This window comes from Vigna umbellata, chromosome 1, assembly GCF_029865625.1.
Source record: "Vigna umbellata cultivar VRB3 chromosome 1, Vumbellata_1.0, whole genome shotgun sequence".
Lineage (NCBI taxonomy): Eukaryota > Viridiplantae > Streptophyta > Magnoliopsida > Fabales > Fabaceae > Vigna > Vigna umbellata.
In genome coordinates this window covers 26,311,512-26,376,086 of record NC_142165.1, presented here as the reverse complement: position 1 = coordinate 26,376,086, position 64,575 = coordinate 26,311,512, and the positions used below count along the sequence as shown (strand labels likewise).

The 64,575-nt window shown below is 33.2% G+C and overlaps 3 protein-coding genes across 4 annotated transcripts; 1 reads left to right on the top strand and 2 right to left on the bottom strand.

Annotated features, from left to right (window-relative positions):
• Positions 1-4,031: 4,031 nt before the first annotated feature.
• Positions 4,032-19,466, bottom strand: LOC124839901 (putative leucine-rich repeat receptor-like serine/threonine-protein kinase At2g19230). Of its 2 annotated transcripts, XM_088102080.1 has the most exons (13): positions 19,228-19,466; positions 17,399-17,954; positions 16,793-17,295; positions 16,534-16,669; positions 15,909-15,980; positions 15,741-15,812; positions 15,380-15,460; positions 11,687-11,841; positions 10,733-10,947; positions 10,492-10,618; positions 5,542-5,604; positions 5,259-5,451; positions 4,032-4,656 (listed from the first exon to the last, which is right to left on the bottom strand). In XM_088102080.1, exons 1-13 carry the CDS (start codon positions 19,343-19,345, stop codon positions 4,239-4,241), a joined length of 2,709 nt encoding a protein of 902 aa, XP_087958206.1. In that variant the 5' UTR covers positions 19,346-19,466; the 3' UTR covers positions 4,032-4,238. The 2 variants fall into 2 exon arrangements, with proteins under 2 accessions (XP_087958206.1, XP_087958210.1); XM_088102084.1 differs by lacking the exon at positions 15,909-15,980.
• An 8,982-nt stretch (positions 19,467-28,448) lies between these two features.
• On the bottom strand, positions 28,449-31,380 carry LOC124839903 (transmembrane emp24 domain-containing protein p24delta4-like). Its single transcript, XM_047315837.2, has 4 exons — positions 31,029-31,380; positions 29,983-30,189; positions 29,097-29,173; positions 28,449-28,814 (listed from the first exon to the last, which is right to left on the bottom strand). Exons 1-4 carry the CDS (start codon positions 31,254-31,256, stop codon positions 28,670-28,672), a joined length of 657 nt encoding a protein of 218 aa, XP_047171793.2. The 5' UTR covers positions 31,257-31,380; the 3' UTR covers positions 28,449-28,669.
• Positions 31,381-40,731: 9,351 nt separating this feature from the next.
• On the top strand, positions 40,732-48,859 carry LOC124839895 (Peptidase M20/M25/M40 family protein). The gene is made up of 4 exons (XM_047315829.2): positions 40,732-41,751; positions 41,833-41,970; positions 48,002-48,241; positions 48,362-48,859. Exons 1-4 carry the CDS (start codon positions 40,861-40,863, stop codon positions 48,449-48,451), a joined length of 1,359 nt encoding a protein of 452 aa, XP_047171785.2. The 5' UTR covers positions 40,732-40,860; the 3' UTR covers positions 48,452-48,859.
• Positions 48,860-64,575: the final 15,716 nt, after the last annotated feature.

The following is a 64,575-nucleotide window of genomic DNA, read 5'->3' as shown; positions in this document are numbered from 1 at the left end:
AAAGAATAACCTAAAACTCAAAGTTTGAGTATTTAGATTATAAAAAGTGTACTTATAAGGTGAGAAATTGTCAATTCACCTAATATAGACTCATTTTAAGTAATGTCAACATCCTAACAAGTCTAAAGTAGTGAAATGGACCTAAGAAACTAGTCAAAAGCAAAGAATTAGGTAAAACTCAAAGTTTGAGTTGTCAGAACCTAAAAAAGTGGTTCCAAGTTGGTGAAATGCTGCTGAAAATCAAGCCAAATTGCTACTTTTAGAGCTACTTCTTTGTCCAATTCAGCAACCCTTCCATTACCTAGTATGCTACCCCCTTGGAGCAAGAATTCTGGACCTTGGAAGCCTCACCAAAACGTCACAACACCCTACCACACACTAAACCAGTCATAGCAAAAATCTGCACTGCACCAGATTTTAATTTCAGGTCACAGACTTTGTAGCACAATTTAGAGGCCGAACAAGTGGATTTCAAATGATTTTAAGCCTTGAATCAATAGAGGGACACAAAAAGAAACCTAGGAGAGGCACTAGATCAGATTAAGCACGCAAGAAAAATAAAAAACGAAGAGCCAAAAGTAGTGCAGTAAGGTGTTTGATAAAAATGCAACTGTTTGATGAAAGTCTCTAAAGAAGTGCAGATTTTGTGATTTTTGGTGTTTGGGGTTCAAAACTGGATTGCTTAGTTTTCAAATGATTTTTATGATTGGATTATACTTTTTTGATCATATAATTCCATTTTCAAACATGTAACCAGCTCTTGCCAACCCAGAATTGAAATTTAAAGAATGTACAAAATCAAACAACACTAGAAATGAAAACTACACTAGAAAAATGGCTTTAAAAGTGTGCTTTCAAACCCAAAAATGAATGACAGTGTTTCTAAAGCTCAAGTGATGATTCAAGAAACTTTATATCATCAATTTAAAGGTGTTTAAACACTGAAACAACAAGGAATCACACTACACTCAAAAATCACTAATTCACTTCCAAATTTAAGCAAAATTGATGGTTTAGGAAGTGATTTTGCATGTAGGCTCAAATTTGACGAAATGAACAGTGCACACAGGTTTGAAATGGTAAAATAAGCTTGTTCAAACATTCACAATGTGCAGAAACAACCAGATGCTTCAAATAACACCTGCTATAGCCAATTATGCAGCATTTTTAAACCAAAATTAGCACTAGAATTGAAAACACACACTAGAATCAAACTGTACAGCATAAACAAAGCTAAAGGAAGTCCTAATTCACCAAATCTAGGTACAAAATCTTAGCTAGGAGATGTTAAATGGCCTAAGACACAACAAAATTTTGATGTAGTCTTGGTGACATTTTCATACACATTTAGCTATAGTAAGTATGATTTGTTGAATCTTTCTGTGTTTGTGCATATACAACCTTTGAGAAAGTTTATTTTGCCATTTTAAAGTTATGTGCACTGTTGAAATGATCATTTTTATGCCTATATGTAGAATCATGTCTTAAACCATCAAAATTGGCTTTAAAATGGAAGTGAACTTGTGAATTCACATTGCAATCTGTTTTCAAATTGTTTCAGTGTTTAAATATCTTTAAAATGATGATAAAAATTTGTTTGATGCTCCAATTTTCGATTCTAGGTTGGCATGTGCAGGTTTATGTTTCCAAATGCAAAGTCCAGTGGTGCATGACAGGACAAGGTTCAGAACGCCCTTCGGTAATTACCGAAGGCTTTTGGCCCTCGGTAATTACCGAAGGGCGGAAGCCCTCGGTAAATGTTAGCAACAAGGGATTTACCGAGGGCTCTTTGACCGTTGATAAGCCGTTTGTAATTACCTTTTATCGACGGTTTCGGGCTGTTTTCGAGGGCTCCTGGCCTTCGATAATGCCCTTCTTTTTTGTAGTGACAATCTGCAGTTTTATGATCGAAAAAATTCTGAATTTGATTTTTAGGAAATCTCAACACCCTACCAATATCATCCACATCCAATTTCATATAACGTCAAGTTAAATGAATGGTGTTATGATTGTGGTCACTTCCAAGCTATTCATCTCTCGTGTCATCATCCATTGTCGTTTGTGTATATTTACATATACCATTAGCCCAATATTTCTATCTGGTTTACACTCTTCACAATATTTAAAAGACATATGAAGTACAATCTCAACCCCTCCGAAATGAAGATTATTGGTCTGCGTATACTGGTCCAAACATCATACCAGATCATCAAATGCGACGCAAGGCATCGAGAAGGCCAACTACCAGTAGAATTCATAATGAGATGTTCTTATTGCCACAACGAAGGTCATCATAGGGGGACATGACCATATCATCAATAATTCTTATCTTTGTGTTAATAGTTTTTTAATAGTAATAAACTACATTTTTGCTTTATAGTATATCTTATTTTCTCCTTTAACAAACAATTGATCCAATTTATGAAGAGAATAAAGGAAACATGACAATTTTTTATGCACAAATCCCTTTGGTTATTCGAATTCATATTTTTACTTAGTTTTAAGCTTTTTTTTTCATCTGGTAATGATTACAACAACATTGTAATTGATTACTAAACCCTTTTTTATTTGAATTTTAGCACTGGTAATCAATTACTGTTGTGGTGTAATCGATTAGCAGTGAAGTCGTGGTCACCTTACACAACTTTAACACCGTGTAATCGATTATAGGTGCTCGTAATCGCTTACCAAGCAATGAAAACGTGTGAGGGGTGTACGACTTCATCCTTTTCAATGTGTGAGGGCAGAAGTCATGCACCATCTGCACGACTTCTTCATTTGAAGTAGTGTGGGGTCTGCACGACTTGCCTATATATGTAATTGACCAAAAAGTTTTCCTATATCGGTAATTTAGGAAAGCTTTTTGCCTAGAAACGTAAAAAAAAACCCTAGATATTGGACTTTATAGTAGAGATCAACGTTGAAGCATCACGATTTTCAAGAAAAATCAACATAATTGACACGCAGCCTATCCTATTAGAAACCAACCTAATCTAATTCGTTTTTTATAAACCAATGACAGATCAGACTAAAACGGATCGAATTGATCCGTTTTGTCATTTCTAAACACAAGGGAGAAGATGAGAAGAAGACATGTTGCACAAAGAGGAAAATGATTTAGAATTTTAATCCTAATCAAGGTCAAATGGGTACGGGGATTATGAAAATTTTGGGTGCAAGAAAAAGAACTTGGGATGCATGAAAAAACCCCTTCTTTAATAACACTTCCTTTTCTGATTAATGTTAGAATAAGGCCCAAATGCATAATTCCCCAACTTATATAGGAACAAGCCTTATAATTTCATTCTTTACCTCATGGCTTTGAACCAAAACCCCTTCAGCAATGACAACTTCATCTCCAAATCAAATCAGAGACGTCTATGAGATATTAACTGTGTTTAGCAACTAAGGATCTAATTGTTGCACCAAAGTATCTCAAAGCAGTATTAAACTTAATCTATTTAGATATTAACAGAAATTTTTACTTTATTTCAATCCGTATAATATTGAAAAAATATTCTTAAAAATAAAGTTTCTAATTCGTTGGTATATTTATATATAGGTTGTATTTCTATTTGCATTTCTTCGGCTTACTGGTCAAAGATTCTAATTGGTTTCCATAATTGATATTGTTTGTTTCCAAACATTTCATTTCCCTTTTTATATATGATTGTAAGTTTTAGTTCAATTCTTTTAAATCCTTGATTTGGGTTTTTAATTAACTATTGCCTTATATTATCGTAGCATACAATAATTTCATTTTAATTAGGTTTGTCTCAATTTTGGCTCCATATTGGTCTTTCAAAATTTTTTTTCCATTTTTTAACCTTTTTTCTGCTTTTTAATAGTTATTCAATTTTCATATTCATATTCAAATTATCATATAAAATACAATTACAAGGGCTCTAATTTAAAATTTTTCTTGTAATAACTAACCTATGACAAGTTAGATTCTTATTTAAGATCTTCGTAGTTTTTTTCTTTTTCTTTACTTTATATATTTCTCTTCTATTAATGAAACGCAAAAAACATGTATAAATTGTCATTATAAAAACGGTAAAAAATTGTTGAAGCATAAATATACAAATATGAATCAATGAAAATGAAAATGAAAATAAAAATTAATATGCATCCTTACCGAAAACAAGGTAATAAATATAGTACAAAGCAAGTACAGAGACAATGTTTTTGCGGAAGTAAATCCATTTATATTGAGCAAATTTAGGTGGGGAGAAATCCTACCTAGGATTTGGACATATATCAGATTCACTGAAATCAATCAGCACAGAATCCATGAGGAATGAATCCCTGTTGTTGCTCACAGTCCTTTGAAGGGATGCTTCCAAATGCAAACAATCCTTCAGTTCTGAGGTTACATGGCTTATGTCAGGCCTTTGGATGGCAATATCAGGAAGGCAAGACATGGCTATTTCCAAAAATTTCCAAGCTGAAGCAACATGGTAATTTCCTTCTAATCTTGGATCAACTATTGCTTTAATATCTCCACCTTCAAGTTTTTCTTTAACCCAAGTATGTATGTGACTTGGTTTCTCAGGAGTTCCTCTTATTGCTGCTTGACCTGTAATTAGCTCTAACAAAACTACCCCGAAACTGTAAACATCACTTCTTTTATTAAGAGTACCCGAGGAGTGAAATCTGTGAAAATATACCAAGAAGATAAACACAAGGTTTTAATTAGTGTTGAATCACAATGATTACCATGAAAAAAAGTTTATTAGGAGACAAATCAAAGAAAAGGAATATATCACCGAAACCAAAATTTTATAATCTTTAAAATTATGGATTAAATATATTTTTATTCCTTAATTTTTATTAAAAATTAAAATTAATTATTTTTCAAAATTTAGAATTACTTTAATGTTTCAATTTCATAAATAAGTGGATTTAGTCCGCCAAATGAATCAAGGTTAAACATTTGCTGAGTTATGTAATTGATATTTCGCCATATAACAAAAAATAGCAACAATATTTTTAACAGAGAATATAGTTTTTATATGCGTCATCTGCTTCCTTTTTTACAACCTCTAATATTGTGAAATGTCATTTTATATTTCATAATGGAACGTCAGAACACAATTCATTTCAAAAACTAAATATGTTTATTTATAAAGTTAGGAGATTAAATTTGTTTAAAATTTAAAAAAAATATATCTAATTTTAATTTTCAGTAAAAATTAAAAGACAAAATATATATTTAACCTAACACTGTTAAGAAGTAAATTTTGTTATATACTTACTCAGGATCAAGGTAACCTGGTGTGCCACCTGGGTAATTAGTTAAGACATGAGTGTCATTGTCATTTGCAAAATTTCTAGACAATCCAAAGTCTGAAATCTTGGCATGCATATTTTCATCTAGTAGGATGTTGGAACCTTTCAGATCTCTATGAATTATAGGTGGCTTACATCCATTATGCAGATAATCCAATCCTGCATAATTGGTATAAATGTAACTAGTTCCTAAAGAAAATAATAACTTTAAGAGAATGAACGTTTATGAATATAGTTTTGATCATTTACCACTTGCTGCATCTAAGGCAATTTGAACTCTCTCTTTCCATCCCAAGACACTTGAGCTTTTCTCTACAAAACAAGCTTTATATATATTATCAATAATATTGATCAAAGCCTTCTGAATCATGCAACTGTATCTATGCAACGAAATTTTTGTACATTAAGAATATTAATTACGATCATATATTTACGACTTGTTTATGCCAATAATAAGTATCTATACTTATGAAGATTTCTTATTATGAAGTTGGTGTTCAAATTTATTTTCAATTTCATCCTTCAAATAATAATTTTATTATTATTTATTATCATAAAAAGAATTCAATATACATGATAAACGAAATTGCAGTTAAATTAAGCTGATAGAGATATGGAAATAAATTGGTTAAAGTTTCACGACATCTTAAAAATAAATTCAACAATAGAAAATAATCAAAACCACAAAAAATTCAAGCCAAACATTGCATGAAAAATGCAAGAAAAGTATGAAAAATGAAGAAATTTGGTTAAACAAAAAATTATCGACAAAAATACCAACGGTCTCTTGTCTTGCATTTACCGACAGATATATCCGTTGGTAATGGGTAGGCGTTTTAATTTACCAACAAATATATCAACGACCTCTTGTGTTTCACTTACTCTATGGATATATTCGTTGGTAATCAGTGGGTGTTTTAATTTATCGACAGATATATGACCATTGGTAACCATCTCCATGAAATTAGGACAAAATTAAGGCATTTTCTCCCCCAAATTCACTCGAAACTCTTCTCCTTGCATTTTTTCTCTGGTTTCCAAATCTCAGTTTGCCATTGTTATTCCCCAATTCGTTGTCGGTGTCATGTTCCCCTACCTCCATTCTTGTTTAATCACAGTGTGTTCTGGAGTTCCCCAACTTTCACTAACTCCTGCTATCGAGAGGCCCATCATTGTGGTCTTCCCTTTCCTATGTGCTTGCGGTTTTCTAGGGTTTGTGTTTTTTTGTTGGTGGAGGTACAAGGGTTTCCTGGTTCGTGGTTATGGTTTGTGGTTGGTGGAGGTATGACAATTTCATGGTGTAGAGGGTTCGTGATCATGGATGTTGGTGTGAGGAGGCCATTGTCGTAAGGAGGGGCTCCCTAGTGCGTTGACCAAGGTCGAGGGTTCGTGCAGTGCTGAGCTTCGATGATTAAGCCATCTTCTTCTGCATAAAATACCAAGTTAGTTTTAATTAGTTTACCATTTTGCATATGGCATGTGAATCCAATGTGATGTGTTTGTTAATTCTGTTATTGCTTCTGGTAATTGGAGAATTGAGGTAAAACCAAGATGAATGCAAACTTACTTTAATTGTTGCTTGTTGTCCTATAATGTTTGATTAAATATGTCAATTTTGAAAACTATTTAAGCCTAAAGTCACAAGTCAGTGGTGGAAAATTGTTTAAGCCTAAATCTAGATATGTCAAGTTCGACAAGTTTGCTACGGAATTAGGAATGTGTCCACTTAGTTGACCTTAGTATAGATCAAGGCCTTCTAAACTCCTTAATGTCCACATTGTTGAGGGATGGAACAATTGAAAAAATTTGAAGAAGGATTCAAAATATTTATTATGGACGTGTTACCAATTTGTAGTGGAATGCACCCATATAAGGAGTTGTTATAGATATTTAGGATAATTAAGTTAGGGAAAGCTGAGAAGTTGAGGGTGTTAAAGGTACCTATGAGACCATAATTTACAATATGTGAGTTGGAGATGGACTTGGAATTGTTACAATGAATTCCTTCCCATTTGCATGGTGTAACAAACTTTCCATGTTGACAAGATATCTTGGCTCTAGATGTGTGAAGGTTGTGTTTCCACTTTAGCAGTGCATTAGTTTCATTGTTCTCTACTACAACTTCATCAACAATAGTAATTGAGATAACAATAGAAGCCAAATAAAGGATTTGGGAGAATCTTAATGGATTACTTGGTTCAAGTATAACTGGATTTTTAGGATCAAGAATATAATAAGAGTCTACCACACTTAAATTTGTGATTTTTAGGATCAAGAATATAATCCTCTAGTAATTAATCTTCATGGATTGCATGGTTCAAACATATATGGAGGTTCCAACTCAAGGCCCTCTCCAACCAAGTTATCACATAACGCCAAAGCTTAAATTACAAAGTCTAGGTGGTTTCAATAAAAGCCAACACAATTCACTCACATACATCAAAATATTTCACACTCATGCATAAATCTATTTTCACTTAAAACTCATACCAAACTAGTCCAACCCCCACAATGACACAACCATTCCTAAACAACCCCACTGAAGTGAAATATCAAGATGTATACAAAACACAAAACCTAACTACTTCTAGCATTCATTCCTCTCCTAGCACAGCCACTAAAATCGTAAATTAATGAGATAACCTACACTATGGCTACCACTCCACTTCATGATATTAACCCAATATAAAAGGGATCAGTGGCATGATAAATATATCACAACCAAAACATATACAATGTATCCAATTCGCTCAAAGAGATGCAGGGCAAGGTTGCACTACCTAACCAGTGAATATGTTACACTTTCTTAGCTTTCATACAAAAAGGTATATCAAACCGAATTAATGAACAAAGCTAAATGACACATAATTTCCCTAAAAAGAAACCATTTTGATAGTATGAAACCATTTACCCCTACCTAAATAATTCACTTTTCACTAGATCATAAATTAAGTTCGTAAGTGTTCTTAAGTGTTCAACCTGCAAAGTTCATTAAGGCACCCAAAATCCAGACAACAACTTAGTTCTACATTTATTAACAACGAATTAGCACATTTAAACATCTAGTAGTATACAACATGCTATCACACAACCAGAAGCCACTTGTAGCTAGGGGTGGGCAAACTGCACTATCTGTACTGTATTATAACCAAATTATAATTAACTATATAATAATTCAAAGAAACTGAATTGAACTAAAAAGTAGTTAAGAAAAACTAATCTGAACTTAATTTTAGTGCACTTAGTGCAGTACAATCCAGTAAACTGCTTAAGTTCAAAGTCACACTTTTCATCACATGCAATGCCTTCCTGGACTGTCCTCCTCTGGATCCTCTCTTGTTTCCCTGTCACGTGGTCTCCCAGCGCCTCCCCTTCTCCGACCACCTCCTCCTCCCTCGCCGCGCCTGCCTCCCTACGCTCCTCGCCGCCAAAACCATCTTCGTCACTGACAACTCCCCTACCAACTTCTCCCTCGACCACACCCCCTTCACCCACCCCGACCTCTTCTCCGCCTCCTCCCTCGCCGGCGTCCAGTCCTTCCTCGACTACTCTATCTTCGCCGACGGCCTCCCGCCCTCACCCTCTCCCCCCGCCGGCAACTCCATCGACTCCTTCTAGAACTCAGGTGTGTCCTCCTTCGGCTCCCGTCTCAACGACATCGTTTTGCTCCCCCTCTTCTCCTTCGTTCTTCCACTGTTACCATGCCAAGGTTTTTCAATCTCTTTTGAAAGGGAAAGGGAAAAACGTGGGTTTGCAGATTTTCTTCTCTTTCCAACGAGAAGTGTTCTCAGAACCCGAGTCTTTGACAACAATGGCGGCAGTAGGAAATTTTGATGGAAAAAGGAAATAGAAAAACCTACGATTGAGAAAGGAAACAGGAAAACTGAAACCATAGTTAACTGTATTCAAAATGAAATAGTTCAGTATTTTTAAACTGAACTGTTAACCAGTATAATTAGTTTTCAGTAAAAGTAGTTTTAAGTTTTTTAAGTTTAAAATAGTACAGATAAACTATAATTTAAGTTTCTTAACTTAACTATGCCCAGCCCTACTTGTAGCTAAGAAAAAACACCAAACGCTAGACTATAGTATTATTACAGCTTACCCAAATCATTTAAACAATTAAACCACGAAACAGGATCACATGTAACACTTGGTCTTAGTTAGAATGCATGCAGACTGTACTTCAATAACTTTAAATTTATTTGCAGTCCAACATTCATGCCTCTGACCATCATTGCAGCGAAACAATCAAACCTTAGTGTAATAGTCTAATCAAGTCACAGAACATCTCACCAACTCATGGAATTCATCATAACACATTGTAAAAAAAATCAAACAACAATTGAACACAATTTCTTCCCTTTGCTCCAAGCTTATTACAAATACAAATATGAGACATAGATTAAATACCATTTCGGTCAGGATTCCACTTAGAATATCACAAGAAGCAGGACATCCTCTGAACACACCTTAAACTAGAAGCATGGTGTTGTATCACATTAATTGGCAGGTTTTGGCGACTTGTTAACTTTCTAACTCAAATTATTTTTCTTGTTGGTACTTGAGTTATGCTTAAATCATTGGCTGATTTACATGTGTTGATTTCTTGTTGGTGACTGCAATACTTAACAAACACAAGACTTGACATAGGATTCTTAATAAATAAGCTTAGCCAAGTCATCAGCTCTCTCACTTTAGATCACTAGTAAGGTATAACAAGAATATTTAAGTATCTTCAAGATATCATTCACTCTTATTTACACGTTAAACTATTCATTGACTTGAACTTAATAAAATTCTTAAATGCTCTGAACCACAAGTGTGAATGATAAAAATCTATAATGGTTGGTTAATGTATCTTTTTTAGTGAAATACTTGTCTCTTGATCCTTCAAGAAGAAAAAGGATTCAAGATTTCATAAAGGTCTCGTTGACTTAGTTGCTAAAAGAACTAAAAATAATTAAATAATTACAAAAATAGGTTTTTACAAGAATTATTAATTAATTTTGTTGTTTAGTTATTGACATACTACATAAGTGAAAGTAGATAGTGATCAATGAGAAAAAAAAAATTATGATCAATTCTCTTTACTTAACATTTGCATCTGATTCTGCTTGTTTGAGAGAAAAATGGAAAGGTCTTATGATGTTAATTAACATGTCATATATATTAGAAAGAAACTGTAACTTAACAAACCTGACAAATGTTCTTGGAGGTTTCCTTTTGATAGATATTCGTAAATAAGTGCTTTAGCATCACCTTCATCACAATACCCCACAAAAGAAACCACATTTCTATGATGAACAAGCGTTAGAAACTTTGCCTGCATTTTAGAAATGTTTAATATATCTTAAATTAATGAAAAAGATATATTTGTTGAGCAAATTCGAGAAAAGAAGAAAAAAAAAGGACTAATTAATCAATTGTTCCATCTAACCTCTGACTTAAACTCCTTGTAACCTTGCTTTGATGACAGAGAGAGTTTCTTTACAGCAACTCGTTCACCACTTTGCAAAGTGCCTAAGTAAACTTCACCAAATCCACCTTTTCCAATCATTGTTTCGAAACCGTTGGTAATATTATGAATCTCCGAGTAAGAAAATGTTTGATTTTTTAATTTTAGTTGATCTTTTCTTGAAGTTGAAGATATCCCTAGACAATGAAAAAAGAACACATGCCATTTAATGAATATTCATATAGTGCAAAATATTCAGAGCAAAGTGAAATATATAAAAAGAAAAACCAAATACTTGAATTGCATAATATTAAGAAAGCTAGTTGAATCCTTCAACAAAAATGTCACTATTAAAGAATTAAAAATCTAGAGAGTTAAATATCTAATAAGATGCTTTTGCGATTCTTCATTCTTGTACTTTAGAATTTCAGATTAAACAAATTGTAATAAGAGTAGTAATTTGAAATTTACATAGAAAAATAAAAATAAAAAAGTAGAAAAATTTGTTCTTATAAGCTTGTGTAAAAAAGATAGACTAGTGATAATATATATGTTGTTGGTGATATATACTAATTTAGTTGGTCAGTGATAGTTACATTATTTTAAAAGACAAAACCATCCTATGTTTGCAGAAATAATTAAAAGAAAATTCTCATAAGAGAGAATATATTGTGATGCTAATGTTATAATTTTCTGAGTAAATATGTCCATGGATAGGAGACATTTAAGAGTTTAATTTTTATTTATCATCTAGTAATGAAAGAGAAAAAATATAGATATATGATAAGTTTATCTATCAAGCAAAAATAAAATAATACATATTAAAAAAATTCTAAAGATTCAAAAGGAAAAGAATGAGAATAAATTTAATGATAGTGATTGGGTGTACTTAATATAGTAATATTGTAGAAAATATCATATGAATTATGAGTATACCTCCTTCATTTCTTCTAAGTGATCTCCAAATCATAATTATGCCCACTATTATGATAGAGAACACAATTGATGCTACAATAGTTGCAACTAATGTAACAATATTCTTCTTCTTCTTGCATGATCCTATCAGACATATATCAGTATTCCCCTCCAAACTGAAATAATGTATAAGCGTATGTTATCATGCAATAAATATAATAAATACGAAGAAACAATTTTAATCCAATAAGACATTAAGTTTTTTCTTAACATTTTAACTCCTAATTTTGAATTTATAAGCTTTCAATTTATTTATAAAAATTTTCACTTAATATTGAAGTGGATCGACATTTTACAAGGAGTGAGATTTAAATGTTATTAAGTTTAGGAGTTATTTGAGATTTAAAGTTTGACTTCATGTTCCTATTATCATTCTATGTTGAGATGAGAGATTTTAGAGACAAAGAAGGATCTTATATGGCTTAATATTAAGGTATTATTTCTTTAATGTTGCATAATTAATTTTTTGTTTTAACTTATTAATCAACATATGTGCTAATGTTTCATGTTATTATTTTTACAGTAAAATCTTGTTAATTTGAACACTAGGATGATGAGAAAGAAGAATTTATTTGTCATTGTCAGATTGGATGATATTTTGCGTCAATCAATTGTAATATATATATATATATATATATATATATATATATATATATATATATATAATTTCTCATAATCTCATTTTCTTAATTATTTGTATTGGAAGAGAAAAGTTGACAGGGTTTGTAGAGTCTCACCTCCATACTATGAGACTCCATGTGGAAGGTTGTTTACCTAAAATCAACTAATTATATGACTTCTGATCTTGCACATATCATTCCTAACAAATTTGTAAGTCTATGTACACTTAATTATTGAACCTCTCAACAGTGGTATTAGAGCAAATTTGTGAGGGCTTGACTCAAAACGGACAATATCTTACTAGTGTGGAGATATGTGTATATTGAACCTCTCCAACATTAGAAACAAAAACGCAATGCAGATAATGAAACTGATAAAGCAGTGAGGAAGTATAGAGAATGTATGAGAGAAAGAGTTTGAAAGTGAGGAAGTATAGAGAATGTATAAGAGAAAGAGTTTGAAAGTAACACTATGGAAGAGTTATTATTTCAGCAGTGAATAACAACGTTTATATACAAGAGGAAAACATAATAAAATGGTACAACGGTATTAACTGCCTAAGTCAAACATTACAGGCTTGAATTACATATCTAATATTAATAACATTTTAAATTCTACTATCATTTATAAGTGAAGTAGTTAGGAGTATGTTAACTAATGCATGATATAATGTAGGATTTTTTACATGAGTAATTCATAAAGTTCATTTCTTTCCAATGGTCGATGATATAACCATAATAAGAAGATAGTAATTACTTTAGTGCCAATTCAGAGTGTGTCACTCAAAATGCCATGCAAAAGAAGAAGATACAATTCAGAGTGTTAATTGTAATTCTTGTAATTATATTAATGATGAACTATTTTTTTGTCCTTTATTTAGAATTTTGTCTGTCATGATAAACAACTTAGTATAGAACATATTATTTATTATGATGGTGAGGTGGTGGAAGATGAAGATAATCTCATTGCTCAACTTTTGAACATATTATTAAGGTTGAGAAGAAAACTCACAGGTGGTTGGACAACAGAGTTTTTGGTGTCAACACTTTTGTTGTTCCTTTGTATGAAGATAATTTGTCAACGATGTCAAAAACTTGTTGCAAGGGTAATTTTAACATATTCTCATTTTACATTCATTTTAAAGTATACATATATTAACTTGCATTTAAATTTAATTTAATTAGAGTTAAGGCTAAAACAAATATTTTAAGTGAAAAAAGCAAAACAAAATCCTTTCTAATTAATTTTTTTGCAAAGTTAAATAAATTTTTAATACACACTAATTATTTTATCAATAAATTTTTAATAATATTGTGATTTATTTCTTATTTTAATGTAAAAAGCAAGATGACTTATTGAAATGTGACTGCATTGTATGATTTAGATGAGAATCATCATTTATAAGGTATTATTGATTCCATAACGAAAGTAATATGTTTCAACATTTAGTTAACTTTAAATTTACTTTTATTAACATTTAATAATAACATGATTAAATATTGCACTTCTTATAAAAGATCATTGTTCAAGGAAGATATATTACGTATAACAAACAATGACAAAAATAGATAGTTATACTTACCATATTGTTTGCAACATTAAGTAATTAATTTAGGTTAAATTAGATTAACTTCATTGAATTTAGATAAAAAAATTCTTTATTTCATGTATATAGATTGATGTGTATTGTTGTTGGTTTTGAGTATTACACTAAAAAAACAATCAAAATATATCGAAAATGTTACAAGTTCATATGTAACAATCTTTTTATGGATTTTTTATAGATTGAAATTTGTTGATAATATTTCACGACAAAAATTTGTATCTGTAAATATGTCGATAAATTTTGTTGTCATGAGCGAAGAAAAATCCATCGATAATTATTGAGGGAAATATCCGCCATTAAAGTTTTTTGATAAATACCATGATCTAGTTTATCTTTTTCTTCCTTTCTCATTCTTCTTGTTTCTTTTAGGCTTTCATTTCTTTTATTTGTGAATGGTGACTCTCGTGGTAGGTTCTCGTATGATTACGATAACGTGAGGATCTACGGTGGTTTACGATAGTGTTACAATGGTGAAACCTTATTGTGAAACCACATGAAATTAGATTTTCTAAGTCACTATGGTTCTCCCTCATGAAGGATAACAAAATCAAATTCGCCTAATCCTATCACCGTTCATTATCTAGTTTTGCAGTTTCAGGTGATTGTGTGGAAGGAGTTACTCCAATGACGTGAATCTGTTTAAGGTTCATGAGCTAACATTGGAGTTGTTGGTTTTGTGGTGTGTGGCTCAAATAATGGTGAACCGTGTGAATCTGCATTCATGTTAGTGGTGCGATTGTGAGGAACAATAGGTTCGTGGTGCCTTCTATTTGTGTCATGGTGGCTAAATGGCTACGTGATGGAGACTCTTCAGTGAGTGTGTGGAACATGATCTACTCTTATTTTGGGTTGTTCGCATGCTGACGCGAGAGCTACATCTAGCCGAGCTTCAATCTGAATTGCTACTAGTGGTTGAAGGTGTCGCGATTTTTGTCGTGAGAGGAGATCCAATGACATTCATAATGACTACATGAATGGCTCACAACTAGGTGTCATGGTTCTATTCGAGAAAATGGAGATGAAGGGGACACGTAATATGTTGTGGTTTGTTTAATTTTGAAGTGGTGAATAAATGTTACATATCTCTTCTTGATTGGACAACTTTAAAAGTGATAGATTGATGTCATGTAATTTGATGCGAAATTTCGGCAAAAAATGTATTGTTCTTTTTATCGACAAATTTTTCCGTCAATAAATTTATCAGTAGTAAATTATGTAATTAACAACGAATTCATTAACGAATTATTCTCTCAGGAACACATATTTTATAAAATAATTTTAAAACAAAAATATAGTTAACCTATAAAATGAAAAATTGTTTTATTTATATGAAATGAATTAATCTAATTTGTGTTGATTGAGTAGTGTCTAAATGTTTATTAATAAGTCTAGTTACAAAATTATATGATAATGTTGAGTGAGCAAACCTCAATTGTAAAGAATTACTCTTTGACTTCGCTACGAGGGCATCAGGAACGGGACCTGTGAGACTATTCCTGGACAAATTACTGCAAAGATATTGACGAATTTCTTCACATCAATTTTTAGAAGAAAAGAATAATTTCTTTCAATTAAAATTACCATATACATAAATTAATTCATAAAATTTTCTCTAATATAACATTTTATTTTTAATCTATACATAATCTAATTTTAATTTATATAAAAATATTTATTTTATTTTTTCTTTTAGTTTTTCTCTCTTAATTTTATTTTTATAAATAAGTTAAGTAGAAACATGAAAAAAAAATTTGTAAGTTTAGTCAATACTCAATTATAACAACTTACAGTATCTTCAACTGCGATAACTTGGCAAAGAATTCTGGCACCTCTCCCACCAATTGATTGTTTGACAGATCTCTGCAACATAGTAATAATTATTGTTTTGGTTTTCATTCCTTAACCTCCTTGCATAATTTTCCTTACAAAATGCTAAATTTAATAAATGGAACTTACAAAATCTCTAAATTTGCAAGGTTGGAGAATGACACATCTATGTTGCCCGATAATTTACTTGAACTCAGGTTTCTGCTTAAATTTCATGGTAAATATATGTCATTTTATCCGGATAAAAATAAATAAATAGAGAGAAATGAAATGAGAAAAGAAAAAGTCACTATAACTTTGTTAATTTTTATATATTAAATGACTAACTTTAATTTTTCAAAAAAAAAAAGAAAACAGTTAAAAATTAAGTAAAATTTACTAAAGTTACTGAATTTTCCAAAACAAAACATTATTACTACTTTGATGTGACCATGAGAAAATCATGTCGAGAAAAAAAAGTAAACAAGGAGGTTCAAAGAATTTAGATACTGTAATAAATTTTTTCATAATCACTTATAAAAAAAATCTGCTATAAATTGAAATAAATGATTACGTAAAACATATTTTTACAGGTTGAAATAAAGCTTTAGAGAAATTAAAATCCAAGAGTTTGTAAGGCATGAATTAGTTTTAACTTACAAAATTGTATTTATGTTCTTCTTCAAAATCTTAATCACTTGATATTTCCTATGATTTTGTAAAGTTATATACATTATTCTCACTCAATCCATTGTATCATGAAAATGTTACTTACAATGAGATGATTCTTGGAGGATTCCTAGCATTGCAAGTCAGACCATCCCATGTAAATCCGGTGGGTCCGCAGGGGTCTCCTTGCCACTTCATTCTGGAGATCTTATAGATGTCTTTGATGCGTTTGATTGCATCGACTGATATTAATTTCCAACAATTATCAAAATTTTAGGATTAAGATAATGAACTTAGTAATAAAACAAAATTTTAAATATTAGTAATTAATTATGTTTTGATAAGTAAAAGTGAAATTAAGTTACCATCATCTTGGTGCGTGGGTGAAACAGACTGAGGAACGACTCGATAAATCTCATAAGCATTAAGCATGGCAGGTAAGTGAGAGTCAGAGGTGGCTTTAATGAAAATGTTGTTAATGCCCATTCCTTGTTCTACCGTAAGTTGTAGGGTAACGACCTCCTTGTACGAAAGGCTAACGTTTTTTGTGACATTAACTTGAACATCTTCTCCAAAGCCATTAACAAGAACATTCATTATCCTTTTCTCACTACTATCTACCCTTTCCTCAAAGTCAAAAAAATGAAGATATACTTTATATTCGAAACTCCTGTCTGTGTAATTCCTCCATATATTCACCGAATCAGACAACCTCAATGCCCTCACTGCAGTGTTCAACACTTCTGTCGGCAACTTGTAAGGATCATTCAGCGTATCCAAATCAATACCTAATTCTGTGCTCATTTCTTTCTCATTACGTGTTAACGCTCTTGCAAGCCAAGACCTACCATATTCGTCATCCATATACCTATCATGATTAAACAAACAATTTTAAGGTTTAATTTGTTGTCATATAGATACGCATATGTATATGTATATGTATATGTATGTATAAGATTAAGCGAAGTGACCTGAGCAATTGGTTGGGTGCATAAGAGACACCAAGTGTGACTCTGGTGAGGAGATCTAGAGTCTGTAAATTCAACAAATCTTGATAAACATAAGCACTTCCCAGAGGCCACAACTCCAACAGTGAAATGAAAGGTACTCCTTGCTCAACATTCACCAGGCAGAAATCAATGGTGTCCGTTAAGCTGGTATAAATAGCTTCAACTCGACGAGTGTTATTAGCCACACTGAAACGTATGAAAGTGAAGACAGTGACATCAATGTACAAATCAAAAGTTGGAGGCATACTTTTGTTGTCGTAGTTTCCATACGCAAAGTAACCTCTCACAATGTATCTCTTGTTCTTTCCCTGTTTGGGTTTCAAGCTATAGCAATTCCTCTTCCCTTCTGGGAAGCTTCGAAGTGACGTAAGCTGTTTGTTAATTTGAGCTTGGGTTTCAAATGAGTTATTGGAAATGGTGTGAATTTCACCGAATTCAATATCATCGTCTTGGTACTGTATGCTGGTCATCAAGTCAATGTAGCCCTCCTTTACCCCACAATCAATGCTTATCACATCTACAATAGAATTGTCACACAATAATTAAGTAGCCAATAGATATGGGTTTATGCTTCATTTTTATCAAGAATTAACAAAATAAAGTCTTAATTAGTATACCTTAGCTCCAAATAACGCAAATTAATTAATATTTTGAGGTTTTAACTTCTCCTCTGTACGAGATTTTTTTTTATTCAAATTTGAAGGTAGGCTTATGGTAAAACTCACTAGAAAGAGTGACAGGTGAAAGCATAATCATGATTGAGAGATGTAAAAAAATAGAGTAATATTTTTTACTTTCGTATGTATATTTTGTACAAGAGATATGAAGCATATCAAATGCTCTTTTAGTTTAATTGTATGCTTAAAAAGAAAAGCATTTCAAGTTTGAAGACTAAAAAGCTATATATTGTCAAGGTTGAATGGCATTGTTATTGACAAACCCCCTCATAAACCAGCACAAGCTTCATAAAACAGACCACAATTGCTACGTAGAAAAAGAAAAGAAAACTAATGACAATATATATATATATATATATATATATATATATATATATATATATATATATATATATATATATATATATATATATATATGATCTACTATAAAGATAAAGGACAGAGATACTAAATTTCTATATTTTTAAACTTGTGCTTGAACATTTATATTTATATATATTCATTCAAGATTAGAAAGAGAGAATTTTAATAGAATAAAATTTTAAAATGTTAATTAAAATGAACAAAACTAATATTTTTCATTTAAGCTCTCTCTCTCTCTCTCTCTTTATATATATATATATATATATATATATATATATATATATATATATATATATATATATATATATATATATATATATATATATATATATATATATATATATATATATATATATATATATATATATTCTTCTTTTTAATGTAAATTATTTACAATAGTTATTTTGCATAATCCTCACCTGACGTCAGGTGACCTCATTATTAGATGTAGTAGTTAATTATTTTTTTTTATTCCTTGTAAATTATAACATCTTTCATACTTAACTTCAAAAAATGAAAAAAAGATAGATTTAGAATAAATTCCAGTTTGTCATGTTTAATATTCTAAATCTTGATATTGTATTTCTCACCGGAAATAATCTGGCCGGAAACTAGAATAGGAAGAAGGATTATTCTAAATGTAATAAAACAGTCATTACATGTACTTAACTCAGCTATTAATTTCATGAAGAATTATATATAAGTTTTATTGATCCGTAAACGTTGATAAGAAACATAGAAAGTTTATACCTGAATAATCAACATTGGCAAGCTTTCTATGAGGAGTTTCATCGATTCCTGCAGCACGATTTATGGTGGATGAAGCACATACTGCTACAACCACAATCCACTGCAACGCTCTCTCCATGATTCATACAGAGAAAATAAAACAATAAATGGCAAGAAAAGATTGGTTAAAACTCTTTGCAGACACCATTATATATCAGTGTAGAAGAAAGAAAAATGGTAGTTCTGATTTTGAAAGCTGAATGGCAAACCAATGAGAAAGGAGTTAAGCCATTTGAATATTCAGTAAGGTTTTTATATGTCAAATCGAATAGTACGTGTAGAAAATTATTAAAAATAATAAAATTGGAAAATACCTTTATATGATTTTTCATTATAATTATGGATTAAATCACGGAAAAGAAAAAGAAAAAAAAAATATAGCATACCTGTAAAAATCGTTATATTTAATTAAAGAATAAAACTTATCTATAATATTTTATGTACAGTTAGTGCTGTTCTTTCATTAGATTTAGATTTTTACTTTAAAAGTTCATATTTTATCAAATATATGCCACATTTTAAAGATAAAATTCTAAATTTAATTAGGAAAACAGGTCCTAAAGTCAGTATATAAGTTTTAATATATATTTAGAGGTTTGACGAAGACTCCTTCAAGTCCTGGTCTTAACAGCTCATGAACAGCATGCCATATATTAAATGCGTTTCGTTTAGAAAAGTACGTAGCGGAATTACACGGATGCATGCCTTGACTTTATCCATTTTTATTTTATCTTTTTACTATTTAATTATTATTGTGGTTGGTAAATATCATTTTTCTAATTTTAATATGAGAGAGATAGGTACGGGCTGGTCCGCATTTAAGTTTCCACTCTTAAAAATCTCCACCGAAAATAGTTCAGCTGCCTTTTACTTCTTTCACCGCACATTATCAGTACATGCACTCCCATTAATCATTATATCTTTATGTTTTATTTCAATTGTGCTTCTCCTTCGTCACTTTTCTTGCCTGAGTGTGTTTTTTTTTGGATTAAGGAGTATGGCGAGCTTTGATGGTGGTTTGGAGTTAGTTATAAATATATTTTTTATATTATTAATAAATAATATAATATCTCATTTTAATAGATTACGACGATACCAAATAAGTGTGCTAAATAAACAAATAAGTGTGCTAAATAAACAAGGGATAACATATATACGCAAAAGTAATAAAACTAATGCTAAGAAGTTTACTGATCTTAGCAAACCATCTACCATGTCTTGTTTCTATTACAATAATATTGGTCACTTATCTAAAACATGCTATTATAAGAAGGTTGGTGTTCCTAAATGGAAATTCAAGTGGATTCCAAAAGAACCAACACAAGCAACTAACAGCAAAGGTCCCAAATTCATTTGGGTACCTGCAACCAAACCTTTCAATTGTTTTACAGGTAAGTGAGATGAATCACAGATACAATGACTCAAGGAAAGCACAAAACTGAAACATATATCCTTCATAGCTCCTTAAGTTCATCAAATGTGGTAACTGGCTATAATATTGACAAAACATGCATCATTTATGTTCTATGTAATCACTTGGATGTGTGTGATGATTGTTGGTTGTTTGGTATGAAAGAATTGTGTGAAAATTCATTTATGCATGTTTTAACCGATTACATTAGTAGTGGAATCGATTAAACTTTTCTCATTGTTTTCACTTATTGTTGAAATTGCATGCAATGAACTTAATTTTTTAGATAAAGAGGTTAATCGATTATATCTGACTCTGTATGGGCTTTTCAATTTTCAAATGGGCCACTACAAAAAAGAAGGGCATTACCGAAGGCCAGAAGCCCTCGGAAACAGCCCAAAGCCGTCGGTAAAAGGTAATTATCGAAGGCTTATCGACGGCCAAAGAGCCCTCGGTAAATCCCTTGTCGCTAACATTTACCGAGGGCTTTAGCCCTTCGGTAATTACCGAGGGCCAAAAGCCTTCGGTAATTACCGAGGGCCAAAAGCCTTCGGTAATTACCGAGGGTCAAAAGCCTTCGGTAATTACCGAGGGGCAAAAGCCTTCGGTAATTACCTTTTATACTGTAATTGGGAAGTTATACACCCCTGAACGATATTTACTCTGCCACAATTTTATACTGTAATTGGGAATTACCAGCATCTAGCAATTACCGTTGTTCTCTTCACCAAAAGGAAGGGATATAGGACCAAGTTGTGCCTATTGGAGACAATAAACATCACTTTAATGCACCAAAATTTGGCCATAAAACACACAAAAACAGCAAGCATAGCACCATAATTTTTACACATACTGGACCGAAAAGAAACTCCAGCAACATCCAATAACATTAGGTTTCAAACCATGTTTCCAGAAAATAACAAAACACCAAAACTAGATTTTCTAGCATCACATTTTTCAGAGGCATGCATCCAAAAATTCACAAAAAAAAAAAGCAATGCACCCAAAGAACAAAAACCATGAATTCACATTCATAAAAAAAACAAAACAACAACAGTTTTTATTGCTTTTTTTTTCGTGCTGAATGAGATAGAAATCAAGATTTCAATGGCCTAATAAAATTATATAACCCAACATAAATGCACCGCAATACACCAACTCAAATATCTAGGGCAACACTTTGATTTACTACACCCATTCACATTTTAAAACATACAATTTTTTTGACCAGAAAGTTACTGCACTAAGCACCCTAACATGGATGATTTTTTAGGACAATATATACATTATATATGCACTAAACCATGCAACTTGAACCCTTCCTAAACCCACTTTAATGCACCCAAAAAAATAGCATACATTATAAACATCTAAGTTTCACTAAATCAGCAGTGTGCTCCAAAACAAAATAAGTCAAAAAGGTCTTCACAACACCATAAATAACATCAATTCACTGGACAACAACGTGTACTGGATTATATATATAAAAAAATCTGTTTCCAGCAACATGATCACTTTTTAGAACAAAATATTAATGACCTGGCAGCACCAATTAATGGGAAGCAAGAAAACAAACACCAAATAAAAAAGCTTGACAGCAATAATCTTATATAACAGGTTTTCAAGTATTGAATATTTGACCTTAAACATTAATTATGGTCATCCTAAAAAACGATAAACATAATGAAAAAGGTTGTTTACTTAGAAAAAAAGTTAGAGGACTTAGGTCCCATAAGTTCCCCAAGACCAGGGTAGGCCTTCAAGCTCTATGACTACTTATAAACATACTTAGCCATTATCCACCAACAAGGTCCTCACATAGGTAGCAGGACTTGACCTATGTCCTTGTCCTTATGAGATATGAGTCTGGTGCTCACCAACTTAGACTCTACTATCTCATGACATCCCCTCACTACACTATCCTCTGAGAAAACCATTGGGCTTTCTCTTACGATGGAGCTTGTTTTTGTTATCAATAGTTTATTATTTCTCCTACATATCTTCTCCTTGGATTCACTACTTATTGTAACATATATATACCCACTTCTTGAATCTCAGGGTCAATTGTAATTACTGATATCTTCAAACTTTTGGGGAAAAAGGTGAAGAACACAGTCAGTATCTGCGGGTGCAACAACATCAACAAGACACTAGAAGATTACTATAAGATATTCAACAATGATCTATATGCCAAACCAGATTTAAAACAATAGTTTCAAATGTTGTTCTGCCTATTTGAGATCAAACACAACAGCTATTTTTATATGGTAGGATCATAGTGGACCATTCAAGATCAAACGAAAGTGGTATTGGACAATCAAGGCAATTTTCAAAACATCAAAAAACCATCTAATTGCACTCTAATTGACCATTCTAGCCTCATGAAGAACAAAACACCACATAGTAAGTGTTGCAGTATTACAATTCTAGTCTACAAGCTCCCATAACCTAATTAAACCTTTAAGTTCACTTTAGACCCAACCAATCATTATAACCCAACAGAGCATACTCTAATTTTCCAGTATGTTAAAGAGTATGAAAGGGTTACAAGGCATAAGCTATGGTGTGTAGGACTTATGTCCTTGGCAGCCTAAACCATCCAGATCCTGACCAATTAATACAATTAGTGTGAAGATTGGAATGAATGAAAAGGGCATTCATTTTGGTAATTAGATGTGCATATGGAACAGAGCAATTGGAGAAGTGGTTGTTGAAAGATGGGTTTCAAGAGATGGTGAAAGGGAAAGGGATTCTAATAAACAGTTGGGGGCACAAGTGTTGATATATGCACACGTTTACGAGCTCAAATCTATTGTGCACTTAGGACAACAACATCACACTCAACCAAATACAGTGGCAACAGTTCATACAATAAAGACATGTCCTTAAACATAAATGATGTACCTGGAAATGATGAAATCTTGGACACTTCACTTCAATTGCAGCCCTTCAACAACTGTGCCTCAGCCCCTAATCGAAACCACAAAACCAGAATATACATTACCACTCAACAACAACTTCAATGCAATGCAATGATATTCAAAACGAAAATGTGTCAACACAGTTTGAACATACCTCCTCACGCAGCAAAAACGGTCTCGTCACGCACCCCTTCGATTGGCGGCGTCGCAATAGTCCAAACCTTACTCAGGCCACCATAGCACCCTCCTCAAGCTGCCACACCACCGTCACGAAACCCCTTCCAACGACAATGTAAACCCTTACCTCACCAACCAACTTCCTTAGGATCAATTTCCTTCCACGATAGACGAATGAGCACACCACGATTGAGGAGTGGATCAAATCACAAAAGGGAGAATGACGTAAAGGCTAGGGGAAAGTGCGAAAAAATGGCCACCATTGACCGAGAGAGGGAGATTAGGGTCGAGAGAGGTTTCTGGGGAGAGATGGTTTCACAGAGACTGATTTTCTGAGAATGGGAGAGCGAAATCCCTAATTCTAATTTCACTAAAATGCGGGAATGGGAGAATGGCGTATTCTTTCAGTACTGTCACTGCTCCGTTACCGAAGGACAAAAGCCTTCGGTAATTAACCACTCAAATGACCGTCGATAAATCCTTCGGTAAACGATATTTACCGAAGGCCATAAGACCGTCGGTATTATTCCTTCGGTAATAAATATATTTCTTGTAGTGGGCTTTCCTCTATACTTAATCAATTAGGGTAAATCATCAATCAACTTGTGCCTATCTATCTCTGTATTCTGAATCAAACCTATTTTGCTAAAAAAATCATCTTAAATCTTAAATTCCCATGACATCCTCATCCAAGCGTTGCAAGAGGGTCGCTCAAAAGGTCAGATACGCAAGCCCCTCAGGTTGGATCAGTGACGAAGAGGCACAAACTAACTTTGAGTGCTTCTAGCGCATTAGAAAAGTTATTTTCCACAAGCTTTTAGGTATACTCTTCTTCAAGCGAGAAGGGTTTGTTTTCCAGGACTGGCTGGAGTATCAAGGTCTTGCAAGGGTCATTGAAATGTCAGGAGATTGGTACCCTGACCTAATAAAGGTTTTCTATGCTAATCTCAGAGTTGAAAATGGAATTGTTTGCTCTCGAGTAAAAGGTGTGAACAACAAGCTCGATGAAGGTATTTCGTCAATGATTGTTGGCTTCAAGCTTGGTGGACATAAGTCTTACTTGAGTGTTCTTGTTATAAACAAGCTTGCAATATATAAAGCTTGCTTGAGAAACCCAGATGAACCTAGAGACTTCACATTGTTTAACGTTGGGGGACTGCAAAGAGATGAAAGATTATGTGCATTTGTAATTTCTTGGATTCTACTGCCTAGAGGAGGTAATCATGCTCAACTCACAATTGAGGATGTATATCTACTTCATGCTCTCAAGGGAAGGTTAGAAACTGATTGGATAGTTGTTGTTTGTGATCATATGGTCAAGATCTCCAAGCAGAATATGGCTAGCCTTCGACATGCTATGTTTTTTAGCCGGGTCATGCGTCATCATTTTGTTGACCTCACTAATGAAGTTACAATGAGCTATAATAAGAAAAATCTGATGAGCAAATACTGATGGTTGAAGAAGACGTAGTACCTCTGAAGGTGGACAAGTCAGATACTGAATCTAATTTTCAACCAAAGACAAACTTTGAGGGATTCATGGTCAAGCAAATGAAGATCCAATCTGCAAGACTCAAAAGGATTGAAAAGTCTCTTGTTAGAGTCCATAGGAAACTGAATGATGGATTTGACAATGCAGAGGTCTTTGGGAGTGACAAGGTAGATGAAGATTACATAGATATTTCTTATTAGAATAGGGATTTGATTTAGTTTAAATTCTTTCTTGGGAAAATTGTAATTTCTGCCATAAAGCTTTATGTTTGAACAATTTGTTCCTTTCTATTCTTAAGTTGTTTGGATGAGTATTTTGTTTGAAATTACTTTGTTTTATGAGCAATGTCTTATGTTTGACTTTTAATATAATTTGGATGATTAAGTTAATTCCTATATCCACAATATCTGAATGAATTGATTTAATCAAGCATGTAATTGAATGAACACAATGAATGAGTGTATTGACTCTGTTCTGAATGGTGAATCTGATTTATCACTTGGTCATGTGCTTAATTCCTCGTATCATTCATTAATCATGCATTGGTATATAACTACTACTCAAATCATGATTATTGTGATACTAACACTGTAAAGTGTTGAGAAAGTTGTTGTTGCAGTTATAAAGTGATCACAACAGATTTCATGATCATATATTGTGCTTTTGGTCATATTTGTGATTTTTAACAGATTAAACACTTGCGTAATCTGTTAAATAATCTACAATTTATAATCTATTACATTAATAATGTAATCGATTATGCGCTTAAATCTGATTTATATGCTTAACTACATGTTTGAATTGCTAGAAAAGTTTTAAATGTCATTTTATACATGTCTGGCTTCATTATGAGATAAAACAAGTGTTTCTATCTCTACTATAGTTGTACTGATACTTGTATCATATATTCTGCTACATATAACTGATATCCTACTATCTTTTGTTTGAATTGCTGGAAAAGTTTTAAATGTCATTTTATACATGTTTGGCTTGAATGACATGTCACATGTTGTATATAACTCAAACTTACTTGGAAATCCATCATATAGTATGAAATATGCATCATTATGAGATAAAAACAAGTGTTTCTATCTCTACTATAGTTGTGCTGATACTTGTATCATATATTTTGCTGCATATAGTTGATATCCTACTGTCATTTGTGCAATAATATTCTTTTTGCTTCATATACATTGTATACATTACATGAGTAATGCACTTGATATCAAATACTATATTCATGGTAAATTAGTATATTTACTCTAATACTTGTGAAATACATCTCATATAGTGTTTCAAATTAGTACAAATGAACTCTCATACACACTCTGATACCAATCATTTACTGCTCACATATTGTCACATTGTTATATCTCTTTTTTGATAGGGAGAACATTATTCTTAAATGGTCTGTATGTAAATTTTGACGTTTCTTTTAGCACATACATATTCCATATATTTTTTTGTTAATGCCCAAAGGGGGAGAGTAACTGGAAAACATGTTTCTAGTTGTTCCTCATTAAAAAAGGGGAGATTGTTGATAGGGGGAGCTAAACCTACCCTTTATATCTTTTTTTTTATCATGCACAAGAGAATGATTTTATAGTTTCTTGCACAACAAATGACATAACAATTGCTTTATCTATATCTTGTTTGTGCTTGATATGAGAATTCATTTGTATTAAATGAATCATGTATTAAACAGATTAATAATCTTACTTCTGAATGAAATAATCGATTTATCATAATGTATAATATGCTAGATTTCACCAGTTCACTTTGTATGTTTAAGAACAAACTGGTCTGTAGTAATCGATTACATAAGTTGTCTAATCGATTAAAATAGAAAGCAATGCATTTATCTGTTTCATAAGTGGGTAAATCTGTTTAGAATGGAAATTTGATTGAAAATTTTTATAAGTGTAGGATTAATCGATTACATAAGTTGTCTAATCAATTAAATCAATTTACTTTGTTTAAATCCATTTCATTTAATAGTTTGATTTATTATAACTGTCATTTGAATATATAAATGACTTATGTGATTAAATAATTGATTACATGCTTAGAATAATATGTTAAAACAAAAGCAAATTGTTAAAGTAGAACCATAAAGCTTAACAGATTACATAAAAACCTTAATCGATTATAATGCATGAGGATTCAAAAAATCATATATATATGTGACTTGAGTTTTTGTTTCAAAATGTTAAATTGCTATTATTTTCAAATACTAACGTTTACATTGAGTTATAAATACATGAGCATTCAAGAAGTGATCTTGGAGAATCAAGGCTACATTGGTTGCTTATACATCAAGATTCTTTGAAGAAAAGTAGGCTAAAGTTGTTCTGATTTGATCTGCACTAAAGGTGTGTGACTTGGAGATCAATTTCATCATAAACAATCTTTGTATTGTGTTCCTGTATAGGTTTGCCAGGGGTTTAAGGGTTGTGAGTGCTCTTGTATTAAGAGATTGAGGATTGTTCATCTCTTGGGTAGCTATATTGATTTTGAGTGTGGTGAGAAGTACATTGAGAGGGGTATCTCGATATTTTTGTAAACTCAATCAATTTATAGTGGAATTCCTTCAACTCAGGTTGATTGAAAGAGGACTGAATGTAGACTTGGGATTAGTCGAACCAATATAGATTGTCTGTATTGATCTTTCTCTCTACTCTTTCTCTTTTGTTGTTGATTCATCACTTCTTATTTATTGATTTCAAGAAAGCCAAAGATTTCACAAAGATTTTGAAAAGAACAATTTTTAAGACTTAATCCAATTTATCCCCTCTTGAGCTTGAGATATAAGGCATTTATTTTCTTACACTATGGATGTAAAGATTAAAATTGCAGTGTTGAAAAAAGAAATTGTCAATAAATTGACAACGTCTCAAACAAAACCAAACTAATTTAAAAAAGTAAGATTTAAGTTTGGAAGAAAAATGGTTAAATTAATTTTGATCCATAAATGTTGATTAAAGAATTCAATTCATTTAAAAAAAGTAATTGGTAAATAGTAAACCATTAGATCTAATCCATTTTTGTTTCTCTTTCAGCTATTGACTTAAACTCAAGTCCACATCCCTTTTACATATCAAGCCATATGATAACGCACTTGCAACAAAAAGTTTGAAACCATGCCTGCTATTTGTAAATGACGTATGAGAAGACGCATTCATGAGATTCAATGTTGCATATATAGCTAGCTCTTCAATTAAGCATATCAGCATATCTATATAAAATTGAAATGTAACACCACATATCCCTTTGCAGGGGCACCCCTAATGATACATAGTAAGTATCAACAAACAAAAAGCTATACAACATAGAATTCATCCTAGACTATCCAAAAGTTGAGTAAAAATATTGTGATGTGAAAGTCTCATATGAAAGCAACATCTATATGAGTTTCTTCTTCAGAAAAAACCGCTTCAGATGCCACACTTGTAATAAAGAAACCAAAACGCAGATACCAAGAGACATGACGCTATACCAAGCAACTCTGCTATTTGTTTTTTCACTGACTTCTCTCATCCTTGCTTCCCTGTAACAAAGTTCAAGAAAAAGTATTTCTGAAATGCACTAATCATCAAATATAAAAGGTAGCAGATAGCAGTTATTGTGAAGGGTCATTTCTTAGTTAGCACAAACAACAGACCCTTTAGTTAATTTCAATTGATAAATATATTTAGTGTGAAACTTTAAGATCTCACTTTATAACTAACATTGTAAATTCCACACATTAACAATGAGAAACTAAGAATAATTGAACCCTGGTAATCAAATATAAATCAAGCATAAAATGTAAGGGGGATAGCATATTTACTTATCCTTCATATAAATTAGATAACCATGGATGGCTTCTACTGCTCCTTCAAGTTTCCTGAGCTCGAGTTCAACACCCTTGAACCAATGCAGGAAAAACCACAAACATGTATCAATTTCGTTTATACATAGAATAAGTAACATATGCACTGGTAAAGAAAACTTTTTTATACTATTATTGAACCACAAACTATAATGTATAATAAGTTTTGTATAAAAAAGCTTAATTATCCTTTTGGTCTTCATAGTTTTGACAACTTTTCTTTATAGTATCTATAATCTAAAACATCACATTTTGGTTCTTATAGTTACGTTTTTTTACCCCTTTGGTCCTCACCATCAAATATTGGTTAATACCATTTGAAGAAACATGAATGAAGTTAAGAAAAACTCCAGAAGCAAGCTCAGACACCATGTTCTCACATGTAGGGACGTAGTGGTGGACTTTACCACAGTGTTCATAAGTTGTTGAGAGAGTAACATGTTTTCTCTTGGAGTAAGAGTGATTTGCAGTCTCACGTTATATAGAAATGGACAAGTTGAGTAGCATATAAGTGAGAAGAAATCCAGAAACCTGCAATCTTACGGTTTTTGATTGAAGACGGTATCAAATTCTTTGGTATTGTTTTATGTTGCATTAGTGAACATTTTCCCATTTTTCTCTCTCCAATGAAATACTAGTGGTTAAAAAAATGAGATGTGCTATACTATAGAAAGGAAAAGGTGTTGCAATTCAAGGAACAAAGAATAATTGAATCTTATAATAGCTATCTTAATAGTTTTTAATTAATTGACAACATAAAAACTTTTATACTAATGGTGCCTATTAAAACTATTATGTATATGACGAAGCAATGACAGAACATGAATGAAATTCATTGGTTTACCTCGATCTTCTCTTTCTTTGCAACGGACTCCCAATCTTTGGCAGCAATTCCAGTTTTCCATTCAAGGCTCAAAGTTCCTTCTTGTTCATGTTTACCATCCATCCAAAAGCACGCCACGTAGTTCCCACTCTCCTCTGTTGTAAATGCAAATTGACCTTGTGTAGCATTTTGATTATCGTAAAGGTTATTCCCATAAGGAGATGTTACCTGGAAAATAAAAAATCAAATTAAAACAAATGATGAACATGAATCCCTAAAAATCACCTTAACCTAATATCCTTATTTCACAATCACAACATTAGAAATAAAAAAAAAAAAAAAAAAAAGAGTTCTCAGTTCTCAAATCTGCAACAGGGGACTTGGACAGAAACGAATGAGGTGAGAATTTTTTAAATTTCAGACTAGTCATAGGTCAGGAAAATTAAAAACAAAACACCCCTTATTCATCATTGACATTGGTTCATCTGAATGAAACCCTGTTAGTGAAAAAATTATTAGATACTTTCATACCACTAATCAATCTTTAAGTTAACACGTTATTGAGTTTTCAAATTTACAGAAAAAGATAAAGTATATTAGACTACGTATCATTTAGTGATTAGGGAATCTCTCACCACTATGACTGTCTGAACACAGAAAATTCATCAGATTTCTCCATAAGCAAAGTTTAATTTCCAATTTATAAATTGTGAAAACACTTATCACCAACAATCAAATTGACCAACACGAATCAACAAGTGGAAGGTCCAAGTGTCTATGGATTCAGTTCTCTTGATCAAGCTCTCAAATTCGTATCTTATGGATGAAAATAATGTGATTGGGAGGGAGACCTCAGCAAAGATGCTCAATGAGGTTCTCTATAGATATTAGCCATGCATTTGATACTTTATATCAAAACATGGCAACATAAATAAAACTTACCAGCATGAATTTGCACAAGGAATAAAAAAACATCAAAAGTAGCCAGCAATGCAAATCTAAATCAATCGACAAGTTGGATCAAGCACACATAATTTTTCATGGGTTGGGAAGATTAATAAACAGACCTTGACAGAAACTGTGCTGAGCTGGGGATCACCTTCAGTGACAACATAGTAATCGGCTAAAACAACAATGTTTTTCTGGATTTCCTCGGACATGCACTTAGTCCCCGTAGTGGGGATTGTAAACCACACTGCCTCTGCAAGTGGGAGCACCGAAAAGTGTGTGGTTAAGCATAAGAACAAGACCACCAGAGACGCTCCAGTTCCAAGGTCCGTTATGCTCCGAGCCATTAGCAAAGGTTGACCTTGGAATCAGACACAGCCTCAGATCTTGTCAAATTGAGTGTTGTGTTGTGATGTATGTCACTTGCGCATAGGGTGAGGAAAAAGTTAAGTGGGTAGGTTTAGAAGTTAAGTTTGTGTTGGTCAAAAAAGAAGAACGTGAGTATGTGTGATTTTAGTGTTTGTGACGCATTCGAAGCTTACATGGATTTGTATTGACCAATCACGTTCCTTCAGGAAAGTACATGTAAGAAAATGTGCCACCTAAACAATGCCCTTTGCAGATTAAGGCTGCGAATTCTGGTAAGAATCAAAATAATTTACTTTGCATATGGCTTCCTCTTTCTTGGTAAATGGATAGAGTTAAAGGAATAGAGAAATAAATGGATGAAAATTTTTATTTTTGAGAATAGTACGAGAGAGGTTTTATTTAGATGGAGAATTTTTAAGTGTTAAGTTCTTTTTTTTTCTTTTAATTTGTTTTTGTTTGAATACAAAAATTTAATTTATTTTTACTTTAAATAATCTTGCGTTTGGATAAATCGATTGAAATTCTTTATTTCCAAAGCTTTTTTGTTTTGGTAATATCTAAATTACTTCCTTTTTTATAGTTACGTTTGATTAAAGAAATTATTTTTTTTTCACTTTATTAAATATTTTTTCGGATATATTACTTAAATATAGTAATTATTATTGTCATCATGGTTATATATATTTTTCTAATTATATTTTAAAAATATAAATTTAAAACTATCCTACTCAACCTAACATATATATTAAAAAAATACGTTTATCAAGGCTTATCAAATCTCATCATCTTAGACAATCTATAATACATATATTTAAACAAATATTTACATATTAATGTTAAACATGACAATTCTCGTCAGTTTGATTATATCGCGATATAATTATCACTCTTTACGATAAGGTACCATTTTATTATTATTATTATTATCATCATCATTTATTTAGGGTAAGTTTTTATTTTATTAATACTATTTAATATTACATTACCAATTTTATAAGATTGACCCTAAGGTCTAAAGACCCTATAAATACATCTAGTATTAATTAGGGAATACTCATTATCACATTTATACTCACTTTCTCATTCATACGCATTCTCTCTTATTCATAAAGATCTAAACTCTTTTATTGACTTGAGCATTAGAGAATTTTTGCAAGTGGATCTATGTTGGATTGTCATGCACCAATCCAAGTATACCAACAAGTATACTAAGTAATTTATAGTATAACAAGTCTCATATTCATAGGGAATTAGCAGAAAACACTTTGTTTTAACTATCTTGAACATTTAATGTGAAGTAGCAATGATTGTGATGGGGTTTCAATAACTCTTAAGGGGTTCCAATGATCTTATTCAAGATTACGAGTATAACTCACTCTTGGTTACAAGTATTTTAATCCACTCCTGGTTTCCCTAGTCAATCTTGACAAGTCCATGCTTACCTACTCCTGTTTTACAAGTATTATGAACCACTCCTGATATCCAAGTATTGTCAACCACTCATGGTTCCCTAGTCTAACTTGAATAGTACATATTGTTTAACATGAATGTTTCAACTCAAACACAAATAGTGTTTGATTACAATTACAAATTAAATAAACTCTCATGAAGAGGACTAGTACAGTATAAAACAATTTGTGAATTCATGAGGTTCCTTTTCTTATGTTGAAGAGCATTAGACTATATAAGCTCATGAATTTCTTTCTCTCTTTTCTTCTCTTCTCATCTTTTTAATGAGCATTAGGCATTGTAAGCACAATGATAAACTTTAGAGTAAATATTCAATAATAACTCTTTGTTCTTCTCTTTCATCTTCTCTTTTCTTCTTCTCTTCCTTTCATTCTCGAAGCATTAGACGTTGTGGGCTTGGGGATAAGGTAGAAGGCCAGATGTGATGATAGCTTTCTCTTCACATTTTCTCTTGCTTGAGCTTGCGTTCATCATTTCTCTCAAGTTGAAGAACATCAGACTATATAAGCATTGAGATAAAGTAGAGTTGATATTTGATGATCTTTCTTATGTATACTTTCTCTTTTCTTCTCTCTCATTTTCTCTCTTATATTTTCTACCTCTTCTTTCTTCTACTTCAACAACTTATTCTCTTTGGTTAATCTTCTTTATATAGGCTTTTTTGAGAAATAATCGTTGGACATTGAGTTTATTTCAAGATAGGCTTCATAATTTTTTTGGGTAGTTTTTAATCAAACTCAGGTCTACATTATAGAGCAGCAGTGCTTTCACAATGGTAGCTTGGACGATCCTTCTGGGTTAGGGGCTTTAAATGTAGATTTTTATTTCTCAATGTCTCTTTATTTAGAGCTTTCGGATAAAGTTTGGTTCTTTCGTTTCCTACACAGATCAAAAGAACAAAATATGTAAGCACAAAAGAACTTTTTCATATAATATTACATATTTTATCCGTTGATGATTGTAAAGTACATTATGTGTTTATAGCATTCTTCCATATGTCAATGTCATTTAATAAATGCATCGTTTGATGATAGTTTTGATATAGATGGTGTAGATGACATATTTATTAGATGCTTGTCTCATAAAGCTTTTCATGTGATATCATGTAAAGTTATATTTTAGATGCTTTATCACATGTTGCTTAATTTAGGCACAAAAATGTTTGGATACTCTATTAGGAGTTTTCTATCATTTAACGCTAGTCTGAGTTTACTTTATTGATTAGACGCTTATATATGTTTTTCATTATCGTTTAGTGGCTTTCATTAGAAGATATGTTTCATAAGAGGTCTGTTTGCTAAAACATTGTTTGAGCCTCAGAGAGGCGCTTCTCTTAACAAGACATTGTTTGTTACCCATATCGTATTGGATGATTCTTTAAAGGAAAGGATTTCTTTAATTAGACATTGTTTTCTATAAGAAATATTTCATTGAAAATTGTTTAATAAACTTCAAAACCTAAGTTTCTTAGACGGTCTATTCTCTAGAAGATCTTGTCTTAATCATCAAGTCAAATTCTGGTAGAAGTATGATCTATCTTCTGAGTCTAGGCTTTGAGTCTTGCTTTTTCATCAAGTATTTAATGGTTGCATGGTTTGTGACTGAAATTTTCTAACTCGTAGACAATGGCTAGAAGTTCATTGTAGGTTGTGGCATAATTGACTTGGACCACATTAAGAACTTTGCTCGCATAATGAATAACATAGGTTTTATTTGCCTTTCTCTACCTCAAAACAACACCAACAATGTGATCACTTATATCACACATAAGTTAAAAGTTGATATTCCAATATGGTGGTGTGATGATAGGTGTAAAACTCAGCTTGTGCTTGAACTGCTCAAAAGCTGTGAGACAATTTTTTATCAAAGCTGATATTTGGTGTTATTAGGAAAGTGATGCCTTGTATCTTAAACCAATAAGGGGGTGAATTGGATTTTGTCTTAAAAAATTGTTCTTTTCAAAAGCTTTGCAAAATCTTTGGTTTTCTTGAAATCAATAAAATAACAATAATGAATCGACAATAAAAGAGAAAGGATAGAGAAAGATTAACTTAAGAAATTTATATTGATTCGGCCAAGCCTACATCCAGTCTTCCTTCAACAATCTGAGTTGAAGGAATTCCACTATAATGATAGAGTTACAAGAATATAGAGATATCCTCTCTCAATGTACTTCTCACCCCACTCAAAATCACTATAGCAAACAAGATGTGAACACCTTCACAATCTTACTAAACAAAGAAAAATCACAACTCTCTTAACACTTGAGAACAATGACAACTCTTAATGAGAACACACACGACTCTGTCCAAATAAGAATTGGTACTTTTCTAACTCTTATTATTGATTTTAGTTGTTGGTGTTGAGAAATAATGTACAATGTGGAAATATGGTTTTGTGGTTGTTTGGTACATGTATATCGTTTGGATGGAGTGATTGTGTTGACCTTAATTATATTTGGACAGTTTTAGTCATGGGTGTTGTATGGTTGGTGTTATACGGCTGTTTGATATCGCTTTCATTGAGTTGATTGCCATATAGATTATCTTTTGCTCTCAAGTTGTTTAGTTTTGTTTGGTGAGCTCTTGAGAAATGATAGAGTTAGAAATGTCCAAGTAAGGTTGGATAGACTTTGAGAGTACCCCAAGGTTATGAAGTGGTTTAGAGAGTTGGGTGTGAAGCCCTTGAGTTTAGGGTCTTCCTTTTGTTTGTGAGAAGTAGGAAAGAGGAACTCTTCGATTGTGCAAAGAGTAAGAGTGGGTCAGAGTACCGTACCCTCGATCCTGTGCGAAGTAGGGGATGGGAAAATTGTTTAACCTTATAATCCGACTTGAAGTTGAGTATAGTGCTTGGTGTGCGATGCACCGAAGCTTTTACTCGTAAGACCTTAAGGAATAGGGGAGACAGGTTCGTACTATAAAGTTAGACTACTCAATCACCCCATAGTTAATATTGTAAGATTAGTAAGAGAAAAGTTGGAAAGAGAGTTATGGGTGATGATTGATTGGTTATTTAATGAGTAGTTGATTGACGAATTGGATATGTTGTTATGATTCCATTGTATTTAATTGTTGGTTTTGTATATGTTTTAACTGTTAGCTTCCCATACATTTGTTTGTTTTGTTTGTGCCTGTGACGATGATCATATAACGTGTGTTATACGGGAGCTTAGATAGGAATGTTGATGTTGTAGGAACAATATGATTTAAGAGATATGGGTTTGGCAATGGACGTTTTATTTAAAGTTTATCTTTTTTTTTTATGTAAAGAATTGTATTAAACCCTTTACATTATTGTTGGATTTGGATAATTTCTATTTTCAAGTGTTAAAAACTTTATTTCTTTGGAAAATCTTAATTATGTTTTGATTTTAAACGAATTTACTTTAGACTTCGATGAGCTTAAGTGACTCCTAGTCTTGGGATGTTACATTTTGCACAAAGCCCTCCACCCAAGGCATTGAGTTACTTAGACAAGTAACATTAAATACAGTGAGAGGATATCAAAACACAATCAACTTTGGTTTACAAGTACAAATTTTAATAACTCTCAATGAGAGGATAAATACAATACAGAGAAATTTAAGAACTTGTGAAGTTCTTTCTTTTGTTCTATGAACAGGCTTAGACGATGTAAGCTTATGAAAGAATAACAACGTAACGATACAATGATAGAAAAAGTTCTTGTATTCTCTTATGCGAGTCCTCCTTTTATAGTTTTCTTTGAGAGATTACCGTTACTCATAGATAGTTGACTTTGTTAAGAGTAGTTGGCTTCTCGTACAAAGATATGTACTTTTCTATGCCTTAGGAATAACAACATTGCTTTCATAATTAGAGCTCGTACGACTGAGGTAAGACATAAAGCTTTAGGAAACATTTTAGGAATGTCTTCCTGTCTCACAACATATTTATAATCCTCGTGTAGTGCTTTTGAGTATATCTTGGTGTTGTCAAAATCTACAAAGATAAAAAGGGGAAAATCATAACAAAGAAGATACAATATGTACATGCATTTAATGATCTATACGTTGATATAGTGTTGAAGCATGTTTCGTGTAAGCTTGAGCTTTTTCAAGTAGTGAGAATTGATAAGATATAACATTTATGGTTTCTTTAACTATACACGCTTTTGTCAAATGTTTGCTTAATTCTTTTATGCTTAACATATCATGGCCTATCTTATAAGCCTTTAGAAAGAATGTTCTTATGTGCAAGCATTATAGATTTATAAACAATATTTTGTTAAATATTGTTTGTTAAACTTCAAATCTTTGAGATGTTAGATAATTTATTTTTTTAGACGATTTTGTCTTAACAATTTTTTTTTTATGTTTAACAAATATCCATGCTAACGAAATATGTTTAAGAAGATTTTGAAAGAATTTCAACAAAGAATCTGAATATTTAGAAAAGATTTTAATACAACTTATCAAAGCATAAATTTTATCTCTTCAAATCATTTAATATGATATAGGGTTTATGCATTTTCAAACTATTAAAGCCAATAAGTTTAGATGATATGTTTCATAGCATTTGTATCTTAGAACTATTGATTCAAGATAAATCTAGGAGATATTTTATACCATTTCCATATCAACACTATGATGACTTAGTTTCAACCATATATTTTCCTATCAGAGCTATCATAAAAATATTTGTTCAAGTCTATCTCATAGCTTTCATATATCAAAGTTATAAATATATGTGTAAACAATATCTTGTAGTTATTGTATCAAAGCTTGTAGGCTTTGTTTACTTGAATGGATTTGGGGAAGAGTGATTGAATAGATTTGGGAGGATTTAAAGGTAAATTTTTTTTGTTGTTTATTTGAGTGGATTTGGAGTTAAGTGAGAGTCAATTTGGAAGTAAATTTATTTAATCTGTCACATCAATCAAATCCTATACTAATTCTCACAAACTTTACCTCCAAATCCACTCTCACTTACCTCTAAATCTACTCAAATAAATAACAAAAAAATTTACCTTCAAATCTTCCTAAATCCATTCAATCACCCTCTCCAGATCCATTTAAGTGAACAAAACCATAAAGATAGATCTTAAATGACATTTCATAACATTTATACGAAAGCTGTACGAGGAATACGTCTAAGCAAATATCTTTGATAGCATAAAATCATTCTTTGAGTCTTTTGATATGATGATTTTACATTTCATTTCAGTCTAGAGATTAAGCATGGCATTTGAATTAGCACCATAATTGTGATCTTTGATTCAACTTGTCTTAATATTTCTCATTTTCATACAGGTATCCAGTATCCATTCAGAAGTTGGGCATCCTTTACATTTTTGCACCTGTCTAACTGATTCTAGTTCTGTTTCAACCTTCAATTCATTAGTTCAAATTTGCATGACCCAATTTCCTGCATCGCTTGTCTATTAAACAATTATAGCCACAAGTCTTCCATGAAATAAGTTCCATCTAGGATTTTTAAATTTTGTACTTGTTCTCCGCATGTGCACATCTTCATTCATACATACTAATCAATCTAGAGTTTCATGTGCATTCGTATAACCTATTCTGTATTGCAATAAAAAAAAATCTCGGCATATCAAAAGTAGTTTCTAGAATCATTCTACTCTGCATTGGTTCTGCATTCTACATCTACATCCTTAACCCTTATGCTACTATATTGTTGTTGTTAGTTTGGGTTTTAGGCTGAGAATTCAATTCTGTTTGTAGCCATTTCATCTGCACCTGATTCTCACATTTTGGCACTGCATAACATTCTAGGTTTAGTTAATGCATATTGTTGGCTCGTCCAATTAGGGATTTTAGTTCTTTTCCTTTTTCCGCATTAGTGAAGTAGTCAAATTAGGCAGTGAATAAAACCAGTTCAGTTGCTTTATCAATTGGCTACCACGTTATTTTTGTGCGGTCATTTAGGTGTTTATAGGCCTTTTGCAGCATTCTTCCATCCTTGCATCTGCATTAGCATTCCATTAAAAAAAATAGATTTTACAGACTTATATATTCTGGTGCCAATAAAAAGTATGTCCCTATACATGCATATGCATTGCATCTTAGAGTACACTATTATGAGTACACTATTATAGGCATTTAAGCTTTACCTTTTGCATCTTATATTTTTCAGTGCGTACATTTAGATTCATCTTGATAGTTTCATTCATTTATTTCATTTTTTAATTTCCCCCATTGTATGTTGGTTAAATATACAAACTAGAGCTTAATATGTACCAATTCCTTGGACTGACACCATCGGTTATCCTATACTACATTAGAAGATTTATGATTTTATTAATTTTATTGAGACAAAAAGAATTTTAACAATAATGTTAATGTTTTTAAGTGTTAATTAATGTTTAAAGTTGACATTTAAGTTAAACATGATATTATATAAATAACTTAAATATTAACATAAAACATCATTTAACACAAAAAAAATTAAAATCATTAAATTAAAATCATTAAATTAAAATATTTATTTGTTTTAAAATTTAAAACTAAAATATATCAAAATTTAAAACATAAATAAATTTTAATTTCACATCAAATTTAAGAATTAAAAATATATTTATTTCAAAATATATATATATATATATATATATATATATATATATATATATGTATATATATATATATATAATATATATATATATAACACAACTAAATATATATTACAATGATCAAGAAATGCCAAATCACAGTAATCGAACTAAAGAAACTAAGCCAGATTCCTTATCCCACATGATTTCACAACTTTGCAGACCATAAAAAAAAATCTTGTAACCTGTATCAAATGGAGTAAAAGGACTAACAAATGATAATTAGTGGCAAATTTAGGTTTAATACCTATTTTGGTCCTCGATTCGTAGGGTTTGTTCAAAGTTGTCCTCCTTTTTTTAAAAGTTCACTAACATCCTACTTTTCGCAAAAACAGTTTAAGTGGATTCTTTTTGCTTACGGCGTTAAAAAACTAACGGCAAAGTTACTCTGCTAGCCAAAATTAAATGACATGTCCAATTAGTTGGCAAGTTCAACTAATAAGAGACTACCACGTGGTAGTCTCCTTTCCACTCAAACCCTAATTCCCTTTTCCCCTTTGGGCTACTACGCCGCGCCCTATCTCTCCGCCCTTCCGCACTCAACAAACAAACAGTTTAGAAATACAGTGCAGGGAGGGGCGACAAATCCCTCCTGCGGCTCCCTACCCTACTGTTGCCCAAAAGCAGATTGAAGACTGCTTCAACTGCAAGAGACATTGATTTGGATTTTGAGTGATCACATTGGGGTGAAGTAGGACCTTGATGATAGCTTTGGATCTCTTGAACAATCAATTTTGTCTAAATTCCATGGAATCTCACTTGATGTTGTAGGACCTCAATTACAATCTCCAATTGGAATCCAAATGCGTTCAAATATGAACCAGCAGTTCGGGGGCTATTCCTCGGGCCTTTCCACCTCAAACATGGTTGGATCAAGATCTTTCAGGGTTGATCCATCTGTTGAAGGAGCCTCGGTGGCTTTGAATCCAAGAGCTGGTGCTTTTGCTAAGCGTAGCCATAGCTTTATCGAGCGAAGCATGGTGGACCATCATTTTGAGGTTCCTTCTCTAAAGGTCTCTACTTTCACTAACTGTTGGGGCTCACCTGATAGAAAACTTGATTGGACCATAAATGGAGATGAGCTGAATAAGCAATGAATCCTTTGGCTTTCAGGATGAATAAGCAATTCAATTTAACACGTCAACCAAAACTATACAACTTATCAGTTTTATGCCAGTTGGACAGCTGTGCCGTTAGACTTTTTAACACCGTAACAAAAAAGGACTAACGTGCATCGTTTTTGCAAGAAATAAGATGTTAGTGAACTTTTGAAAAAAAGAAGGACAACTTTGAAGAAACCCTAAAACAAAAAAGACCATAATAAATATTAAACCGGCAAATTTATAATTTATTATCACCCTGCTCTAGCAATCGAAAACGCAACCATAACAATCCTTCTCATCACTTTTTTGAGGGAGTTGAAAGAAAGTTCAACGTACTGGCAACTGATCCAAGGCTGATGTTCTTTAACTGGTTTTAAATCCTCCAGTGTGTAAGTGGAACTGAGTTGACTTGCTTTGTCCCATGTCAATGGCTACTCCACACTTTCAGAGTAGCATTCAGCCTTTCGCACTCTTCCATTTAATACTGCTCTTCTCCTCGCTCCTCCACACGGCAACCGCAACCCCAAGTCACCAACAAGAACAAGAAGAAGACACTCCCATCACGCGCTTCCAGCACTACCTCCGCATCAACACGGCCCACCCCGCCCCTGACTACTACTCCGCAGTCTCCTTCCTCAAAGCCCAAGCCCATTCCTTGGGCCTCACCTCCAAGACCTTCGAGTTCACCCCCGGCAAGCCCCTCCTCCTCCTCACCTGGCCCGGCTCAAACCCCTCCCTCCCCTCGATCCTCCTCAACTCCCACCTCGACTCCGTCCCCGCCGAGCCCGCCAAGTGGCTCCACCCACCATTCTCCGCCCACCGCACATCCGACGGCAAAATTTTCGCCCGCGGCGCCCAGGACGACAAATGCATCGCCGTCCAGTACCTTGAGGCCATCCGCAACCTCAAGGCCCACGCCTTCTCTCCCCTCCGCTCCGTCCACATCTCCCTCGTCCCCGACGAGGAGATAGGCGGCTTAAACGGCGCCGCCAAGTTCGTCGAGTCCGATGACTTCCTCCGCCTCAACGTTGGTTTCGCGCTCGACGAGGGGCAGGCCTCGCCTGGCGACGAATTTAGGGTTTTCTACGCGGACAGGGTTCCGTGGAACGTGATAATCCGGGCCAAGGGAATGCCCGGGCACGGGGCGAGGATGTACGATGGGAGTGCGATGGAGAATCTGATGGAGAGTATGGAGGCTGTGAGTAGGTTCCGGGAGAGCCAGTTTGACGTGGTTAAGGCTGGGAAAGCGTTGAACGGCGAGGTTGTGTCGGTGAATCCAGTTTATGTTAAGGCTGGTGTTACTTCTGATGACGTGAGTTTGGGATTGCATGGTCTGGCTTGGTTTTGATTTGATTGAACGTTGTTTTAGAATGAATGATGTGCTTTTGTGCAGGGGTTTGCGATGAATGTGCAACCTTCGGAGGCGGAGGCTGGTTTTGATCTAAGGCTGACGCCTACGACTGGCCCGGACGAGATGAGGAGGAGAATTGCAAAGGAATGGGCGCCGGCTGTTAGAAATATGTCGTATGAGGTGAGATTTTTAAAGAAAAAAAAATCTTATTTAGCTTTTGGAACGAGGCGAAGAAAATTGGCTTTTGATTTGAAATTCGATTCACTAGGATTCGTTCCAGAAATGACTCATAAAGATTGAATATCCGAAATTATTTCCGTAGGCCATCCATGCAATTTGACAACATTATCTATAAAGATTTTGCAACTTTTGCAGGTTCAGAAGGGTGAGATAAAGGAAAAAAAATGAGTACTTAGTTAATCAATCAATGATAACAAAAATAACAGTCGTAGAATTAGATCTAGGAAGACCGGTAATAGAACCCAAATATATAGATTTTCATGCTCGATCAGGAATAGGTAAAGGTTGTAAAATACCAGCAGGTAACCTAAGGGTTTATTTTGCTGACATATATGACAATGTTGTGCCCACCTTTTTAGTTCCTTCTGCATACCTTTCCAATAGAATTGTTCTTTAATTCTTCTGTAAGTTAACTCATACCCTGAGTGACCCCAAAAGCTGAGTCGTGAAATTGTTCAATAATTTTAGACTTCAATTCCGCATTATTATCTACCACCAGTTTGTGTTTCCTTCTGAGGACTTCACCATCAAAAGTAAATTGGTTGTTGTGTCATGTGGATGGTATCTACAATCTTCTGCAATTTGTGATCTGCCTTCCAATAGTCTTTTGCTTTAGTAATTAACTGAGGTGTCGAAATTAGGATTGTTGCTAAAGTACCCTGATACCTTGGTCCCATAGCCTTGCTTATATATGCGTAAAACTGCACCAATATCAATACCAGAAGCATCCATCTCTATAGCAAAGGGCTGCGAGGAATCTGGCAGAATCAAAACAAGTGTTGTGATAAAGCCTGTTTTAACTTGAAAAATGATTCGTTTCTAGCAATAGTCCAAATAAATGAAGTGCTGCTATCTTCCCATCCCCCTGTATAAATCTTCTATAGTACCCTGATAATCCGTAAAACACTCTAAGTTCCTTCAAACTAGTTGGCTGAGGCCACTGTTGGACTGCTTCAATTTTACCTGGATCAGGTTTGGGCCCCTGTCACCGAAATCTGATGTCCCACTGTGACTTAGAGAAACTGGATTTCTTTTGATTAGGAACCAACAAATTGTTCTTCAAGATAGTTAAAGTCATGTGCAAACACCTACTATAATCCCCCCGTTTCTTAGTGTAAACCACTATATCATCAAAAAAGACTAAAATGAAATGTCTCAATTGTGGTCGAAATATACATTCGTTAGATTCTCGGAAGTTGCAGCTGTGTTGCTGAGTACGAAAGGTAAAACCATCCATTCATACAATCCATTGTGTTTGAAAAGTTGTTTAATAAATGTCTTCATGTATCTGCACTTGATTATAATCACGACTTAAATCCAACTTTAAAATGTCTAGCACCATGCAATTCATCCAAAAGGTCTTTAATTAAAGGTATGGAAAATTTATTGTTATCAGTGAGAGCATTAAGCTTTCTGAAATCCGTGCTTCTCCATGATCCATCTTTCTTTTTAACCAAAACTAGAGGAGAGGCATAATAACTTGAACTTTCTCTGATAAACCCCGTGGACAATAAAGCTTGTATTTGTCTCTCTATTTCTTCTTTTTGAATATGATACCCGTAAGGTTTTAAACAAAAATGGAATAGCGCTTGTTAAGATAATCTGATGGTCTGGTCATACCTTCTTGGAGGTGGTAATTGAGTAGGTTCTTGGAACACACTCTGGAACTGCTGTAATAAGGTATCCAATTGTACTTTCTGTGGTGGAGTTAATTCAGAGATTTGCTGCGTTGCTGAGGCCAGGAATCAATCTGCAGCTTGTATTACCAATAACATAGTTTTCCCTTGCGCTACCCTTAGATTTCCTGAAATCTGAAAACTGTCATTTATATTCTGCTCACCCTGTAATGTAATCATCTCTCCCTGATGCTGAAAAGTCAGTTAATTTAGCACAATTCCACGAAATTATGCCTAGTGTCTTAAACTATTGCATTCTCAAAATTAACCCAAAATGACTACTTGGCAGGACAAGAAAATCAGCCTAGAACAAGTGGTTATTGAATTTCGATGTCGCTTGAGGGCTTATTCTTGTAATTCTCAGACGTTTATCAGAAGCCACTGTAACAAAAAAATCTCTAATGAAAGTGGTTTTTAGCCCCAATAGTTTCATCCATTTTTCACTGATAAAATTATGATTACTTCCGATATCCATTAAAAAAGGAACCTCTTGTTCCTTGATCAAACCAATCAGTTGCAAAGTGTTCCCGCTAGCTAGTCCTTGTAAAGCATTTCAAGAAATGTGAACTAGAGAATCATTTACCAGATCAAGAATCTGTCGTATCGCTTCATTATCTTGCTCATTATCAGCATCAGAGTTACTACCATTATCATTCATGTAGTCTTGGGCCAAGAAAATTGCATTCAATTTCCCCCAAACTTTACACTTAACCCTATGATTCTAATCCCATTTTTCTCCACACAATCGGCATAATCCTTTAGAAGTTATTTCCCCAACCTCTTTTCTGGAAACTGATCCTGCAGATGGAGACTGATAATCAGCAACAGAAGCTGATTTCAAAGGCGTAGCTGTAGGATTTTGCTTTAGTGTAGTAATTGGCGGTGTGTGATTGTTTGAAGAGGAGTAGACCATGGTCTTGAATATCGGAATTGTGCTTCCATGATGAAATGTCATTCCCATTGTTTCTCTTTGTAATTTCTTGCAGCACCTCATCGTGTAGTCTTGCTAGACATACTGCTTAAATAATAGTTGGTCTATGCACACGAACAAAATTTTCCAGTTCCAAATTTAATCATGAAAAGAAAAAACTTAATGCTATTTCTTCAGTAATTGTGACTCTAGCCAAAAGATTATCAAAAATTTTCAAGTAATCAATTAACGACCTTCCCTATTTCAGCCGAGCTCAGCTGCTCGATCATCAAATGCCTCATCATCAAATCTATTGCCAATGTGTTGCAGGATTTGAATCCATGTTTTAGTCTTTGAATCACTTGTTTGAATGTAATGACGTTTCCATGAGAATGCCTTGTCCATAGAAAGAAGCAGTAACCAACCACGTTGACTAACAGGTGTGCCCTCCAGCTCAAAAAATTGTTCCACTTTTGCTTGCCAATCACGGAAATTGGTTCCATCAAAAGATGGAAATTGCAGCTAATCTTGAGAAACTATGGGCATAGGTGAAATTTGCCGGTCAGAATTCAATGCTGCCATAGATGAGACTTGCCCCTCAATCGATGTTATAATGTCTGTAAAGTTTTCTAGGTTAATTCTTGAGAATCCACCATAGTTTTCACCGAAGAATCCATGCGGTTTTCAAGCTCCTTGCTGGTCGTTGTTGCTGGCTAACTTATACCAATTGTCAAACTTTGACTTCAACCAAGTAAACACTCACAGCTTTAGAGGACAAAATCAATATTTTTCATTACTCACTTGAGAGAAGCAAGGGTTATATATATAATCCCTTACAAAGGAGTTCTTCTTTTAGAAAACAGACTCAACATACAAAATAACAAACTCTGTAAAAAAGAGTTATAACATTGTTTACTTCAAATCTTCTAATCCTTATAATTTCTACACAAATATTGTGGTGAGAGGAAATTTTCTGACGTAAAACTATAGATGTAAATTTCAATCCTTAAAAAGTAAAATTACACTTACCTTCTTTCGGAGTTAGTGTTGATGACACTTACATTCGTCTCATTAGAAAATGGTACCTTCCTCCCTTCGTCATTTGAGGGCATTGTGTATGGGCCATTCCCCATACCAGTGTTTACGGTACTGAACTTTATAGGTAGGTGTGATGGATGGTATACATAATAAAGTTCACTATCTTGGAACTTGAAAGAGAGAGTGACTTTATTATTTTCATTCATATCAATTACATTCTCCTTACCTCTATTTGTAGCAATCTAATCATCTAAAAAAATGAAATAAGGAAATAATATACTGAAAAATAATCTAGAAGATCCTACAAATATTTTTCTCTAACGAGGAAGATTCTATAGATATTTTTTCTAATATTTTTTCTAATTAAGAAGATACTATAGATAGTTTCTCTAATTACAACAGATACCTATTGATTGCTATGCATTAACTTCAACATGTACTAATAATAAGTAGTTAGATTTAAACGTATATAAAACACAAGATAGAAAATAACAGTGTCAAAACTCTTTCATAAGTCATAAAATGACAAAATTGCCAAATAATTTCATAATATAAATATAATTTTTTCAATTTTAACTCTTGATTTTTTAAAGCTATTATATATGAAGAGGTCAGCTTAGAAAAATCTAAGGCTCAAAAGTTGGTCTCTAGTGATTATTGAACGGAAGGTTTCATTGGTTCATATACTAGAATTCACTCCTGTTTTTATGCTTCTCCCGGGTAAAGAAAGGAAGATAATACATGTACTGAAAGATGAACATTAGTGATTAAGAACTGTGTTTTGCATTCGAAAGGTCACAAGAAACTGCCACCAGAAATATCTTAGGCTAACAAGGAAGTCAATACATTATCTTGAAGACTCTTTATGCAATGCAAAGGGATATTGTAGATATGAAAGATATTTGGAGCTTTTGTGCCAATGGAATTCTATTCAATGCTTGAAATAATCGATTTCTGGGATAATGTTCGCCATACCATAGAAGTCCTAAAGACTACAAGGGTCCCTCATAAGATAGGGTCAAGGGCACTAACCATACTTGATGAGTGGAAACAAAGTATAGACAAGGGGCCTTGTTTCTATTAGATATATGGTATTCTCGGGTAGACTTTTTATTTTCATTTGGGTTCAACTATAAAACTTGACGATAAGAACCGTGACTTTTGTTGGAATTAGAGATAAGGCGAATTTATGGTGTATAAGTGGGTGCAAACCTCATCTTATAAGCTAGTTTTGTAAGGTTGAGTTTAACTTAAAGTCCACTTCTTAACATGGTATTAGAATCATGGGTTAGAGTCTATCATAGCGAAAATTTTTTGTTTGTTGGATATATTGTTTCACCGCTATCCGGCCGTTATTGGACAATCCATTGATGTCTAGTCTCATACTCGAGATTTATATACCTCGATATGACAAGATGTGATGGAATCTCATATCAACAAAAGATAAGGCATGTTTATAATATATAAGTAGATGTAAATCTCATCTTACAAGTCGTTTTTGTAGGATTGAGTTAGATTTGAAGTCTATTTCTTAATAAGTTCCATAAAAGCTAGCTATTTTCCAGGGCAAAATCCCACTCACGGACTTCTTATGTAGGGTTGAAGTCCCACATTGCAATTGGGTCTTATAGTCCCACCTCTTGGTTGCAGCCTAAGTTGCCTTTGTGCTAACCGTTTGACTAGTCTCGAGTGAGAATTCCACTGTTGACATTGCTTGTTTACAATTAACACACTTTGTGCAAAAATCTTACGCCAATTGATAAAAATGTTGGGAGAACCATACTACTAGAGCTAGCCACAGGGGTCTGAGAATCCAACGCCTTGTTAACCTCATGCTTTATCAAAAAGGCTAGGTATTATAGTGGAGAGTCCAAGCCCTGCAAATGGATCCTAACACTTAGCCCCTAATAAATCTTCTGGTAATAAAACTGTCCATGAACATGTTATATTAGAATAATATTTGTCAAAGCCATTGAATAGATGAACCCGCATAAATGAAAATGAGGTTCAAATTATTCCAGAAAACTGCAAATTGCAATGTTGTTATGAATACTATACAAGTATTAAAACACACTAAGCTGTCTCAACCTTAGAATTGTTGTCATCACGTTTCCTCTGTCCTACTAGAGGATTTTCTTGCTTTAGGCACTCTGTAGTGCCATTTGACATTGAATGAACACCATGAATAGTACAAGAGCTTGTAAGCTTTTTCTTTATGCTACGTGGTCTTATTCTATTCCTTTATATTGCCATTTGTTGCTCGGTTGTTGAAACATAAAACCATTTCTTTGCCATTAATTTCCTGACTGATTTATGTGTCTTGTTTTTGTGCAACCAAATTTTGAAGATTACTGAGAAAGGACCCATCAGAGACTACATGGGACGCCCGATAATGACTGCAACTAATGATTCCAATCCATGGTGGTCAGTTTTCAAGCAAGCTATCACATCTATTGGAGAAAAACTCTCAAGTCCTGAAATTCTTGCATCCACAACTGATGCAAGATACCTCAGACAGAAAGGAATTCCTGTACTCGGTTTCTCCCCAATGAAAAATACTCCCATCTTGCTTCATGATCACAACGAGGTTTAAATAATTCTTTCAATTCTTCATTGTTCTGCATTTCTCATTTCATTCCAATGAAGCCTGTTACTCTAGTGTGTGTGTGTGTGTGTGTATTTTAATTCCTGTTACTTTCATTTGCAGCACTTAAAAGATACCGTGTTCATGAAGGGAATACAGGTGTACGAGTCTCTTATAAGTTCCTTAAGTACATTTACCGAAGCTTCACATTAGATGCCGCCAATTGATTATGGACGGAACTGAGTTTCTTATCTCAATAGGAAAACCATGTCTAACCTTTGTGGGGATAATCTGAGTCATTGGATACCTCCCTCCCCCAAATAATAAATGGTGTAAAAACATTCATATATGGTAGCTTCCAAAAGGAAAAAAGAAAAAGAGAGGTTCTGTTATCACTTCACTTATGGTGGGGACTAGGGATGGCACATATTTATTATTGTCCTCTTATGAATTGTAATGGCCACGAAGGTTTTTCTATGAAGTTTAATTGATCTAGATGTCTAATCATATATGATTGTCTATCATGGCCAACGACTGAGCCTAACTCACTACATTTGTCCATGAACTTCATCCTTCAATGGTATATAAAATCTTCAGAAGTAATGCATTTTGCTACAGCGATATATGGTTGAAAAGGTCTTCATGACCCTTTATGTTCCATTAATCTGAATTGGTTCAAAGTGACTTTTGTAAGGGCTGAGTTTAAGAAATTAGATTTTGCGAACAAGTTTGAATTATTCTTCGACTCACCCTATTTTGATTCAATTATTTAGTTATGTATCAATCAATATCCACAAATTTTTAATTAAAAATTATAGCTACCGTTTATTTTAGTTTAAAATAAGTTTGGTATTTAAATTTTATGTAAAAGAGTTACTAGCAAACATATAAGTGTTTTTGCGCTTCTAGACTTACCTCTTCAACATCGAGTAAATAGTCATTTTGATGATTGAGAGTTTGGAATTTGGTTATTTTAGACTAGTTCTTAAAAACCAACTAGTCCTCCTAGAGTTAATCTACTTGTCATACAGAATATTCATATGTATCATATCCAATGGTTACTCATTTCTCATATTAGGTTAAGGATGTATTTTCCTCTTCTAGTCCTCTCTTTCATCCCAGAGACCATCATCCCTCATGTTAAACAATTACAAAGCATTGTCTACAAGTTCAAAACAATTGTATGTTGTACTGTTGCAGTGCATGATCAGTCCCCACCATCTCATCGACCAAATTCTCAATACTTATCATATTCTCGAATCCATTCCCCCTTCCCCATATCAGCAAGACTCCAATTGAACAACCTTAAATTTAATTAAATCGTATCTTTCCCATCAAAATTCGTTATCCCATTTTTGTTTTTGTCGTGTTCAATCATTTTCTGTTTATAGCTGAAAGTAGAACTCAACTGGGACTATTTTAAGCTCAAACAGTGATAGTAACGATAGTTCACCAGAAAAATGTCCAAAGAAGAAATGGGTCTTGTCTCTGCAGGATTTGTTTTTCATTTTTTTTTGCTAAAATAGCATCTATGATGGTAGTTCGAATTAAATCATGTCTTTGCATCCTCTTGTCCTTTCATCCTTGTATATCTATACTCACTATTATTTCAAGAAAAAGGAAAAGAAAAATAGAATATGGAAAAGGAAGAAACTTAGGGAAAGTCCTTATTCATTATTTACACATGTATGAACAAAAATTACAAATCCATCTTAAAGCTAAAAGGTTAACTTGTTCAGGTCGTGTAGTTTGAGAAAAAAAATCGTTTTCACTCTTAATTGCATAAATGCAATCTCGTTAATAAAAATAACTATTAACCGTTTTCTGATTTACTCTTTGTTTGACTATTTATACCATAAGATGATGATATGATTTAAAAAAAATGGATCATGTGGTGTAGTACGAAGTAGCATACGAAGGTGACTTAATCCTAGTGGATGAAGATTGAAGATGAAGTTGGTGATGGTGACCCCATAAGACATATATTATTGCATGATCTAAAAAACAGCTATCAAACACTGGCTATCACTATGGATATGGTAGTTGATTTGACACTACCCACTGCTACTACAATATTTTCTTGGAAGTTTCACTCTATATCCTTTCCCTGTAGCAAAACAGGGAATTTGATATTTAATAATATACTCATCATATATTATAACTTCTAAGAAAATATATATTATTTCATGAATTCAACACCTCCCCACATGGATTTTGCCTTCATTCCCCTGACCCAACAACCTTCCAAATATAAAATCATTGAGTGTACTTTCTCCCATACCTCATCTTGCCCATCACAATCTCAACATCTTCACCATTGTTACACCTTATCATCATTTGTTTAGTTTATATGAACGAGATGACACCAGACACTTTTCCATTAACTCTCAACTCCCAAATGCATGCATGGTTCTTATGTGAGGTCACTTCTAGGGCAATCAATGTATGCATGCAATCCAATCCATTGGACCCACAATTTATTTGCTTGTCGTTTTCTAGGGTTTTTTCTGAGTACGGAAGGTCTCTCAGTCGGTACGGGCCAGTTAGGAAAGAGAAAGTGCAATCAAAAACCTTTTTTTTTTATTTTCTTTCATTATGAAAATGGCACTACCATGCATTAACATTTTATGGTCAAGGAGTTCGGCAGCATGATGATGATAATAATAATAATGGGTACACGTTTTCTATTGTTTTGGTAATGTAGTGCACACGACGTGAAGGAAAGAAGCACACAAAATAAAGTTTAGGTTTGCTTTCAGCATCACAATCTTTTGTTTGGTACGTGAAATTTGTGAGTGTGTCGATTTAAGGTTTGGAATGTGATGGGAGATTAACTATTTATTGCCTTTTTGGTATTGTAGCTTTTGTCGTGTGATCGCTTTTCAAACACGGGGAATCGAGGAATGTGTTGCCTTTTTGTTGGAAGCAAAATTGACCGGTTTTAGACTTTTTGGAGAGTTGAAACGAATGATTAAGGACTTTTAATTTCGCTTACTAATCATCAAATTAAAAGATAAATGTTCCATCGCAGGTTAAAAGTGGGTTACTATTGTTCGCGTAAACAAATGATGTTCCATAGAACTTGTCATGAGAGAGTCCGTACATATGTTATGATTATTTAAAAAATATCTCATCGAAAGAATGTTTTTAACTAGAACATTTAACAAACTTTTACTATAACATTTTTAACTTGTTCTTGCTCACAATAATTTTGATTTAGTCTCCTCCAACTAATACAAGAATGATGGAAATTAGCTTCTATAAATAGTAATGATCAAAAGTGTGATACTACTAGAGTTTGTCATACTGACACTAGGACGACACTAAAGCGTATGTAAGGTGTAATATGAACTACACTAACACTATGCAGACATTAATGAGCTCAAAGAAAAAATAAAGAAAAATTTATGTCCGTCAATGAACACTATAAAAATAATATTTTATTCCAAGTAATGTCAGCTAAGTCAATATTACGGTGAAATTTATATTTCTCTTTTCACATTTTCAATTTACCTCCTTACACAAAAACAATTTCAAATTTCTCCTTCCCTCCCTTCTCGCAAACACATTTTAGATTTTTCCTTCCCTTTCATCTCCCAAACTCATTTAAGATTTCCCGTTCCCTCTCTTCTCACAAGCAAGCATATGATTTCCCTTTCCTCTTCTCCAAAATAAGGTTTGTTGATGTTTGCAGATGACATTTTCAACAAGGATAGTGATGGCTTCGTTCCTCTTCTAGGTCATTGGTTCCTCTGATTTGAAACCCAATACCATATGAAATCACAGATAAACTCTAAAAAGGGAACTTTGAATAAATTTTAATTTTTTTTTATAATTTACTATTAGACGCTATTTGTAAGAATTAACAGTGTTTAACACTTAGCTCTTTGTTCACTTGAATGAATTTGAGGAAGAGTGATTGAATGAATTTGAAGGTAAATTTTTTGTTGTTTATTTGAGTGAATATTGAAGATAGTGGATTTGAAAGTAAAGTTTGTGAGAATTAGTGTAGAATTTGATTGATGTGAGAGATTAAGAAAATTTACTTCCAAAGCTACTCTCATTTACCTCCAAAATTCACTCAAATAAATTAAAAAAATTTACCTTCAAATCCTCTCAAATCTATTCAATCATTCACCCCAAATCACTTTAAGTGAACAATGGCATAATGATTTTAAAAAATGTTTAGAAAACCCTTAAAACAATAACAAGAAAGAAAAATGTTTTTTTATTGGTTCACTCCAAAATGAACCATGTCTAGTTCTTCTTTAAGTACTCTTAAGAAATTTCACTAATTTTCGAAAAAAACAAGTTTAACAAATCATGATTTATAACGAGTATTACCACTCTGGTATCAAATAGTCTAACTATCCATATCTTTTAATTCTCCTAAGTTAAACAAACAAGTATTTTAAATTCTAAAAAAAAAATAACAAAAGATTTTTATGAAAATAAATATAAATAATGATGGTCATAAAGAGAATATATTTTCAATATAAAGAATATCTAAAAACCTGTAATAAAAATTTTCTTTTTAAATAAAACTTTAGGCGATGAAAGCGAAAGAAATTTTTTATTCTTAACCTATATGTAGGTCATTTGATCCTAAGGATAATTAAGACTATCATTCGACAACTTCAATAAGAATTTAAGGTGTATAAAGACATGACTTTAAATCTTCAATGTGAGAAATATGTTAATGAATAATGTATAAGTCCCTTTATAAACACTTTTTTAATTTTAAATAAACTGTTTAAGATCCAACTCACCCTAAACTTTCATGTACAACAAATGTTAATGGTTTGAAAGTATGCCATGGTTGCTCTATTATGTTTTCCATTAAAAATAATTTGTCATAGGTCGGTGCATAAGAATAATTATATTTCTAATCTTTACAAACATGGTAATGTTAGTTTTCAATAATCCCTAAGAATAAGTTCTTTTGTTAGTTCATCATTTATGGAAATAAGAATGTTAGGAGTACATTTTTTAATTTATTTATGAAATGTGCCAAATGAGGTTTTCTCCTTCTAGGAAAAATGTCGCCTTTTCAGTTATTTTACTCATGAAAATAAGAACCCAAATAACACAATTCGATAAATAAAAGAAAAAGATTCCATTAATTTTTAAACATCTAAAAACGAACATAATCTTCCACGTTTTAAAGTTTGAAGATTTCAACTAAACCCAATGTTAGTCTAATAGAGAATTTTCACCTTGACGATGTTGAGAGCTTCACATGCATGGTAGGTAGCCATTGAAGAAAGGCAAATTCCACAAATGGCGAAACCTTAATGAAGTTTCCTCCTAACATTCATCAACGCATATTTTTCTTACTTTAGAAACACATATTATGTGTTTAATTAATCACAAATATCATAAACTAAATTATTTGTGAGAATTAATTATTAAATGGCATGTCAAAGACCGTACCCTAGATGCCACCAAATTAAAAATTATTTGTACGTCGATTTTCTTTTGTAGTTGAACTTTAAAATTGGGCATGTGAGATTACTTGAAATTTGATGCATATTCTGTGTTCCTTCAAAGCGTGTCACAAGTGGAGAACGAAGCTAAGAAGAAGGAAAAGGGTTCGTACGGATTTGACGACAGTATTTCCCTTCACACGTGCGCTGTCATCTAGAGTGCAAGCTGTTAATGTTTATTACACTTAAAATAATGGTTGCTTTTTTAGTTTCAACCCACGAGTTGCTATAACAAGACATAAATTCATTTTAAGGTAAGTGATAATTTTGTTCACCAAACGTATAAATATGTGCAAATTTAAGGTCCTTGTAAACTTATTTTTAATTTTAGTTAAATTTTTTCCTTTCAAATAAAACAATGAATTTGTATTGGTGTTGGATACTCTAAATAAGCATTTCTTTTTGAAATTTTATGACAATCACTAATATATAATAAATTAGGACAAAGTTTGATATTACTTTTTTATATGTCATAAATTTTTCGATTCTATATCTTTACATATAGATTCGAATTCTCGTTCTAAGTGTGCATCACCTTTATTTATAGGAAAAATTTCTTTAGAAACTTCGGAGACTATATATGTAACATGAAGTGCTAGAAAACAAACTTTCGATACTAAAAACTTGGAGTACAGAAAACAATCATGAGACTAAAAACTTAGAATGTTAGAAAAAACTCGCGGGGCAAAAAACTAGGAGTATTAAAAGATAAACTTTTTCTTTTATTTTGTTAAACCCTTTATCTTTTAATAATGAAATATTTTTTAAATTTAGTATGAATTTGTGTCGAGATTAATATAGGTCACGTTAAAGGTGATATACAATTTGGTTTAGTACAATTTAATTACTTCAAACTTTAATAAGACTTAAATTATGAATAGTGTTGGTTAGATTAATCAAAAATATACATGACCTTTAATTGGATTTTAAATATGTTTTATCATGACACTATCCCTGTTTCCCTAATCTTGAGTCAAATAAGATGAAAAGACTTAACAAAAAAACATCATCTGAAAACTTCCACCAAAATTTGAAAATTTATTTTGCTATAGGGTTGATTTCATATTTTAGTAACTTTAGTTTGTGCTAAGATTAGCCTCCAACCATGTTAGGGTTGATTTCATATTTTAGTAACTTTTAGTTGTGCTAAGGCCAACCTCTAGTTTTGTTGGGGTGGATTTCATATTTTGCTAACCTTAGTTGTGCTTAGGTAGCATCCGTCCATCCGTATTTAGATTGATTTAATTGACCCTAATTGTTCTAAGATGAGCTTTAGTCATGTTGAAATTGATTTATCTTACCTTAGTTATGCTAAAATTAGTCTTCAATGATTTAATTGACTTTAATTCAAATTGACTTTAATTGTGTTAAGACCAGTCTCCAATCATTAAAAAAAAAAAAGATTTTAACACGCGCATTTGACACTGATTTAGTTGTAACCGAAGTAAAAATTTGCACAATGATATTTTTGTAATTATCGTAAACGTATATGTCTCGGTAAAAAAAAAAACTGATGTCTAAAACTGGTGCGGTGATATTTTTGTAATTATCGCAAACATATATACCTCGGTTCAAAAAAGAACCGATGCCTAAACCCGCGACATAAAATAACTGGAATTTTTTTCTTTTTATGAGAGGGTTTACGCAACGGTTCTTTATAGAACCGAAGCCATAGACCCTTATTGCCTCGGTTAAAAAAATAATTGAGGTAATAACATGTGTTTAGGGTTAAATTTCGCGAACAACGACATTTTCAAACAGGATTTTTTCTGTTTGTGGTGTTACGCCGCTGCTCTTTGTTCTTCCATTTTCGCAGCCATCCTTTTCAACTTTTCTTGCATTTTTTTTCTTTCATTTTACGTTGATTAAGTGCTTAAGTATGATTTTAGTTCATTTTGACCGATTGATTTTGTGCATAGGTGCTCTTCAGCTCTTCGAATATACGCTTTGGGATGTTCATTTTGTTTTGTTTCAGCCCCAAACTCACCTTCAAGGTTAGTTTCATTTTAGGTTTTACATGTTTTTGTTTGGTTGATTGCTCTTCATACACCATACACATCAAAACATAGGTATAGGTAAAACTAAGAGTATGCTCAAACGAACTCTAAATGAAATGAAAATTTGTATGAAGAACCAAAAAATCATGAAATCACCTCACAAAATTTTTAACTCAAATTTCAAGGTGTAACTATTTTAATTTTTTTAAAAGTTTGAAAAAAAAAACAAAAAAAAATCCAGATAAATAGAAAACAATGTTTTTTTGCGTTTGTTTGTGTTTCTAGGATTTTTTTCATATGGTTTATGTGATACAGAAATGATAATTTTTCTTAGAAAGAATACTTTATACCGCGGTTCTACTAAAAACTAAGGCAAAAAAGGGTCTATTACTTTGGTTCTGGATCCAACCGAGGCTATAGACCCTTTAATTAATTAATTTGAAGGGTCTACGACCTCGGTTCAAACTAGAACCGAGGCAACACCCTTTTTTTATTTTTTTATTTGCTTTATTGCTTCGGGTTTTATGAACCGAGGCAAAAAGTTTTGACTTTTTACCTCGCCTGAATATACCTCGGTTGCAAAATCATTGTCATAAACCCAAAACAATCGAGGTAATATCCCTTCGTTGCACCAGTGCATGTTGTGATTGATTTAACTAAGATCTTATATGATTAACCTTTGTGATGCATTGATTTGAATTGTTTGTTCACCTTAATTACTAGTATAAAAATGGACTTTAACGTATGTTATTTTCGATCTTTGGCATCGAGGAAAATATGTTATAAAAGCTGAAAAAAGTAGAATAAAGATCACGAACAAAATACTTCCTAAGGCGTGTAGATCACTGTCCTTAAGGACTTATCCGCGGTGTATTGCGCAACCCCCAGGATACAACAGGAACTTCTCAGATATTTCTGAGGATCTCAGAACTAGCAAGGAACTCTAAACAGAGTATAAGAATAACCCAGAATAATTTTAGAAGAGAAAAAGAGCTAGAGAATGAAACTCAGAAAAGAGAAGAATAAGAAAGAATGAAATTTTGTGTGTTTTGGAATGGAGGAGGAGCTCCCTATTTATAGAGTTCATGGATCAAGCCCATGATCCAAAAGTCCAAAATATCTTTTAGAAAAATAATATTTTAATTAATTAAAACGTTGCAAAGTGAACGTTGCATAACAAAAATAAATTAACGTTGGCAACTGTCCACGAAACTTGCGCGCAACGTTATATTATATTTTGCAATAAATAATAACAATCCCCCACATATTGCAAAAGATAAGAAACAATGATTGAAAGAAAGAAAGAAAAAATATCCTGGGTTTTATAAGATGTAATGCATCAGAGCTGGTATAGCAAGCTATATGAACCAGTCCTAGAACGATAAACTTAACACACAGTATAGTTGGTATAGCAAGCTATATGAACCAAAGATACTTGAGTGTGTTAGAGGTTTATCAATCACATTACACCCCCACAATCCTTGCTGTTATCGCTGTGATGCGCTTAATAGGCCATGCGCGTGCCCGGTATTCATGAGTGCTCTAGAGATCATGCCAAGATCTCATGCAAGCGGCCCCACTTGACACTCATATAGGTGATTTCATCAAATGTATGCTGCAAGTCATACACCACCCGTAAGGGATATGAAGATCATTAAAACTTTGTTTAATTACAAAGTTTAACCTCTCAATTATGCAGTCTCTAGCACTTTCACACGCACCATAGGAATGGACATATTTGATTTAAAATCAAATTAGTGCTATCAGAACTAACAAATGACTTGTTTTTACCCATATGAACCTTATTCATGGGATCTCCAATCATAAAGGTTGGGTTACCATCACTTGTTTGTTTGCTAGTGGCTTAAGTCCCATTCCCCTCGATGTTTCTAAGATCATATTTCTTCCCAAGGGTTTTGTCAGAGGATCTGCTAGATTCCGTTCTGACTTCACATAGTCAATGGAAATAGTTCCACTCTTTAGCAGCTGCTTCACCAAATTATGTCTCAATTGAATATGTCTATTATTTCCATTGTAATTCTTGTTTTTAGCTATAGCTATTGCCGATTGGCAATCACAGTGTATTGACACCGATGGGGTTGGTTTCATTCCTAGTGGAATGTTTGCTAAGAAGTTTTTCAACCACTCAGCCTCACTTCCAGTCATCTCAAGAGCGACAAACTCAGATTCCATTGTTGATCTTGCAATAATAGTTTGTTTGGAAGATCTCCAGTAATCGCACCACCCCCAAGTGTGAATACATAACCACTAGTGGATTTTGTCTCATCTGAATCAGAGATCCAGTTAGCATCACTATACCTTTCTAGTACAGCGGGAAATCCACTATATTCAATGGCATAATCCATTGAACCTCTCAAGTATCTTTGGTGTATCTAGAATAATCATTTATAAAGGTCACAAAATAATTTTTACCTCCTCTAGACATTGTTTGTTTCAAATCAGCTAAATCAGTATGAATTAACCCTAACAATTCAGTTTGGCGTTCTACAGAGAAACATGTTTTCTTTGTTATTTTAGATTCTACACATATATCACACTTACTACTCTGTTTATCATGCATATTAATTAATCCTAGTTGTTTTAATTTCATAACATAGGAAGAATTTAGATGTCCTAATCTAGCATGCCATATATCATATGAATCAATAATATAAGCAGAAGAAGATGATTCATTAATATTTTCAGAAATGTTAAGTACAAAGAGACCCTGATCACAATATCCCTTCCCCACAAAAACATTATTTTTTGTCATTACAATCTTGTCAGACTCGAATGACACTTTAACCCCCACTTTTCCCAGTAGTGCTACAGAGATTAAATTAACTCTGATTGATGGCACATGTAGCACATCACTCAAGGCCAGAGTCTTTCGAGATGTGAGTTTGAGAAGAACTTTCCCTTTTTCCAGAACAGGAGTGGTCCTGGAATCACCGAGGTAAACGTGTTCTTCTCCATCCCCTACACTAGTGTAAGAGGTAAAAGCACTTCTGTTTGCACAGATATGCCTAGTAGCACCAGAGTCTACCACCCACTTGCTCACATTGGTCATCAGATTTACTTGAGAAACGACCGCAGCAATAATGTCATCTCCTTCGACTATATTAGCCTTAGGAGGATTGTCGTTTCTTACTCTGCGTCTGCACTGCGGTGCATGATGGCCCAGCTTCCCACATACGAAGCAGTTTCCTTTCTTCTTAAAGGTGGGGTTAGATGTGTTGGGGCGAAATTTTCGAAAATTATTTTTCTTATTGTGATCAGGTTTGTGTTCGTACCTTTTTGGAGCAGGTTTGTCTTCTACCATGTTTGCTTTTGCAGACAATGCTTTGGCCCTTATAGCAGCACATTCTTTCCTGTTGGTATCTTCAATAATTATGTGAGTGATCAACTCTGAAAGTGACATTTGCTTGTGCCTCTGTTTTAGTTGTTGCTTGTAATCAGTCCAGGAAGGCGACAGTTTCTCGATCAGAAGCTCTGAAACAAACTCATCTGGAAGAAGAACGTTCTCCGCTTTGATATCTTCGAGTAGCTTGTGGTACTCATTAATTTGCGGCTTTATGTCCTTATCTTCAACCATTTCCCAGCGATAGTAATTCCCAATGATGAATCTTTGTCTAACTATATCTTCAGCAGTGTATTTGAGAATCAACGAATCCCAAATTTCTTTCGCTTCCTTATAGGAACAGTATACATCGAACAAATAGTTAGAGAGTGCACTAAGTAAAGTATGACGGCATACCTTGTTTGCATGAACCCAATCTTCAACTTGTTTTGAATTTGAAGGGGGACTGGAGTCGGGTTTTGAAGATGAAAGAGCAAAAGCGACTCTGTACATGTCTAAGAGGGTTGACACGCGTTCTTGCCAGCGCCGGAAATTCTGACCAGAGAAGACTTCAATTTTTGATACATCCGGGAAAGGTTTCGCGAAGACCGTCTGAGTTCCGGAAACATTATTCTGATTCTCCGGGATTGAGTTGTTGTTGTTGTCAGCCATAAGTCCTTAAGATTGTTATAAAAGCTGACAAAAGTAGAATAAAGATCACGAACAAAATACTTCCTGAGGCGTGTATATCACTGTCCTTAAGGACTTATCCGCGGTGTATTGCGCAAGCCCCCCAGGATACAACAGGAACTTCTCAGATATTTCTGAGGATCTCAGAACTAGCAAGGAACTCTAAACAGAGTATAAGAATAACCCAAAATAATTTTAGAAGAGAAAAAGAGCTAGAGAATGAAACTCAGAAAAGAGAAGAATAAGAAAGAATGAAATTTTGTGTGTTTTGGAATGGAGGAGGAGCTCCCTATTTATAGAGTTCATGGATCAAGCCCATGATCCAAAAGTCCAAAATATCTTTTAGAAAAATAATATTTTAATTAATTAAAACGTTGCAAAGTGAACGTTGCATAACAAAAATAAATTAACGTTGGCAACTGTCCACGAAACTTGCGCGCAACGTTATATTATATTTTGCAATAAATAATGACAAAATATTGGCGTCATAGCACGTTAATTAATGTCAGAAGCAGAAAAGAAGGACGTTGATTGACGTTGCGAAACAAGCATTTTTAGACGTCCTTGTCATTGAGCGCCAAAGTTTGTAGGGGTCATTTGATGTCTGAAAGTGCATTTTGAACGTCATTTAACTCATTTAACATTAGAATTGGTCTTTTTGGATGTTAATTGATGTTATAAATGACCCATTTTCAACGTGAAATGAGTCAAATGACGTTCAAAAATGAACTTTCCGACATCATCCTCCTTTATTTTTTTTTAATAAATGATTCATTTTTACAGTTTTAACAAACCTGAAATGCAAAAAGCCAACAAATGTAGCCCGATTATGGCATTTCATATATCCAGAACTCATTTTCAAATTTGTATGAACTAATAAAAACTATAAACTATCACAAGTAAAAACCTGAAAAATAGAAAAACCATTGGAGTAGGGTTAACAGAGACTTGTATGCACCATCAACCATAGAATGAAGAAAGAATTGTCATTCTGTCAATCTGTGTATGTTAATAGTGATGGTATAGTAGTAGTAGTCAATGATGTTACAGTGAATAGTGTATACTAATTATTTACTTGTGATTTTCGGTTTTGATATATAGTTATTAATTTTGGTTGAGTTCTTTTTAAGCACTCCTTTATTTCAGGAAAAAATTCCAATTGTTATAGATTTTTAAAATACAATAACTTTTCCTCCGGTTGATGGATTTAGCATTATTATATATCGATTTAGGGTAGAAAAAAGTTTCCAAGGCCGACAGCTGCATATCTAGATGTTCCTTCTAGATTTTAAAAAAAAGGTTATTTTCTATTTTTTTGTGAGTTTATTTTGAAATTTTCAAACTTTGCAAAAATATTTCACATACTTAGACTTTGAATTTTGATCTAAACTTTTTTATGGGGGCTTTTCATTATTTTTTGGTACTTTGAACAAATTTATAGGTCATTTGGAGATCTTTTAAATATAGTCTTAGTTTTACCATATGTTTCGATGTATATGGTGTATGACTAAGGGAACTAGACAAAATATAACCAATACCATATACAACAAACAACTTCAACCATATCAATATAAAAAAACAAAATTTCATCAAAAACCCAAAACTAACCTTGCAGGTGGGTTTGCTGTCAGAATAAAGTGTTAACGTCAGTGAGGGAGAAAGGAGAACGCGCCTATCGTTCTCGCTATGGTGGAGCTTCAATGGATAACGAAAACACAAAATGACATACATTTAAGGTAAATGACACAAAATTGACCTTTGTTCTTCCTTGCACTCGTGAACGAAGCAAATTGTTTTCTTGAAAGTGGTGGAGTTTGAACTTGTGTTTAGGATGTCAATGTTAAACCAAAAAATGATATCAATCGATGGAAAATAAAGAAATATCCAAACAAAGGCAACAAAAACACTTTCGTTAAGGGAAATTACACAAAACTTATATTTGTCCTTCCTCGCACTCATGAACAAAGTCTCTAGATCAAGGAGAAGAGAAAGCGAGAAGAAATAATGTAGTGACTCTACTTTTAGAAATAATTACAATGTATATGATGTTGAAGATTTTCAAACTCCAACACCTTATAGCTCTTTGAAGTCTAAAACTAGATTATTCGACGTAACATTTTCACCTTTGCACCAAACACTTTCATGAAATTTACTCAATATGACATCGAAAATTGGAAATTTCAATATCTAATGAGCATATGATGTCGGAAAAGTACAAATTTTGATGTTAAAATTGAACATTTATTTATAAAAATGTTACCAGTTATTTTTTACATTGACCAAAGACACTTGACGTGTGTTAGAGGTTTATCAATCGCAATACACTCCCAAAATCCTTGCTATTATTGTTGTGTTGCACTTATTAAGACATGTGTGTGTCCGATATCCATGGGTGTTCTAGAGATCAATGCCAAGATCTCATGCAAACAAGTCCACTCGACACTCATATGAACCTTATTCATGGGATCTAGAATAACAAATGTTAGGTTACCATCACTTGTTTATTTGTTAATGGCTTAAGTTTCATTCCCCTTAATGTTTCTAATATCATTTGTCTTCCCAAAGGTTTAGTCAGAGGATCTACTGGATTCCATTCCAAGTTCACATAATCAATGGAAATAGTTGCACTCCTTAGCAACTACTTCACCAAATTATGTATGTCTATTCTTTCCATTGTAATTCTTATTTTTAACTATAGCTATTACTGATTGACAACCAAAGTGTATTGACATCGATGGGGTTGATTTCATTCCTAATGGAATGTTTGCTAAGAAATTTTTCAACCACTTAGCCTCACTATCAGTAATCTCAAGAGCAACAAACTCAGATTCCATTGTTGATCTTGCAATAATTGTTTGTGTGTCTGATCTCCATGTAATTGCACCACCCCAAGTGTGAATACATAACCACTAATGAATTTTTTCTCATCTGAATTAAAGATCTAGTTAGCATCATTGTACCCTTCTAGTACAGTAGGTAATCCACTATATCCAATGGCATAATCCATTAAATCTCTTAAGTATCTCTTGCACTTACATATCAATGGATTATTCTACTCCTATATCGAATAGTAAAACAGAGTGAATCACACTACAAATGGCTTCAGATTTAGACTATGATACACAGAGTGAACCACAAAATTTTGATACTTTCTAGGAAACATTGAGGTATAAAATAAAAGCTGAGATTGAAGAAAGAAACAGACAGACTGCAACTTTGAAAAGTAAGCTCACGAGGCGAAACATGAGGACCAGATATTAAAGAGCAAAAGAAAATGTACCTTGATTATCTCTACAAACTGATCAACCCCACTTTCACCAGGAAATAATGGCTGCAAATAATACAACATATATTAGTTTAATTGGAAACTTTCTCAAAATAAACAAACTTATGGAAATTTAAAATTTTGACAACTGCTATAAAAGCTCCTCAACATGTGAGAGAAATAACAAAAAGGCCTTTTCCAACATCGTTACACGAATCAAATGACCCATTGTATTCTGTAATGGGCCAAATCCATAGGAAGTCCATCAAGGGTGAGAGAAAAAAATAACAGAGTCTTGCATATGCTCACCTGTCCTAGAAGTAGCTCAACTTAACATGGTTGCCTGGATCTGAGTACCCTGAAATTAGGGGGGAGGGGGGGGGGGGATATCAACCCCTATACTTAATAAGAAAAACAACATCTAATTCCCAAACAAATAAAAAAACAAATCTTACTTCTTTGTTCGTCAATTCAACATTGAATACACAACCTTCACCCCTAGCATTCTAATAGGTACGCATGTTTCCTTTGTTCGTAATGCTAACTTTTATCGTCCAATTACCCTGATAAGGATTCAACGAAACGAGAGGATGCACCCGACGCGTCATTGCCAAGTGTGCAACAAGAGCCAAACTAAAATAAAAAACTAAAATAAAAGAGGGAAAAATTTAAAAAAAATCAAAATGAAAAATCATTAAATCTCATAACGATTTGAAATGAAACAAGAACACAAGAATACTGCTCACTTTCTATGTTAATCGTTTAGAATCTCCGCAGCAGATTTTTTCACCACTTCCTGCTTTTGCTTCAAAACAATCCCAACAGCACCTTCAGTCTTCAATCTAGCCTCTTCTTTGGGTTTCAAAAGAGTAGCAGGCTCCAAGGAGCGCCGAAACGCCGTCGGGTGTGATTGATTTCGTGGCCACTTGACGGAAGAGCCTCCAAGGAGATGATCAAAAGAGCGACACGGACTCGACTTGAACTCCTTCGCAGCGGAATAATGAGATGAACTCGAGATCGAGAGCGAAACGGAGAATGAACGAATAGAGGCCAGAACGATTGGGGGAAAACTCCAAAATGGAGGAAGAACCCTAATCTGGACCGAAGGAACCCTAAAGATGGGGAGAAACTTAAAATGAACCGATTAATTGGTTCAAACACAAGATTGATCGGTACAAAAGTGTTTAAACGACGCAAATGGAGGTTTAATCGGTGGAAATCGAAGAACAAACAACAGAAAGGGTTTTAATCGGTAGAAAAGTGGTTTTAATCGATTAAAAATGAAGGAAAAGTGGAGAGGAGGATGAAACCCTAAGATTCGGAAGTGGTTCTGTATATGAAAATGAAAATAGAGAAGGAGAGTGGAGAGTTAAAGTTAGGGTTGCAGAGACATTTGAGAGTGCAGAGTTAGGGCTTGAGAGAGATTTGAGAGAACACACCTCGAGTGTTCTACCAAACAAGCTTCGAATTAATGAAATATAATTTCAATTTTTTTTTAAAAAAATTAATTTCCAGTAACTCCCTTAGAAAACTTAGAAAACTCTCCCACCACCACGCAC

Excerpts from the sequence above, each read along its gene's own strand:
- LOC124839901 (XM_088102080.1), bottom strand. The coding sequence starts at position 19,345 with ATGGAGAGAGCGTTGCAGTGGATTGTGGTTGTAGCAGTATGTGCTTCA. Across the intron at positions 17,955-19,227 it reads TGCCAATGTTGATTATTCAG|ATGTGATAAGCATTGATTGT; the intron begins GTATAAACTTTC and ends ATTCTATTGTAG. Across the intron at positions 17,296-17,398 it reads GCACCCAACCAATTGCTCAG|GTATATGGATGACGAATATG; the intron begins GTCACTTCGCTT and ends TAATCATGATAG.
- LOC124839903 (XM_047315837.2), bottom strand. The coding sequence starts at position 31,256 with ATGGCTCGGAGCATAACGGACCTTGGAACTGGAGCGTCTCTGGTGGTC. Across the intron at positions 30,190-31,028 it reads TCAGCACAGTTTCTGTCAAG|GTAACATCTCCTTATGGGAA; the intron begins GTCTGTTTATTA and ends TTTATTTTCCAG. Across the intron at positions 28,815-29,096 it reads CTAATTTATATGAAGGATAA|GGAAGCAAGGATGAGAGAAG; the intron begins GTAAATATGCTA and ends ACTTTGTTACAG.
- LOC124839895 (XM_047315829.2), top strand. The coding sequence starts at position 40,861 with ATGTCAATGGCTACTCCACACTTTCAGAGTAGCATTCAGCCTTTCGCA. Across the intron at positions 41,752-41,832 it reads CTGGTGTTACTTCTGATGAC|GGGTTTGCGATGAATGTGCA; the intron begins GTGAGTTTGGGA and ends GCTTTTGTGCAG. Across the intron at positions 48,242-48,361 it reads TGCTTCATGATCACAACGAG|CACTTAAAAGATACCGTGTT; the intron begins GTTTAAATAATT and ends TTTCATTTGCAG.